At 29.5% G+C, this 70,938-nt stretch overlaps 8 protein-coding genes and 1 pseudogene across 8 annotated transcripts; 8 read left to right on the top strand and 1 right to left on the bottom strand.

Moving 5' to 3' along the window:
- Positions 1–3,550: 3,550 nt before the first annotated feature.
- On the top strand, positions 3,551–4,547 carry LOC125369046 (protein NIM1-INTERACTING 2-like). Its single transcript, XM_048370446.1, has one exon. It carries the CDS (start codon positions 3,863–3,865, stop codon positions 4,214–4,216), a length of 354 nt encoding a protein of 117 aa, XP_048226403.1. The 5' UTR covers positions 3,551–3,862; the 3' UTR covers positions 4,217–4,547.
- A 26,469-nt stretch (positions 4,548–31,016) lies between these two features.
- LOC8268650 lies at positions 31,017–32,124 on the top strand. The gene has a single exon (XM_002532601.3). It carries the CDS (start codon positions 31,305–31,307, stop codon positions 31,968–31,970), a length of 666 nt encoding a protein of 221 aa, XP_002532647.1. The 5' UTR covers positions 31,017–31,304; the 3' UTR covers positions 31,971–32,124.
- A 2,565-nt stretch (positions 32,125–34,689) lies between these two features.
- On the top strand, positions 34,690–35,888 carry LOC8268651. Its single transcript, XM_002532602.4, has 2 exons — positions 34,690–35,246; positions 35,496–35,888. Exons 1-2 carry the CDS (start codon positions 34,824–34,826, stop codon positions 35,667–35,669), a joined length of 597 nt encoding a protein of 198 aa, XP_002532648.1. The 5' UTR covers positions 34,690–34,823; the 3' UTR covers positions 35,670–35,888.
- A 17-nt stretch (positions 35,889–35,905) lies between these two features.
- On the bottom strand, positions 35,906–37,577 carry LOC107262318 (non-specific lipid transfer protein GPI-anchored 10). Its single transcript, XM_048376949.1, has 3 exons — positions 36,865–37,577; positions 36,626–36,757; positions 35,906–36,536 (listed from the first exon to the last, which is right to left on the bottom strand). The coding sequence occupies exons 1-3, from the start codon at positions 37,223–37,225 to the stop codon at positions 36,394–36,396; spliced, it is 636 nt and encodes a 211-aa protein (XP_048232906.1). The 5' UTR covers positions 37,226–37,577; the 3' UTR covers positions 35,906–36,393.
- A 2,710-nt stretch (positions 37,578–40,287) lies between these two features.
- LOC8268635 lies at positions 40,288–41,334 on the top strand. Its single transcript, XM_002532603.4, has 3 exons — positions 40,288–40,566; positions 40,720–40,801; positions 40,889–41,334. Exons 1-3 carry the CDS (start codon positions 40,438–40,440, stop codon positions 41,035–41,037), a joined length of 360 nt encoding a protein of 119 aa, XP_002532649.1. The 5' UTR covers positions 40,288–40,437; the 3' UTR covers positions 41,038–41,334.
- A 1,515-nt stretch (positions 41,335–42,849) lies between these two features.
- LOC112536828 lies at positions 42,850–44,047 on the top strand (annotated as a pseudogene).
- A 3,594-nt stretch (positions 44,048–47,641) lies between these two features.
- Positions 47,642–52,221, top strand: LOC8268637 (aluminum-activated malate transporter 9). Its single transcript, XM_002532605.4, has 6 exons — positions 47,642–48,240; positions 49,099–49,236; positions 49,338–49,607; positions 49,733–49,869; positions 49,962–50,108; positions 50,945–52,221. Exons 1-6 carry the CDS (start codon positions 47,868–47,870, stop codon positions 51,632–51,634), a joined length of 1,755 nt encoding a protein of 584 aa, XP_002532651.1. The 5' UTR covers positions 47,642–47,867; the 3' UTR covers positions 51,635–52,221.
- Positions 52,222–56,995: 4,774 nt separating this feature from the next.
- Positions 56,996–60,646, top strand: LOC8268639 (ubiquitin-conjugating enzyme E2 28). The gene is made up of 4 exons (XM_002532607.4): positions 56,996–57,240; positions 58,347–58,474; positions 59,444–59,548; positions 60,261–60,646. Exons 1-4 carry the CDS (start codon positions 57,171–57,173, stop codon positions 60,402–60,404), a joined length of 447 nt encoding a protein of 148 aa, XP_002532653.1. The 5' UTR covers positions 56,996–57,170; the 3' UTR covers positions 60,405–60,646.
- Positions 60,647–62,192: 1,546 nt separating this feature from the next.
- On the top strand, positions 62,193–64,179 carry LOC8268640 (ethylene-responsive transcription factor CRF6). Its single transcript, XM_048370481.1, has one exon. It carries the CDS (start codon positions 62,958–62,960, stop codon positions 63,903–63,905), a length of 948 nt encoding a protein of 315 aa, XP_048226438.1. The 5' UTR covers positions 62,193–62,957; the 3' UTR covers positions 63,906–64,179.
- Positions 64,180–70,938: the final 6,759 nt, after the last annotated feature.

The raw sequence follows: 70,938 nt of genomic DNA, 5'->3' as shown, positions 1-70,938 counted from the left end.
TTTTTTAAATTGAGATTTTTTTATATTTAAATTGAATACGATAAATCATGTTTGTAATTTATATTTTTAATTTGAAACGGAACGATTGAAGATTATTATTAAAGATTTAAATTTAAAATATTTAGAAAATAGACAATCTTTATTGAATAATGATTTTAATTATTAATTTTAAATCAATAATTAAAATTGTAGAAACAATCTAATATGTAAATTCTAATTCTAGAATTTTTATAGTGAAAATAACATTGAGTATAGTGCTTGAATAATATTTGTAGAAAATTTGAAGAGTCGAAAGATGGCTTATTATGAACAACATTTTGGACTTTTAAGTGCCACTGTCAAATTTGGAGCAGTCCAATTGGCCCTTAGCCCTTAAATTTGAGGGAGATTGGAGGAGGAATCTTTTTATTTGGTCAAATAAAGCTTTCTATTTGGTCCCATTCATCCTTGGCTAAATTACCCTTATTGTCCTTTAATTTATAACACTAAATTATTTTAAATGTTAATTTCGATATCATAAAAATCTCTTATACTATTTTCAGGCAAAAAGACTATTAGAAAGTTAAAGTGGCATACCACATATACAAGAAATTTAATTTTAATTATTATTAGATGTATATTGGGTTTAGTACGATGGCAACAACGATGACAACAGCTTCAAATGATGGCGATGGTGACGAAACAATGGCGACTGCTGGAACAATAGCAGCAACAAGAACAATGACCGAAAATCGCTATTTGCTTATTGTTGTGAAAAGAAAGCTTTAGTTTTTTAACGTGGTTTTTTTAATCTGTGCTTTTAGTTTGGCTAATGTTATGAAGGAACGTTAAAGACTGATTGTGGAGCTATTGATCGGTGTTGACGGGGACCTCCATCATTGTTGATGGTATGATTTTTTTTATATTTAGTATGGTCCGATATTTTTAATTTTAAAAAATTAAAATTTAATACATAACATTAATAATTTATAAATAACTGAACTGAATAGATCCTTGTCCGGCCCGATTTTGAGCAGCATTACGAGCGTTAGACCGTTGATGTAAATAAAATTATAAAACACGGGAAATCATGTTAGGTGGACCCACTTCAGCTTTGTTGATAACGTTGCGCACTGTCGTGAAGCACAACAACCAACGTCAGATCGTGGAGAAGTACATGTAGCTAGATGTTCCTACACTGTACCTGAACACTTGAAAATACCGTACTAAAAACGTTTCTGACCTTCTGCTGAATTGGTCGACTCAGGAACTATCCTTCAAAGGAGCAAACACTAATGCCTAAACTTCCGCAACACGCGCCTGGAAAACTTTGGCCCCTCTTCCTCGAAAGAGAAATTAAAATAAGTTAGTCGTTGATGAATAATATTATTATTTTAATTATAAAATTAAATTTATAAATATAATTAATATATTTTTAGTATTAAATATTAATTTATAATATTTTAAAAATAATAAACTAATTATTAATTTTTCTTAAATTTGTTAATACAATAATATAAGGTTATTTTTAAAATATTTATCTATTAATTCTAATATTAAGTAAATTAATACTATCAATATAATTGATATTGCTATTTTTTAAATTAAAATTATTATATAATTAAGATTAATTTATTAGTGAATATAATATTTAAAAATATTATTTTTATAATTATAATAATATCTAATTAAAAAATTAATTAATTAGTTAATATAATATTAAAATATAATGAATATGCTACTTTTTAGAATAATTATTATTTAATTAAAAAATTAATCAGAAAATTAATTTATTATTAATATATTTTTAAAAAATTAAAATCAGTATTTAACTTATTAATCTTTAAACTAATAAAAAAGTCATAAAATTATATATAAACTTGAATTTCATATAACAAAATAAATACTCATGTCAAAAATATTTTTAAATCTCAAAAATTCATATATATATATATATATATTTTATTATTAGCTATAAGAAAGTGACAAGCGCATCTCTTGTGAGATTTTTAATTTAAATTTAATTAAAATTAATATATATTTAATTAATATTTATAAAAAAATATTTTATTTTAAAAAATAGATAAAATAAAATAAAATTGAAATAGTTAGTTTAGTATTATAGAATGTATTGACTTACTAATGTGTAATCCATCAATTCACACACCAATTTGCTTATGTAAAATATTAAATTAATTTTCACTCTATCTAAAGCATATCAATTTTAAATTTATAAATAAATTTTATAAATTTTAAATAAATACAAATAAATTAATTTAATAAGTAATATAATTTTGGATAAAAGACAAATCTTCCCAGCTTATTTAGTATAATATACTAAATAATCCCTTTAATTTCAGTTTATTGTTAAATATTTTTTTTCTCTTAACCTGGTTATATGCTCAATCTAAAAAATTAAAAATTTATTCGGTCCTTAGACTTCAAATGCAATTAAATCCATTTAAAATTAAATTTTATTAGTTTACTTTAAAAAAAATAATTATCACACTCTAAATGAATTATTTGTCAAAAAAGAATTTTTTAAATTGTCGCTCAACCATTTAGTTTATTTAAAAATAAATAAATAATTTAATTATTCTATATTTTATTTGTCTAAAGATCATTTGTAAAAATAAAAATAAATGTATCATACTTTGATAAAATTTATTTAATTTAACTTTACTAATATGATATTAATATTTAAAAAGTGTCTTAAATTAACATTTTATTCTTGTTTAATTTTAATTTTAAGTGAATTTAATTTCAATAAAAGATTAGGACGAAATATAAAACAATTATTTTTATTTTTTAAAAAAGACCTATTAACTAGTTAGCTTTTATGAAAAATAGATAAAGAGATATTTAGTACAATATTAAATCGAAATGAAGGAGCGGCTTAAATCCGATTTTAGTTTTTATTAAACTGTGAACCACCGATTTCAAACTAAAACCGGCAGTTGCAAATGTAGCCACCCAGCATAATATTAAAACGTAAAATCAGGGGAAAAAAGAAGAAGAAAGAAAACTGTAAAAGACAGTATTAGCGTAATACACCACATCACTTTGTCATTCACCCTATAACCTTTTACTGGCATACTTTATAAATAGTTATTGATTAAAATTGAATTATTCCCATATCTTGACTGACAAAAATGATTAAAAATAAAAAGGAATGTTTAATTTGTTTTTTAAATGGCACAAAAAAAATTATAGGGAGAAAAGGAGGGGTAGAAATGATAGTGGCGAGAGAATCCAATGCAAATAATATCATATCATATATGATCATCATCGAAGAAAAGGGTCCATTTTATCGTCGTTGTTGCACACGACAGACGCGTCATATAATGCGCGCGTGACATAAATGTTATCGTCATTCTGAGCCTATCACGTAATATCGCATATCGCCATGTCCATGACGCCACCTCAACTCATCACAATGACATCATACATCCACCAGTCTACATCCAACGGCTAGAAAACCACCGCTATAATTTTATTAAAATCTTCCATTCCATTTTTTAACCGCCCCATACAAACAGCACTCTTTCGCTTAGAATTTCAATCACAGCGCTGCGCAACACAATTTTTTTTTATTTTTTTTAAAAAATAATTTAAAAAGTAAATAACAAAATATTTTTTTATTTCAATAATTTGTTTTGATTAAAGTAAGACCAAATCTTCTTAGTCTTCTTTATAAATAAAATTTATATGGACCTAACTACCATGCAATTTCTCGTTCTAGGTCACTAAATTAAATTAATTACTTACTTTTTTAAAATTTTATGTGGATTTAATACATATATTGGTTGCAACTGCTTGATGATGTTACTGAGCTATTAGCAAAAGAAAGGATTTGTGCTTGTTTTGTTTTTCACAGAGAAGCATGGATAACAATAAGGGAAAAGACAAAAGGAGAAGGATCGAGAAACAATCCGATCAGGAACCAAATCGTAAAAAGCAGAGAGAGGACGACGCCACAGAGGAGGAGGTGGAGGAATTCTTTGCAATTCTGAGAAGGATGCAGGTAGCCGTTAAGTATTTCGAGAAAGGAAATGGAGAAGGATGGCGAGCTGCTGTCGAAGCCGAGGTTGTTGCGGTGGTCGGTGATGGTGATGGTGATGGTGATGGCGCTCGTAAGGATGAGAAGATTAAGATCAGAAAGGAAGCGGTTGTTGAGGAGGAAGCTGTACTTTTGGATTTAAATGCCTTGCCGGAGGTGGAAACTCATGAGGCATGAGATTTCCGCTGGTTGTTCAGATCTCGGCCGCCGAATAGATGGCGGATGAGCAGTTCCCGTCGCGAGTTTAACCGCCTGTTATACATGAGAGTAGGTCTTTGTTTCTTTCTTTTCCTAATATGTTATTTTATTTTATTTTTTTCAATTACGAGTTCTGTTTAATAATTAGACTTATTATGATATTTACTAAGATAAAATAATTAATTGTAATAGACCTGAAGAAATACATGTAATAGTAATATAGTGTCGTATGATACTTGACTAATTCTCATTTAAGAGAATTTTTATGACTATATTTTAATGTGATTATAATCTCTCTCTTTTTTTCTTACATATGTTAGCAGGGAAATTTTTTTATTTTGAAGTTTAGTCTCTTTCAGTAGTCCTTGAAAAAAAATCTGTCTTAGAAATTAAGTTAGTAGGAATCATGTTCGATTCATTTCTTTTTTTTCTTTCTCTTTTTTTAACTTTTATTTTTTAGTGCATAAACATTTTGTTATCTTGAATAATCTTTAGGGTATCTACTATGTAAATATTCTTTTAGTTTTTAATAAATTAAAATAAGTGTTATTTTGGAGTTTGTTTTTGAAAATTGATCAATTATTAATTGAAGTAAGGAAGTTAAAAATGTAATTATAGATAATAATATTGATTTTAATGGATGGGTTATAATTTTGATGGACAAAAAGAAAGGACTACTTTTCTATATACACAAGATTTTAGGTAATATTTAATAAAATAATATTTGATATAAATAATCATATTTAGATGGACTCATTATGTTATCTAAAAATGTTTATTAAAAGAATATATTGAACATGTATACAAATTGTATTTATTGACAGTCTTTTTTATTATTAAAGTTTTTAAATTTTAAATATAAATAAAAAATTAGAATCGATATATAAAATTTAGGGATAAGTGTATTTAGTGGTTTTATTATTTTATAATTTTTAGATAAAAAGAGAAATGTGATTATAAATCGTTAAAAGAAAAAATATTTCACCATTAAAAAATTTCAATTTGCAAGGATTTGGTCATCTTTACGCCGATCGGCCATTATTAACATGTTGTCTGTGTTTGATAATGTGAGTTTGGAGCTTAACAACTCATAATTTTAATATTTGACCGTTAAATCGTAATTTAAGAAGTTATTAATATGATGATATTGATTTAACAATCAAATATTGATGTTTTGAGTTGTTAAGCTCTAAATCCATATTATCAAACGTGAGAAGTATGATAATGATGACTAAATTCTTGCAAGTAAAAAAAATTTTAACGGTAAAATATTTTATTTTGTCATGATTTGCAACCATATGTTTTTTTTTATTTGAATAAAAACCACATGCTAAAAGTTATAAAATGATGAAATCACAATGTAATTTTATATATTTATCCCAAAAGTTTAATTAGTAGTTTAGAATAAAAACATTTTATTTGATTGAAAGATTTAAATATCATTTATTTTATATTTTTGTATATTGCTAATTTTGGTGTTACTTTTCTTATTAAAATAAATAGTAACTTATATATGACATTTATTTTTGAATTTTTCAATAATATTTCATACATTCTAAAACTATTTTTTAGTAACTAATTTTTCAATGATTGTATTGCATATGAGAATTAAGTCATAGAATGCTAAATTTATAGTAATTGCATGCATATAATGTCATATATTCTATATATATAAGTAAAATAATAAATCGATTTATTTCTTCAATGATAATTTTTATAATATATAATTCATGTAAAAGTGAATAACACTTAGTTTAATAAATATGTATTTCTCATTTATTAACTTGATATATGAGTAAGAATATAAACCAAATTGGGCAAGTATTTCCTTATACCTTGTTAGCATTTCATAGACTCTTTCAGCAATTAACAACTAGTAAAAGTAAAACTTAAGGAGGCAAAGAATGTTAGGAATTTAATTTAATAGTAAGGTATTTATCATACTTTTTCCAATCCTACTGTACTGGCTCACATGTTATAATCTAATTCCATTGCAATAAAGTTTAGCATGTTGAAATAATGTTCTCTAGAAAAGAAAAAAAGAACAAAAAATGCTGCAAAAATGTAAAGCATGGAAGTGGGGAGCCATAATTTTTCTTTTCCATTCTTTATTTAAAGTGTTACGCTTTTAGGAATTTACCACCTTCTTTTCGAATTTGTAATTTGTATTTTCTTTTTTCTTTTTTTTTTATTAGATTTCGTTTTAAACTTTTTTTCACATGTTGACATATTTTATCTCTATAAATATATTAGGTGTTAAGAGGGCTATTTTCCACAAATTGAGGGAAAAAGGGTAAAAAAAAGAAGAAAAAAAAAATCTATTAATAATCGAGTATTGCATCTCGAGTTGTTCTAACTAAAAAGATACAGAGTTTACTAAGAAAATTGTAATTATAATTGTGTATGCAATAGAATTAATAAAACAACATTCTTTATAAGATGTTAATATAGTATAAAATTATATTTATTAATTTTGTTATATATCCAACTAAATAAAATTACAAAAATCTAAGATCGCGTAGACGAGTGTCAACTTTGTTCACAAATGCACAGCCTCGGCTTGCCTATCTTGATTCGCAATAATAATTTCGTGGGATTTTCTCTCTAAGTTGACTCGAATTGGTCACTTCATTAGCAATTTCAAGGCGTGATTAAGTATATTATTTATTCGGTTTTCGGCAATAATGATTGGCCCAAATTAAATGATCCAACCTTTTAAGCCCAATCGAGCCTAGACCGGACAATGATCCCGTTTGAATTATTCAACTGCCAAATCACCAATCTGATTAAGCCGTTAACAGCAAACTGAAGGAAGAAATTAGGAGGGAAAAAAATAGATTAAAGTAGTAAATTTTAGATTTTATCATTTAAATAAACAAAGTTTAAACTTTTGAAACTTTGTGTTTAATTTTATCATGTAATTGACAGATGATATTTAATTACGTGAGAGCCAAACCTCTATTTCTTAATAAGGTTAATTTTTAAAAAAGAATATATAATAAAATAAAATAAAATTTTCAAATTTTTTTATATTTAATTGATAAAAAATATAAAAATTCATGATAAATTTAAAAGTTAAGCCAACAAAATATTTGCCAAGTCACAAGCTCGAATAGAAATATAGAAAACTGAAGAAGTTATTACATAATCATATTAAGAGACTCATCTAATAAAATAATATATTTAATTTAATTTTTTATTTTTAAAGTTAATAATATTTAATCTCATTTTTACATATCAGCTTTATGTCTAAAATTAATAATGTTTACTTGAAAAATCTATTAAATAATTAAATTTTAGAAATAAAGTTGATATGAAAAGAAAATTATTATTACATTGGATGAGTTTTTGATGAAGTGGTGAATTAATTTCATATAATAATTCCACCGGATATTCCTCAACCCGAACTCACTGCTGCTCAGAACCAACAGCATGGGGCCATGAAACTCAACCTAATTCTCTACTGATATGTGTAATATCAAACAGAAAACTACCTAACTCGTTTAAGCACTCAGCAATAGCATCACTCCGGAGAATGGATAATAACCTGCAGTGCAAGCAATCACTTCCAAGTTTTCTGTATCCCATTTCTTTCCCTTAATACCAAGGAAGATAATGGTATCCACCAACAAAAAGATTAAAAGAAGAAGAACAAAGTTGTTTTTATTCTCTAATTATGGGAAACGGGAGGTGTCCTTCTTCCTCGTCTGCACCAAGGAGTGATCGCAGACAAGAACCGCTTGCCAAGTTCCAAAAAAGCATGTCCACTTTCCGAGAAATGAAATACATCGACAGAATTTTTATAAATATTATTATTATATATAAAATTTCTGTTTTCCAACTTTTTTGTGTTGAAAATGAAAGATATAGAATTTTGATAAATTCTTATGTATAGACAAGAGGCAAGTGAACTTTAATCGAAGCTATGACATTTTTAAAGCTGAAATATGTTGGCAATGTTTCTTATCAATTTGCGTGTGCTCGGAATCTTATTCTTCCAGACTTACAAAAGGGATACTACTAAAAAGTGGAAGTAATGTATGTCTTCTTCTATGCCATACAGCAATAGATTCTCAAAACTAATCTCATTTAAAACATTTGTTCAAAGACAACTTAGATTCTGTTATGCTTGATTGTATAAGTGAGTTAACTTTCAACCTGACTAGTATTCGAACATTTGCACATGTTTTATTTATGAGTAATTTTTCTTTTAAAGTTTATACTCATCGTAAGAATATCATAAGAAAATTTTGGTGTACAGTAATTATGCTCTTTAGCGCAATTTACTAATTTAATATGATTTTTTTAAAATTTTTAACAAATATTAGATAAAAAATTTACAATTTTTACAATTCAAAATAGAGTTGAAAAATCGTTAAGAGAATTTAGATAAAAAAATATTTTATATAATCTTGCCGCATATGAGTTAGAAAAGGGGTGCCTCTTGCCGATTGGATTTCATTTGCCCCCAAAAGATTTGATATTTTTATTTGCATTAATTTTTCTGGAATAGGAATGGCATTTTCTTTGAGCTCGAACCCTGTAAATTTCAAACTCCACCACCACTGTGGATGCGAGTACATATTTGCTTTACCATCCAAGAATATATATGTTACAAAATTGTCCAGCTAAGTGGGAACTGCTCATTGAAAAGAACCCATTCATAAATGTTGCAAATCAATATATTTATCCATCTCATGAACCCACCACAATCAATAAATAAGGAGATTATTCGATAATTATAATCAGAGTACGACTATAATTATGAATTTATGATAGGAGTCTGTTTTGGTACGATAAAAGAAGGAAATACAGTAGGGACTTGCACTCCATTGGTGACTATTGGAGAAATGATGTCCAGAAATTGGCAAGTGCAGCCCAAACACATCTTCAGAGAAGGAAATTTTGCAGCAGACAGACAGCTCAACTGCCAAATACCTTTCCCATTTATTGCCATAGATTTAGAGAGCCCCCTGCTTGTATCCGAGGTCAGTTTCTGCTTAGTTTTTGGGGTTTGTCCCATGTCCCGATTTAAAAGAAGAGTAACGATAGATGTAATAAGTTATGGGTAATCTTTATAAATTACAACTTAGGAGAGTTATACTTTGATATTGGATAATTGAATACATTTTATACTTTGATATTGAATTATACTCTTTCGTTTAAAATTAATGAATATGTATCAATCATCTAAGTAAAAACATATATTAAGTCTAACTAAGAATTTTCTATATATTATTACATGAATAATTGTGTAATGATGTTTTAAATGATATTATTTCACGAGACATGTGATTTTGCTTCCATTATTATTTTTTTCTTCTTAGTTTTAAATGAATTATTACAACCACTTATTTTCCTTTACAAGAAAGAGAAGCAAAATGAAACAATAGGGACATGTATGCTTTTGATAAGGAGCTTTAATATTGATTTCTAGTGGAAATCTGAATATCCATGAAGAAGTGGGTAGTAGCCCATTTACACCTTAGAGTCGAAAGGCCCAAATAATGAAATCCCTCCAATTGTTAAACAGCAGCAATCATGTACTTGAATTATTAGAAAACCTTTAAAAGGAAATGCTCCGAGGAGCTTCAAACCCTTACAGATACTTGATATAACTTATTGTTATATAATCTAATATAGAATAGGGAAAATTAATTTACAGGTTTAAAAATTTATATTTATACTTGATATATTTACCCGACCCTTTTTTTTTTATTAGCCAGCAAAAAATTAATTTCAAAGCAAGGATTAAGAGGCAAATTATATCTATCACTCGGCTAATTCTTAATAATTCGAACAAAACAAATAGTATTTGACATAAGTCTGATGTAAGAATGAAAAGGAGAGACATATTCAGTGGAATTTTTAAGGAATATGAAGATAACATATTTTATTACTATAGACTATTTACTAAACTTATTAGGAGATTAAATGTAACTAAATAAGCAATGAATATTTCATAATTTACTAAAGCAAATAGCCAACTCAGTTTATTTTATTTTTCAAATAGATAAACTAAATATTTATATTCAATTTATATTATGCATTATATTTAGGAAAAGTACAACTTTTTCATTTATTAGACTATATAATTGGGTTTTATAATCCTTGCAAAAATAAATTGAATATTGGGCCTTGGGCTCTTCAATCACATTATACTTGGAATTTCCATTTAACTAAAGTGGTGTTTTAACTAAGTGAAAGAAACCTTTTATAAATGTTATAAAAATATAAAATAATTACAAAAATATCTACAAAAATTACTGACAATAAAAATACTCGAATACGAAATTTTATTCATAAGAATACCCGATTTGGTTTTTCCGGATGAAAATGTAGATGTTGGATAGACTTTAAAGAAAAAGTGTATATGTTCAGTATAGTTTTGACAGACAATAAATCTAAAACATATTAATTTTTATAAAATATTATTGTATTTTATTTAATTTTATAATATTAATGATGAATAAATAAAATTTATTTTTCATTTATAAATTTAGAGATGTATTGAGAATATCATATTTGAAGATTGAGATAATTGCTATAAGGTAAAAAGACATATGTTCAATATATATTAAAAAAATATATGTCTTGTATACTTTTGATATAAATAACAACAAAAAGATATATATTTAACTAAAAATAATATATATTAAGTATATGTTAGATATCTCAATTTTTTTTTAAATAAAATAAAATGCAAACTAGAAAAATTGAACGACAAAAGATATACATTTACCCAATAATAATATATTCTGGATATCTAAATTTTTTTAACATAAAATAAAATTCAACTCAAAGGTTCAGAAATAAAAAATATATGTTTATTAAAATATAATATATGTTACGTATTCTTAAAATATCTGAATCTAAATTTGAAAGGACACAAAAGATGAAGCGGTTAAAGAATGGGTATATCAAAGAATAATTTTGAAAAAGAAAATTTGTAATTGTTTTAAAAAAAATAGGTGAATGGTGATATCTCCTGAAGATTAAGGGGATATTTGGTTCAAATGTTTAATTCAGCTAATAGTTGTTTTTCAGTAAACAATCATGTTATACCGTTTGATAAAAACTTAAAAAACATAATAGATGATTTCAATTTATTTATTTATTTGAACACTATTATCTTTATTAAAATTTATTAATAATAATTTACTATAAATTGATCTCATATAATTATATTTTTATATTTTATATAAATAATTATTATTCTAAAATTATTTTTAATAATTAAATAATTATAATTATGGTATTTAAAATTAGAAATTTTTATTAGTAGAACTTAAATTTAAATTTCTACTCTTAAAATAATTTTATAAATATTTTTAATAATAAATACAGTGGAGCCAAAAGAAATTAACTATAATATTTAAATTCCATTAAAAATATATTTTGGTCATAAAAGGCAAGCTGATAAAAGATTTAAAATTTAACAGCTCACCGCTTCAAATGGAAATCTTAAGTTAAATATTTAATGTTTAAGTGACTGCTTACTTAATTAAATATTTTATATTTATATTGTATTATGAAACTATCTTAAAAGTAAATAGTGTTAAATATAGGTCTGATTATTAATTAAATTTTAAGTTTTATATTTTTTAATAATTTTATTTAATTATTTTAAAATTTTAAAATAAATACATGTGCTTTTAATTTATTTTCAAAAAAATTTTTGATAATAATTTAAAATTTTATAGTGAGAAGAATAATGTGGCAAGTCAATTCTATTTGTTAACGTAAAGATTAATGTGTTAATAAAAAATTAGTTACATTTAAATCTGAGTTTATAAATATAAAAATTTATAAATTATATAAATTTCAATTTGATTATGTAAAATTTTAAATTAATTTTAACTTTATTTTAATTAAATTATATAAATTTAAAATTTTAAAAAATTTCATAAATTTCATAGAGATTTAAAGTTTAAATTCTTATTCAATTTGTATCGTTATATGAATTACTGTATTTATATTGAATTTGTTTTTAAAAAAAAAAAACTGCTTCTATTGTATAATCCATGATCCACTTGCATAATATCTAAAAATAATGGGTAGAAATGCCAACCAGGAATTGTATATATCTTTCCAACCACACAAAATTATTTTCTTAAAAGTAATAAGCTAATAATTATTAGTGTTTCCCATACCGACAGCTACATAGACTTATAGACCCACACCCCACTCCTAAAATAAACCATTATTTATTATTATAGATTTCTTCAGAAACTGTTCTTGGTCAATAATTTAAGTGAAATTTGTATAATTCAGCCAATAATGCTTATGTTGGATCTCATTCGATTTTAGTGAATAATGGCACAATGCCAACGCCACAAAAGTTTTATTCAAAGAATCATGACTTTTGACAATCACAATATGACACTATTTAAGAATACATTAGACGTCTAAATTAAGCTAAGTACCCCATATATTCATCTTTTGTATTATAAAACAAATTACCCCTTAATTTTACCAATTTGTAATTAAACAATTTAATATTGTATAGCTATTCTCACCTAATATCAAAAGGCGATTCTTCTAAAAGTGTATATATTATTATTATCAATTGAATTAAATTAGGATGTTAATATAAGAAGTAAGTTTCTCTTTTCAAAATATCCAATATGCTGATGCAAGATTATTCCGGAATGGTTAGTACTTGAGGAACAAGTTGTAACAACTTGTTACTACATATGATTAGTCCTTCATCACCAAGTTCTTATCCAATTAATGTCCTGGTCTTTATGCATTGAGGTCAGCCTATAATTCTTGACCCCTCTAAACAAGTTAATTAAGCTTTTTGTTAGTGCTTGAAATTGATGCCTAGATAACTTACACAACTTCTTGCTGAAATATTCATATAATGAACTAAATATAATATGTTACCTAAATGATACTTGATGTGTCTTTTTTAGTACTCGCAAGTGCACGAATCGTTCCTATAGTAAGGGTAAGTTTACCACGAGGTCGATCTCTCAAAAAACTATTGGACCACTTATTATAAAGACTAATTATCAACATAAAACAATAAAAGTAAATATAAACACTCTAAATCGTATGTTTGAGAGGATAATGGTCATAAAGTAAAGTAACTAAACAATAAATAAATATGCAATGCAAATGCAAATGCTTATGATCTAAAATTATATGCTAAAAATAGTATTTAATCTAGCAATTTACTTAGTAATCTCCTTATTTTATTTTAAGCCTAGATCTAATGAATGAGATGGTGATGTGCCTTTTTCCCTAAGTCACTTAAGCTAATGATGCAACCTAGGTTTCTTACACCAATATAGATTAAAATAAAGATGATATTTCTAATACTTTTAAACCTAAAGATTTTTGTAACAATTACTATTGTTAAATTAATATGATGGTTAACTAACAATAATAACTGAAATTAATAAAGATATGAAGGTAAAGAAATCATTCATTAAATAAATAAATAATAAGGTTCATACAAAAGTAAAAAGACTAAATTAAACACTTATGAAAACTAGCCTAACATATTTAACCCAATGATCATAGTATTAAATAGAAATACATAAAACAATAAAACAAAAAGCTCCTTCAACATCCAGACTTTCTTCAAGTAGGAAGAAGATTGGTCCCCAGTCTCCACTTCTTAAAAAGCTCCTTAGATCCTAAAAATAGTAATGAAAACTAAACTAAGTGTTTATGGAAAACTATAGAGAATTATGGTAACAGATGTAGAGAGCAGGTGGGAAAAAACTACCCTCCTTCTTCCTTTCTCTCTTTTCCTTCTTCTTCCTTCTTATTCCCTGAATTAGGTTTTTGTAAAGATATATATAGAGGATAGTCATCCTCTAAATAAATCTCTCTACAGATAAGTATACTAATATAAGTTTATCTAATAGATAAGACTTAAAGTATTTTAATCTCCACCAAATACTATCCCATAAAAAACTTAATATAAATCATAATAATTATACAAAATGACTAAAATATCCTTTGGGCCTTGTAATTAGCAGTCCATATGTTTTAATCATGGGCCTTGACACGAACATGTCCAATTAAGCTTCTTTTAGCTCCATATTTTTCTCTTTTTACTGATGTTCTTGAAAATAGACAATTAACCTTAAGTGAGGTCAAAACCCATATTTTCACCATTTTATATATAGAAATATATCATTAAAATTTTAAAATACCCTTAAATATCTATATATAATTTGTACCGATCAATACTCTTTTATATTGCTTTTGATTCAAATGCCGTAAAAAGCTTATTTTATTCATAAATAAACTTATAAATAAACTTTGGAATGTAATAATATATAGTACATTATAAAATTGATGATCAAATGATTAGTAATTAATTAAGAAAAAAAACTAATATGCCAATTTAATTGATTTTTTATATTCATAAGCGGCTCAGCATATCATGGCTATATTAGAGAGTAGCCATTTGTTTATATTCATGAAAACTCAATTAATTTGAAAAATAGTTTTTGAGTTCAAGATTTTTCACTCTCAATAGCAAATTTATTTACCACTTAAACTAATTTAATCTCACTTTATTAATTGTTCATTGTTAAAGATCAGAGAGATTCAACCAATGAGTACCTTAAATTTTGTTTTATGAGTATGTTCTGCAACCATCTACAAGAATCAAACAATTAAAGTAACAAAAGTAAGTTTCTCAATGAAGAATGGATCATGACTAATGGAAGATGTATCTCAAAGATAAATCGCTCAACTACTTTAAGGAAGTGAATTTGCACTGGAGTCTTTAATTCCACGGAAATCTAATGTAATCAAGGGATTACCAATCATTCCATAGAAATTTACTGTAATCGAAGGATTACCAATCACATAAATTAAAATACTCATAGAGAGATTGAACTAAAAGATTTATATTAATTAATGTATAAATATATGTATATTTTAAGACAAGTTCTCTACCACTATTTATAGTTACAAAGTCCTATTTAAGTAAGAAATTCTAATGATATAAAACTTTATCCCTTAGAACTATATATTGCCTATACTCTTTTAATCAGTTAATTAAAAGTCCATAACTCTTTTTGGGTAGCATCAATAATAATCTAATTATTTTTATTGAAATAACTATAATTACTTATCATGTTAGAATATATTTTAAATTTACCATGATCTGGTTTGAGTTAAGGTATAATTTAAGATATATATAGTTAATGATATAAAATTTAATTGAATTTCAAATAAGTATAAGTTGTGTATAATTAAAAAGCTTCAGATTTTTGTGATGGTTGATGGAAATTTTCATTTTGAAGTGTTCTTTTTTTGCCTAATAATATGCTAGTTGAATTGATTTGCTTTTATTTGGACTAAAATCTCACCATTTTCTTTAGCATCGAATTAAATAATTTACATAAGTGGGTACTTTACCATGGACACAAAATAAAAATTGATCATCATTAATTAATTAAAGAAAAATAGAACAAATATTTTTCCAGTTGTTAAAAATCTTAGGTCCTTTTGTTTTAGCAATTTAGTAGTATCAAAAGAGTTGGTTTGAGTATCGAACCTGCCAAATTTACAAACCGGCTTCATTTCATAGTCCAATTCATTAAATCCGGCTGAAATCTTAGTGAATAAGAGTCAATTAAAGTACAACAATTTTACATTTTATTTCAGTTTTTGTGCAATCTTATCCATTTTATAGTTCCAATTGGGATTATTCTTTGAATAGTTCTATTTTCTCTCTTCTGCTTTCTTACACTTTCCCACAAATGTTAGCTTCAATTTCACTTTTGCACGTCATTCCAACTAAACTTCAACAATTTCAAATCCATCTTCAAATTTGAGATTTATTTCCTCATATTGATTCTTTTTTTTTCTCCACACGATCTGTTTAGTAAAATTTTATCAGCAACTATTTTTAATATGTTAAATAGTTATTACGAGTATAATTTATTTTTAATTATATTATATTATTTTTAATGCTATAAATTAATAGAAATAATTTATTATAATTAAAAATATTATAATTAATATTATTTAACTTAATTATATTTATTATTAAAATTAAACTATTTTAAAATAAAAAATTTAAATTTAAATATCACTAATAGTAAATATCTAATTTCAAATGCTATAAGTTTAAATATTTAATTATCAAGTACAATTTTAAAATAATAATATATAAAATTAGTTATATAAAATAATTTAAAATAAATCATTATTAATAAATTTTAATAAAAATAATATTTTTTAAATAAATAAATAAAAATCAAATCAATTATCAACTAATAAAAAAAATTTAAAATAAAATTAATTAAGACTAAATCAGATATCAGTTTTGATTCTTAAATTAAATACTTTAATGTAATTTAATATAGCTGTTGCGCGAAAAACTATAATAAATTTCAAAAAACTCCTAAATCAATTGGGTAGTGGAAATATGATCCTCATTTAAATCGAATCTATAACCCTCCCCCAACTTACCCACCAATAACCTATATGTTTCAGCATTGGATTTGTTGATCGTGGCAAAGGAGAAAAGACAGCTTTCACACATTCCATGGACATCAGCAAGTTTGTTGTGAGCATGGCAGAGAACTAAAGATGAGATTCTAAAGATTATATCGAAGTTACCATAATTTACTATTTCATTTTACATACCCTTTTGTAATTGTAATTTTAGGCTTAATATGAAATTTCCAATCACTTTTCTTTATAGACCGTTAATTATCTTCATTTGTTGATAAACTCCTATTAATTTTAGTAGATTGACACATTCATAAATGACTAAATATTATAAAATATGAGATTTATTTGTTTTTTCAGAAACAAATTACAAGACTTAGTGATTCCATTACTATGTGGACAGCCCCCTAATAATTTATCCTAAAGTGAATCTTATTGCTTTCAATTTGATCCTTTTATAATATAGTTTTAATGAAGTATCCTCTTTATGAGGCTTTTTCTTTTTTATATTAAAGTTTCTCGGTGGAGATCTTTGAATTCAGTTGTAATAAAGTGGGATTTATTGGACCTCTTAAGAGAATCAATAAGTATAAATTTGTAAAATTAGTTCAAAAATTTATATTTGGACACACAAATGCTGACAGAAAACCATATTTAATTAATTTTAGATTCTCATCGAATCCCTTACACAGAGACCATTAACCTTTTTTTATTATTATTTTAATATATATTCTCTTACTAATAAGCAATAATTTAATAATTTTCCAACTCCACAGCTAAATAATTAAGAAAACCATGATTTGGTTACACCCACCTCTATTTTATTATCCAGTTTATTTCTTTTTTAAGCTCTTGTATGTTAGAGACTGTCATTTTAAAAAATGGTGTGGCTTCTACTATTATTTTATTTATAATTAAAATGGTTTTATTTTATTAGGTTCAATTTTAAATTTAAGATTGACTGATTACCAGTAAATTTTTATTACTTTCAAAAGAATATAAAATATTTCAAAAATATAATTATTTCTTTAAAATTTGTGAAAAAAATTTGATAAATTTAAAAATATACCAAAAATTTTATAAAGTCGAAATATATTTTTTACTTACAAAAATGAAACTTCTCTTTATATTTTCTCAAAAATTTAAATAATTTTTTGTAAATTTTATTACTCGCGAAAGATATATGATATTACAAAAATATGACTATTTTTGTAAAATTTTGAAAAGAATTGATAAATTTATAAAAGAATATTTGATTCTTTTGTAAAAAGATTATATTGCTAACTTACGTAATATTATAATATTTTTTATTTTTTTCGTAAATTAAATAATTTTTTCAGTTTTACTACTTGCAAGAAATATATAATATTATAAAAATATATTTATGAGAAATTTATGAATTTATAAAATTAACCAACATTTTATAATGGTGAATTTATTGCTGACTTCTAAAAGAATTATAATCCTCTTCAAATTTCTTTCACAAATTAAAATAATTTTCATAAGTCTTATTCCTTACAAAGAATATATATAATATTATAAAAATAATTGTTTTATAAAATTTAATAATTTATTAAAAAATAAATTTATAGAAATAATACATTCCTTATATACATAGATATATTATTATCTTATGAAAAAATGATAATATTTTTTATAAATGTATAACTTTTTAATATCATCTTATATTACTTTAATAAAAAGATCTTATTTGGTATCAAGTTTGATCCGAGCTCCGATGTATCTGAAACAATAGTTAGAAAGTATTGGATGTGGTTGTTCGGCCACTCATTCTGATATGAAAAATAACACAATTTATTTATTGGTGAAGTATCTACTTTGAGAACACATGGCTGACTAAGTCCAAATTCAAATACAACAAGAGGTTTTAAAGATCAAGTCTCAATTGAACTCTAGTTAGAAATCTGATTCGATCTAGAATTCAGTTGTATGACCAATAAGTAATACAACATGTCAGGTACATTCATTATTCTACAATTACTATATAGTTTATAACTCAAAACTATTAATAACTAAGCTATCGGAGTAAGTGGTCGGACAACCCTGTACGATGCTTTTTAACTATTGATTCAGGCACACCGGAGCTCCGGTTAAACTTAAAGATATTATCGATAGTTTACATTTTTTATCAAGTTATTAATATTACTTGGGAGAGTATATATAATTTTTTATTTTAAAAAATTAAAGAGAATAATGAGATGATGACTCCTCCATTAAACTACTATATATGATTTCTTCTCAAGGGTCTTCTTTATTTTTTGGGGGAATAAAAGAATGCCTCACAAGTCAAGTTACACACAATTTTGAAAATAAAATAAATTATTATTCCCTTCTTGACAAAATTCAAAATTAACTCTCTAATATGGTTGTATAGGAGGAAGATACTTTTGAGGACACACTCACCATTAAACAAGAAAAATGAGATTCCAAGGTAGATACTTCACCAATAAAATAAATTGTGTTATACAATTGGAAATTAATCAAGCTGGCAAACAATATGTATAAAAATATTTTTCTACTTTAAAAGGAAGAATATTAGGTCTACGGAATGTTTATTTAAGCCATATGCTTCAAGAATTTTCCATATATTAAAGAGAATTTTGTATTTTGATGGCTTTAAGAGTTCTTCAATGAATTTCAGTTTTCAACAGTTCAAAATAACATTAATAAAAATATATTTAATAACGTTTCTCTCAATATGTGTGGGTGATGCTCAACTGCCAAGTACCTATCATTTGGCCTACATGGTCTCAAACCCTAAATTGAGAACGCATTATATAGAGAATATGTTGTAAATAATTAAGAGAATTTCTCAAAAATATCTTAAAATCAGTAAAAATATTATTTTTACTGTATATCTTTTTAAAATAATTACTGCTTTTCTAATTTCTTTTAAATTTACAGTGTAGTTTTTTTTGGCAGAGTGTGATTATTTTTCAATTGTTTTTATTATTTTTTGATTATTTTCAGTTGTTTTATCCCAAAACAACTAAAGAAATATAAAAAATCAATACCCTATAATTTAAAAAAAAAAAATTAAAACATCGTATTTTTTTGATACTATAACACAGTAAAAATAAGAAAAAAATAAAAACACCATAAATTTGATAAAAATGAGTATTTTTTTTTATATTTTCTCAGTAATTAAAGAATGGTTTTGAAAATTCTAGCTTAGCCTTTATATTACTAGGGAATACCCATATTTTAATTTTTATGAAAAAGATAAGTTTCCTTTTATACTTCTAATTCTAGCTAGCATCTAAAATCAGGCGTTAGATGAGGGCTAAATATATATATTTTTTAAAATAGAGTAGGTATATGGCAAAATCACTCTATCTCTTTTAATTTTTAAAAGAAAATAAAAAATTATGGTTTTTTAACAGAAAATTATGCTTTGACTTGTAAGTAGCGACTTCAATAGTTCCCTAATTATGATCAACTCCCCTAACTCTACCGCCCTATACTTGATCTTTGGCAATGGTAAAAACTACTAGTTTTTCGCCCAACTCAAAGCCAATGACATTTCCAACACCGCAACCATCAGACATGCTCATGCAATAAAGGAGACCTTCCCTTTCAACACACGAGCCACAGGCGAATCGGGTCCAGTAAGCAATGTTTATATTTATTTACCAAACGTTGCCTGATTAAAAATGTGCATGTTCTTGAACCTCCATTCCTCCCGTTTTCTTATCAAGCCTTCCGATCAACCCGGTGACTATCCTCATTAGATTCCCCCATATTCATATCATGTCCATGAATAATTAGAACCCTAAAAAAATATGTTCAATATATAAAGTCCCTCATGCCACTGGCTATATTGGACTGAAAGAGAAAACATATTTATCATATATAGTTAATTAATTGCCCAGAAGTAGACTCATATTTTCCAATATAACTCTTCTTAAAAATTACAATCATAATATGTTGCTCCATAGAAAATAAGGTTATTATCATCAGATAATAGATGGACGCCACGACACCGGAATTTCCGATTTTAATGTCAGGAATGTGTCCTTGCCTGACTGCATTAGACAATTAAAAAAAACAAGAAGAAGATTTTTAGATCAAAGTGATCAAACCTAAGTTTTAACTACCTCCCTCCCTTTATTATTAAAATTATTCAGGCAAGTTTTGGAGCTCACATATAAAGTCCGAGACTGTATGAATTACCGACCTCAAAACTAGAACTATGATTAAGCCACGTGATTCGAAGGTCGATTCGTAAGTATTAGTAATAATTCTCAATTAGACTAATATTCAGATAGAATGTTATATAATAGTATTCATGTTGTCCGTAGCCCTCATATTATAGACTGATTACAATGTTAAAGGTGACAAATATGTCTTCAAAGTAATTGTATGCGAGGTGAAATATCCCCTTCGGGTTAGAATGCCAAATACCATATCAGCAAGGCATGTTACTTTAGACCGCCGTCTTCAATAAATTTCTTTTCAGCTTCTCTAATTTATGCTTAAAAAAAAAAATACAAGCATGCTTCATATTCTTAGATGAGCCCATCATGCTTGAAGAACTCAATAAGATGTCTAATTTTTCAATATTTCGTGGCGTGACAACATATTTTTAAAGCTCAATTCCTCTAATTATTCTTTAGACTAAAAGATTTTAGAACCTATAAATTAACTAAAATTTATAAATTTAAAATCTATAAATTTTAAAAATTTCATTGTCTGTATTAAATATAAAAACAATGGATTGATAGTCCAGGTTTCTTTGTATTTAAAGTTTATGATAATGGTGAGGTAAAATAAATGTATTAAGAGTAATAGTGAAACAATATTGCGGGTCTAGCTGAATTTATTAAGATCCATGAAGAAAAAATTAATTAGTCATGATGTAATTAATGATAGTTATCTTTTAAAATGTTTATTTTGTTTGGGACAGTGAAGAGAATAACTATAATGATGTTATGCTGAGAGAAAGACTCAAAAAAAAAAAAAATACTCTCTACAAGAAGTAGAAATTAAGAAAATAAGAGGAGGATATATTATTATTCTCACATTGAATTCCCTACAGTTAATCTTCTACAAATTTAGTTAGTCTTTGTATTGTTCTTTTAAGAATCAAAAAAAATTTTCAGGACATGCAGAGTGAGGATCAATCTTCTTTATTCCTTGAAAAACTTCTGAATTGTGAGGGAGTTTTAATCTTCTGTTTTATATATCTTATGTCTTTCTATTTAGTTACCATGACAATTGGATTAAATATGTTAGGCTAAGTTCCATAAGTAGTTAGTTTTGACTTTTTATTTATGTATAAACCTTATATATTATGAGTTTAATGAATGATTTATTTACCTTCATATATGTATTAGTTTCATTTATTATTATTGATTGACCATCATATCAATATAATATTAATATTTGTTATATCTTTAAGTCAAAAGTATTAGAAACATCATCTTTACTTTAATCTATGTTGATATAAAAAGTCTAGGTTGTATCATTAACTTGAGTGACTTAAAAAAAAGACACATCATCATCTCATTCGTTGGATTTGAGCTTAAGGAAGATAAAGAGATTACTAAGTATAAGCTAGACTAAATGCTATTTTATCATATAATTTACATTAACTATTTCAGTTGTATATTTATTTTATAGTTATTTAATTTTTTTTATAAATTTTAAAATCATTCTCAAAATATTAGCTCAAAGTGATTAAATTTATTTTTAATATTTTATGTGATAATTGATATTTATATTATATGCTTTATAATTCTTTGTGAAATCGATGTCGTGATGTGCTCATTCATACTTTCATTCGGTTCGTACACGTACGACCACTAATTTGAGACATCAAGTATAATTGAAATTTCCACTAATAACTAATTAACTTTTAAAGAAATTTATCCCAATATTTCAATAATAACAAACAAATTTTTTTCCACTCTATATTTGTAATTTGATGGCCGAAGGCCTTTTTCCATGAATTTCAGCTTTCAACAGTTCAAATAAAAATAGTGACAAAATTCTACCGACATGTAGGAAGCATGCTTACTTGCCAAGCAATTAAAAAAAAGGAAAAAAAGAAAAAGAAAGTCATTTTGGGCTGCATAGACTCCCTAAATAACCTCTTATCTTAAGAATTTGTTTTTGAAAGACCGCCTTTAATTCTGAAATATTCCATCTTAGCATCTCAAATTAGTCCAACCAGATGCAACCTCTAAGGCCTTGACGTGTGTACACATGTTTCCTGAACTACATTGAATAACTAGAAAAAAGGAAAATCCATTTCTAGCATTCCAATCAAACTAAACTTGATATGAAATCTGAAAAAAAAAATCAAAAAAGAAAAAAAGAACTGGAAAAATGGGATTACTTGGCTTGCACAAATTGTTTATTGACAAACTATTCTACCAACTCGAGTCGGCTCAGAGTTTAGGTTTGAACAGCCCTGATCAACATGACTTTTTAAAGTATAAAATTGGAAAATTTCAGTCTTCTTCTAAACGAGATTTATTAATAATTATGTGAAAATCATTACCCATATTAGGAAAATAAATATTAAGCAATGATTATGGAAATGGTTAAATAAGCTTATCCTAATTCTCTTTTCTTTTTCCTTTTCTTCTACAAGAAGGACAAGTATGGAATGGTCCACCAACTCAAGCATCTTCTTTCCAAGATCTATAAGCTATGTGTATCTCTCCAGCTCAAAGTTGGATGTTATATAAATCAAAGTGGTGAAAAGTCTATAAACTTCTAAACTTGTGACCATCGACAAGGTTTCTATCTCAGAAGAATTAATTTTGTTAATGGAGATCAAAGAAGAAGAAGAACAAAAATAAAATAAAATGGCAGATGGGTCCAAAGAAACATAATGAAATGAATCATGAAGAGTTGATAGAAAGAAAATGTAGCACTCCATGTATTAAATATCTATGATAATTTTGACAAATAAATAACATTATCACTGTCGTACTGTCTGCAGAGTTCATTGTTCATGTTTTTAGTTCGATCATAATTGTGATGGGGTAATTTGCAACGTCCTTTCATAAATTTGGGCTCCACAGCAACGTCCATATTAAGACCCACACTTAATATGGGAAAATAGAAGGTATATGTCAATCCATAAATTAATTAATTAATTAATTAACTAATTAAAATCAAAATATTCTCCAATAAACCTCGGCCCTAGATGACTTTGCTCCTTCAATTTTATATGTTTACATGTAATATTTGTGAAAATTGATTGGTTAAAAATGGACATTTATATTATGTATTTGTTTATATTCATTTTGATAGGAGACTTTTGTAACTTCAAATTTTCTATGAGGTCCATGTCCTGCGTTAGGTGTTAGGAGTTAGGGGCTGGGAGGTTTGACGTTGTTGGGAAAGAAGAAGAAAAAAAGGCACAATAAATGTCGGTTCTATGCTTCTTCTTCTTTTTTCTTTTCTTTTCCACACAGCCACACTTCCAAGTTTATGGGCCACACATTAGGTTTTATCTATAAATAAATTCATTAATATTTTAAAGAAACCATCAATATATATTTACCTTTTTACAAAAAAATTATTATCAATTTATATATTAAAATACTAGATCAAAACATTTCTATTAATTTTAGATAATAAAATATAAATTAATTACTCTATATTAAAAATATAAAATATTTATAATATATATATATATATATATATACTCATAAACATTCTTAAATTTTTTTTAATTTTAGTATAAAGTTATATTAGATAAAGAGTTGGGATATTAAATTATATTATAATTATAGTGGATGCGATTTTTTAAGTAGCTTCCTATTTTTGTTTTTTCTGTTATATATATATATATATATAAATTAGAAATATTTATACAGTTAAAATGAATTTTTTTAATTAAAAATATAAATTAAATTATAATTAATAATGATATTTTTAGAATTAATTTCTTAAATTATAAAAACAACTCATTAATTAATAAATTAAATAAGAGTCTCATAAAATTATATATTAATTTAAAATTAATGTGAAAAGTAATAAATAGATTAAAAAAAGTATACATCAAAATAATAATATATGTCAATAACTATATATATATACATATATAGTTTCTAAATTAACACTCATGTGTTTAGTACATGCAATTATATATCTTAATTTAAATATAGTTTGCAATTTAAGTATCCATCCTCATATATAAAAGAGAAATAGTTTATGTGCTAAACTATAATGATAAGGAATTATAACTTTTATGATTCTTGAATTTTTTTTTTCTTTGAACATAATGATTCTTGAAGTTCTTTTTATAATATTTCATTAACATAATATTTTTATGAAATTTAATATAATATTTGCTAAAATACATTCGTGATGTAAAAAATTATGATAGAAGGAAAAAAATAAGACAAGTGAAAGTAAAAAGAGGTATAAAATCAATAATATACGGATGGAGTTCAACTAAAAAAAAAATGAAAAAATATAGAAAAAAGATTACATCCTATTTTATTTGATATTAATTTTATTAAAATAAAAAATAAAAGATAAAATAATTAAATTATTTCTCCTATATGAATTGAAATCGACTACTGTTCAATTAAAGCGTACAATACAATTAATAATTCTAGATACAATATTTAATTCTTATATAATATTTTCAAATTTTATTTTATAAAATTATGGAGTTTTATCCGGTTAATTTTTATACTTTTTGAATAAAAATAGAAATTATGTTAAGGAATCAATATAATTATTTATTTAAGTCTAAAACTAAATCAAACTATTTCAAAATTGAATTAATCTTATTTAAGTATTTTGAATGAGTCATACTTGCTAAGAAGATTGAATGATTAAATTAAATCTTTTACTGAATCAAATTTATAATAAATATAAAAATCAAAATCAACTATTTCTTTTTTAGTTAATTCCCTATAATTGGTTTGGCTACTAGAAAAAATATAAAAATAAATAATAGTTGAAAGAACCAATCATTAACAAATATTGATTCACTTAGATAGGTTCAATTTTCAAAACTCAAAGGGTAATAATTATCCTTTCTTAAAAAGTTAGTGGTGATTTTCTTTTAATGTCATGTTATATTATTCAATTAATACATATCTTTTTACCTTTTGATAGACTTTTTTTAAAAAAAGTTTTAGATATTTTTTAATAAGAATCAATAAATTTATTTTAATATAAAAATAAAAAATAAATATCAGATATTAAAAAATATATAAATTTTTTTATTTTAATTAATTATCAATATATTAATAGAGTAGTATAATATAATTTTGTCTCAAGAATACTCCACTTAATGACAATAAATCACATATTAACTTTATAGATGTCTACTAATCAGGTGATCGTTTAGAAGTCGAATTTAATATTTCTTTTTACCATTCCTATATAGGGAGAATTCAATATTTTTGTGATAAAGAACCATAAATCTTCTATAACCGGAGGACTTAAAATTACTATAATAAAAAATTACAACACTCATAAAAATATTAATATTTATTTATAAAAATAATTAATAATAAAAAAGATACTTGTCGGTTTAGAAGTAATTGATGATAAATAAAAAAAACTTTTTTTTAAAAAGTAAAAAATGAATTTTAGTTCTACATAATTACCTCTTCATGATTTTAGTTAGCTTTAGATTTCTTAATCCCTTTTACAAGGAGCCTTCAATTTACTTCAGGAATTTTTCTATGAAAAAGTTTAAATATAACCATATTAATTTAATTTGATAGATGATGTTAATAGTATGAAATTTTATATTGATGATTTTATAACGTAATCTATATTTAAGTCAAAGAATCAAGTTGATGGTCAAAATATCATTAAATGTAACACTAGTGATCAAGTTACAAATTAAGAATATTATTTTAATGTATAATTAAAAGATAAATGCAACATATAAAATTTTTGATTATTCATCTATAAATACTTTTATATATTTTTTATTAAGTATTTATACATAGTTAATATTAATTACTAGACTTAATTATTAATTAAATACTAAATTTTATATTTTTAATAAAATAATTTAACAATTTTAAAATTTTAAAATAAATATATATATTTTTAATTTATTTTTAGAAATATTTTTATAATAATTTTAAGATTCTATAATAAAAGATATAATAAGTCAGTTTTCGTGATAAAATTATCTTTTCATCTTTTTTTCTTTTCATTATATATTATTATCTATTATTTAATTATTCACTTTGATACAGAGAAAATGATAAAGTATTTTTCTTTTCATTTTTTTTTTTTACATATTCTGCAGAGAAAATATTTTACAATCCCGTCAATGTTCTCATCTGTTTGTTTTTCTTCCTCTCTCTATTTTCTTCCTTTCCAAACAAGATAGCAGGAAAATTCCCTACTTATCTTTTCTTTTTGGTGTTGATTCTGTGACAATCACAGAAATGATTTGTCCAAAGTACGAAATAAAAGAAAAAGAAAAAGAAAAAGTCTGACTTTTTTGGTAAATTCCTGCCTTCCCATAGAAAAATATCTCCGTCTTTTGAATATGACTTGTTCATATCTTGAAACCCACGACACAAGAGGGGTATCACTGTCATTACACAAGTTTTTATGGAAAAGAATGAACCCCACGCTACCTATTAGATCCCATCTCTTCTTATCTGCCCACCGCTTCCACGTGGGGTGTCATTTAAAACGCTTTTAATTTAAACTCAGTCGCCGGTTTAGCCGTTCACGGATAAACATGGGGCGGTTACTACGCTTCACGAGACAGCCATGGCCACCCACACACACACACACACGGTAAAATACTACCACAATAGCTCACCACCACCGCTGGTCGTGTACGGCTGTTGTACACTAATGCCGCGTGGCTATATCTAGGTTTACGTGGAGCTCTGCATGAATAGAAGCCACTGATGCAGCCACAGACTTGCTCGATTTTCGTGAGAACACAAATAGTATATAATTGTTTTGGGAAAAAGCAAAAGCCGATTAATTTAACTCGGCGCCGCTAAAAGAACGGCTAGCATAGGGAAGAGTCAGCTGGGTTCTAGACTATTCGGGCTTCCCGAAGGTTAAGTGAGGCCTAGTAAAAGTTTAAAGTTTTTAGAGATTGTTATATGATGTGTCCAATAATATTGAATAATGATAATATCTAAGACTAAAATACAAATTACTTTTTAAATTGTAAAATTTGATTTGTATTTTAATAAATTATAAAGTTATAATTTTTTACTAAACATCAATTGATATTTATATCATTGGATAATTATAAATTAAAATAAAATTAATTAATTAATCAATTTAGATTTATTATAAAACAGATAAATTATATTATAGAATATTTTATTATTATGTTCAACTTCTAATTTTATATTACATTATAATTCAAATCTTATTATATTTATTTTTATAATTCATATATTTTATATTTCTTTTCTACTGCATTAAATTAATAATAAAATAATTAAAATTTTAATTAACATAATTAAAAATAAATATAATAAAGTTATTTAATATTTCTAAACGAATAAAAATGATTTAACTTTTCTCTTTTAAATATCAGTACTATAATTTAAATTTAAAAATAAAATATAAAATTATATATTATAAATTATAAATTTATCATATACATATTTAAAATTTATAAATTTAGCATAAAAATTATAAATCTAAAATAAATTTATACTAATAATAAATAAATAAACAATTAATAAGTAATAGGTGTAGTATTTATATTTAATAAACTGAATATACATAATATATAAATATATATTTTATAAATAATGAATTTAAATATTATGTTATATGAACTAATACTAATAAAATTAAAAGTATATTTTATATAAATAACAAATAATATATTTATACTTCAAAAATAATTTTTAAATAAAAACAATAAAAATTAATAATTTTTATGTATTAAATTTTATATTAATAATAGATAAATATATAATTTTTTAAATAAAAAACTTAAAATTTGTGTGTAATAAATTTCACACTGATAATGAATAAATGTATATTTATAAAGATGATTCGATAGTTCATGTTTTATAAATATGACATTAATAATAAATAAATATATATTTTATAAGTAAAAAATATACTATTTGTGTATGAAATAAATCAATATGTAGCTTAGAAAATCAACAGGTTCATTATCTATAAACTATATGTTCATAAATATACAATTAAAAATTATTTAATATAATACATACATTATCTGAGACTGTCCCTTGGCCCGTAGGTCCTGAAATAATGTTAGAATTCTAGCTCTTCTCGATATGTTCCTAAAAAAATTCGATTCGTGCGAATTATTTCCCCAACTAACCAAGAGATCTTGCCGGAATTGCCATATAATTAATTATATTAAATGCTCTGAAATATTAAAATATTAATTAATATAAAATAAAAAGTAGCTATTAATAAAATTTTAGATAAAAAATAATTAATATTTTATGAAAATTTATTACTTAATAAAATTATTAATTTATTAAATATCAAATATATAAATAATATTTAAATTGTGTAATTAATTAATTTGTAATATATAATTATTTTATTATTTAAAAAGTTATATTAAAAACTAAAAAGACAATCAAATTTTTTTTTAAAATAAATAATACATCTATAAAATAATTTAAATTCACGGCGAATCTGAATATAATTTAGATGTTTTTAAGGAGATATTTAAGTTTAGTTTATAAAATAATAAATATATAATTTTTTATTTTTTAGATTAAAACTTTTTAATTATTTATTATTTTTATCCATATATTTAACATTTTAAATTTTAATTTGAAATAAAAAATATATAATAGATTTTATATTGTTTACTATAACATAATTTAAAATAATTTAATTATTTTTATAAATAATTATACTCCTCTTTCTCGCGTAAAAGCGATAAGAATTCGAACACGCCGCGTTTTACTGGGAAGGATCGAACCAATAATTATTTTAATATGCGGATGAATTACTGAAGAAGGAGAATTATTATAGAATAAAAGGAAAAATATTTTTGAAAGGTAATTAGGTTAACTTATCAATGAAGGGAAAGGAGCTGACCATAGAATATGTGTTTTGACGTAAGAGTGGGGCCTGCAGAAAGCAAATCTTTGAGTGGGGACGCATTAGAAAGAGAGAGGCTGACACGTTATTCTGTAGCTGTTGATGATGTACCATTCCTTCTGTACAATGAAAAATCAATTATTCAGGAATGCTCGTATCTGCCTGTCTTCTAGTCAACCTTAATTATTTATTATTACTGTTATTACTCTCCCAATCCAATTATTTATTCTTTTAGTCCGTTCAATAATCCTTGAAATATAACTATTTTTATGTATTACTTTCACTACGTAAATGGATAAATAATGGCCAATGGAATTTTAGAGAGTTGGTGAGGATAACACCTAAAACTTAGGTGGGTCGCGCAAGAGTTTCATAAATTCTCAAGTGGTCCTTGTGTAGATCAGCAAGTAAGAAAATGCACCGAATTTTTAATACAACTTAAAAGGATTTTGCTATTGGCTTCAGGAGTCCTAAATTAATTTTATATCAATCATAAGTTTATTAATTGTTACTTTTTTATTTAAGAAAATACAAGCAGCAGTCATTTTTTATTAACATAATCGTTATATGAAAAGGGTAATTAAGGAAAAGTAAAACGACAGAATATTTGATGGATATTAACCAGAATAAAATGGGCGTTGCATTAATGTTTATCATTTTTATATCTGTTTAAAAAGATAATTATCATTTTTAGGTAGCTAATAAAAGGCTTTGACTTATTTACATATCAAAACGCCCTCAAAAATTCACATTACCATATTAAAAGAAAAACAGAAAATAAAAGAAATGTGGTCGATAAATTCCAACCATTAACCTTCTAGAGAAAGGCCAAATCTCCTGTCTACTCTATATACAGTAACATTTTTCATTTTTAGTTAGAAGAAGGGATCAATATCAACTATCGAAGATCTAGCATTTTTTTTTTCTATTTATTTTAGAATAAAAAAACAAATCAGCAATTTTGAATTACCAAATATGGAGCCGGGCGAAAGCACACCACACCATTACATTTGCAAACCTCGGTGGGTCCGGAGCGGACTTCAAATTCATTTCTCAAATTCAGTTAATTGTTTCTGACAGAAAAGCACAATTTTTTTAGAAAATTAATGATAATAATAATAATAAAAATAAAAATTAAGAAAGCAGAATTTGAAAAAGCGGGAGGCCCGTGATGTGGGGCCATTGAGACTCCGATCTGCACGCTGCAATGTCACTATCCTTTAAAAATAAATAAAAACTATTAAATAAAGACGCGAAAATCCTATCTCTTTTTTTTTTCTTTTTCTTTTTCTTCACCACTATATATACCCTTCTCATTTCTCTTTCCCTCTCGTCCCACCTTCCTCATTTTCTCTCTCTACACTCTGCCTCTTCTTTTTTTCCTCTCTCTCTACACACGCCTAATCTGCTGTTATTTATCGTTGCTGTCATTATTTTGCCTTCAACCAAACACACCTTTATTCTCTCTCTAGTGTGCAAGCAAACAGTTTGAATCGAAACCAACACAATCTTTAGCTTTACTTTTCGTGTCCCCCTATCTGCTGAAAGTTAGAAGTATTTTCTTTTTAATAATAGTTAATTATTGTTATTATACATGGGACAAGACCCCCAAGATAATAGCAAAAAGCGGGCCCGGGAAGATAAGTCCGCGGACTCGTCCGACCATAAACTCGCCCGAGTTGACTCATATAACCCGGTGTTTAACAGTGATAATGCTGACTCTGGCGTTAACTCTCCTGACGCCAAGCGCATCCAGGATGATTTGTTTAGCATTCTTGATGAGTCAGATGAACCGATGATTCAAGGTCTTGACTCGGTGATTAAAAGTTTTGAAGAGGAAATACTCGTTCCGGTCATTGATAACGACACGGTGGATACTTCCGGTTGCCGCAGTGGTTCGCAGCCGGATCTCGGTTATCTGCTCGAGGCATCCGACGACGAGCTCGGCTTGCCGCCGACGTTTCCCGGCGAGGAAGAGAAGGTTAATCCTGTTAATTTGGCTGGGGAAAGGAAGGCAGAAACAGATATGGCCGGATCTGGCGCGGACGGTAGTCTCGGAGAAATTTTAGGATTTGAGAATGAGATATCGAGCTATGACGCGTTTGAGTTTGGATTCGGTGGTGATCCGGTTAACATTAGCTATAATGACAGTGGCGATTTTGTGGCGTTAGGCGGTTTGTTTGATTATTCGGATGAAAATTATGTTCCGTCGGACATATCGGGTGTGCAGTGGCAGCCCGAGTCGTTGTCTGCCTTGTAGAAAGGATAAAAGGAAAAAAAGAATAGAATAGAAACGGAACGTTTCGTACTTTTTGACGGTTATGAGACGTTTCATTTGAAATTCGTTGTCTATAGTAGGCTGTAAATTCAGAAGACAGGAAAGTAAAAGCAGAAAAAATATTAATGTTTATCTATTCTAATTGTTGTTAGTATTTTTAACGTATATTATGTATTTTTTTTTTTAAAAAAAAAAAGAGAGGACAAGTGTTGCAAAACGGTAATGAAAATTATGCTAAATACTTCTGTGCCCTTGTCTCGCCTGCCTCTCTCTGAAACTAGGGGTAGTAGAGGTCACTGGTACCTTCTAAGAAGATTTGAGCCCTCCGTTTCAGATTGATGGTTCACTTTTAATCTTAAAATGGAGTTTTTCAGATTGATATTTTAATTTTTGATACCGATAATTTTGAAATTATTTAGTCACTAAGTAATTATTGAAAATAATTTTTATTAGGAATATGTTTATTAATTAACACAAGTATATAATATATTTTTTGAAAATAACACAAGTATAATCTTAAGATTGCAGTTTTTAAGTAAGATTTAGTAAGAGTACATTTTTTTGATGGAGGACATCAGAAAAACAAAACACATTAACAACAAGAGGCTGGAGAATTCAAAGCTATTAGCTGTTGCACACTGTTTGGATAAACAATTGGAGTAAAACCGTAGGAATCGTAGAATCTGCATAAGCAGCCAAACAGTGAGAAAAAAGCTTAACCCAATTTCCTAGAAGTATTAATTTCTGCCAACGACTTTAATACATTCAAATTCTCTTTGTTTAGCAATCTGCATTCCCTGAAGGAGAGTTTCAGCTTCCGCAGAGTCCGACGGTGGAAAAACAGAGAGAAGATTTTACTGGCAGCAGTAAGCACAGCTCATGATCATCTCTAATTAGGCACCAGAATTCAAAACGGGGGCATAATTGACTATCCCTGACAAATTCAGGGGGCTCCTTTTTTTGTACTTTTTTACTTTTCAATTTAATTCTTCAAATTCCTATTTCTAATTTCTTTATACCAATTTCAAAGATGAAAATCCTCTAAAGAAGATTTCACTTCACCATTGCCTTCCTGCTCCCTATGCTTATTTGAAATTCCATACTCATTATTTTATTGAAGTTCCCTTGATATATTTACTATATTTCTCTAGTTCACCATTTGGCCTATAATGCTATATGGATTAGAGCCTATATTATAAAAATTAATTAATTAATCAATTATATATTTATTACTTATAAAAATTTCTATTGAGCGTTTCAAATTCACGATTGAATTAAAATTGAATTGATCAAAATCAATTCAGAACTGTAAAAGGATTAGTTTAGGATTGGTTCCTTAATTAATAAAAATATAATTACCCGTTTTTAAATCAAAATGGACCGCTTGAATTTTAAACTACTAAAATTTAAAAAGGATAAATAAGCACACAATATTTTTTTAAAAATTCATTAATTAATCTCATGTATATATTTTTAAAATTTAAAACCAATCAAAACCAAAATTGTGAACCATAATCAACCATTCTAAAGGCTTTAAAACTATCAACCATTTCTTGAACTGAAATTAGGGTTTCATGAAAGATGGCTATCCCTGTAATAGAATCATTTCTTCTTTTAATTGAGCATTTGAAATAAAATGTTTACTATAATCTGTATCAATTAATTTTGAAACTTTCATAATGAATTGCACAATTCAAATTGTTTCCATTGATTATGTACGGTTGTAAATAAAAAAATATTTTAAATAAATAATGCAACTTTAGTAATAAATTTCATATATATTTATATATATATATATATATATATATATATATATATATATATATATATTTTTTTTTATAGTATGGTGGCAATTTATCTTTTAAGTCGCCTTATAAAACCTTACTTTTTTACGTTACTATTGAGAAAATTGGGATTAGCAAAATTACATTCTCTGACCAATTAAGTTCCAATAAAACATAATGTATTTTTGAAAATAAAATAAAGATTTAGCTAAAATAATTTATAAAAAAATTACAAAATTTAATAATATGATTTACTTTTTAATATAAAAATAACTTTTTTAGTGACACTTCAGTATTATAAGAATTAAAATTTTAATAATTTATATCAAATTTACTATTAGTGTTAATTAAATAATTATATTTTATTTATTTAATATTAATCGGTTGCGATTCTAATATCGATCAACTCCTTACTAGTTCAGTATTTATCAAAACTAGCTAAATCAACTTTTAAAATTTAGAGAAAAAAATCAAATAAAAAATAATTTTATAATTTAATTCTTTTAATTTTAATTAATTATGATAAATTTTAAATAATTTAATAAAATAAAAACTAATTTATTATTTATTTGATAATACTAATTTTACAGTATTTAGACTTCCTTTAAAACTTAACCTTTAAAATTAGTAATAATATTTAATAAATTTAGACAGAAACTAATAATAAAATAATTCTTAGATATTACAGTAGCACTGAATTAAAACTCACAACATCTTTTAATGATAAAAAGTTAAACCACATTTGTCAAATTTTTTATACTTTCCCCATAATTTATAGAAAATTGTGATATTTGATGGATCTATTCAATTATTTTCTTCTCGAAATGAAGCAAAACTTCATAGGAGATTGGGCCTAAACGGCAAGCAAGAAAGTTAACCTCCATAGGACTTGGGCTCCTACAAACGATGCCGCACTCGGATCAATATCGGGTCATATCAGAAACACACATATCGAGAGAAAAAAAAGAAGAGAAGAAAGAAAAAGATATCTGTTTTATCCTCGCAAGAAAAACAGTGTCTCGCAGCTTTACTCTCATCCACTCGCTCAGTTATGGCTCTGTTCATAGCCACCGGCCACGGTGGCTGCAGTGGAGGCAGAATTATCTGCACCAACCCAACCAAACACCACCCCTACACTCACCACCGTCCCCAAATTGTTTTCCCACTCGCACCAAGAAGAGCTCATCATATTATAGTCTCAGCCAAGAAACTCCCTTCCTCTGCAAGAACTGGCCGTTTTGATAGCAAGAACAAGAGAAGCTCCATCACCACAAAAGACCAAGACGATAATACTGATGATAATGAAGAAGTGAATGCTGACATTAGCAGCAGTAGTAGTGTTGATGTGGAGGATAATTATTACGATATCTTGTCTAAGCTTCCGAAAGATGAGACTGAGTTTTGGGAAGGTCCTCAATGGGATGCACTTGGTTTCTTTCTTCAGTATTTATGGGCTTTTGGAATTGTTTTCGCCGTAATCTCCTCTTTCTCGATTGTTACTTCTCGTTCATGTTCTTGTTGATTGGCTTATGTTTCTTGATCTTCTTTACTTTAGTTTCTGCTTTTTCTTGATTGTTACTTCTTGTGTTCGTGTTAATGTTTATTTATAGTTGGTGTTAGTGTTTGCTAATTCAGGCTCCTTTCTCTTGATGTTCTTTTATTTGACTTGTGCTTTTCTGATTGCTGTACTTCTTTTGCTTATATCGTCTCCATCTTTGCACAGCTAATTGCTTGTGGGATTGCTGTGGCGACATACAATGAAGGGGCAACAGATTTTAAGGACACTCCTGCTTACAAAGAGTCAGTTCAATCTCAAGAGCTCTTAGAAGAACCTGATGCATCTACCTCTGATGTTTTCGAGTCTAATCCAACTGAGATTGCTCCTAGTTTGGATTAAGTTGGTATTGAAATTGCCATGTGAAAAGCTTTATATTTTCTCATTGCCACAATTATAGTTTTCTGGCAAAGAAACAAATCACTGAAATGAACAGGTATTGTTCTCAGTTGTTAAGGTAAATGTTCCTTGCTGTAACATCTCAGGCATATAGAAAAGATATTTTTAGTATGAATACAGTTACTAGCAAGCTGAAATGTACTGCAATTTGATTTCTGATTATTGTTTGATCATCTGAAGTTTAGTAGGGAGAGATTCTATTTCTCATTCTGAATAATCATATATGCACTTATGATTGTAGAAGCTGTCTGGAAATGAAGTAGAAAAGGACATTTGGAATGGTTGCAAACATTTACATAAGATTTAAGTTGAATACATACCGTGATGATTGCTCTGAATATTAATTGTGTTTTTGCTCAATTAGTTGCCAACCTGTTTCATATGCCTGAGTAATTGAGTTACCTTTAGCAACAGTATTTCTATATTGGGTCAAGGATTCTGATATATGTATAGTAATAAAAGAAATTACTTATCTGCAAGAAACTGTTAAGTATTGTTCTTTGATTAGTAGGAGGTTAATTATAAGTTTTAGTAAAAAATACAGTGGTAAAACCTGCTCTCTGAAATTGTTCATACTGGTCCTAACTCCTAGCTACTTGACAACATAAGAACAATACACGATAAAAGGTTATACTATAATTAAACATGAAAACTTGTCCTAAATGGATCAGTGAATTGCTTTTGTAAGGAGAAAGGCTGAAAGAGTCACCAGAAGCACAAAGAGGTTCTCTGCCTTCAACTTGATACCGGCATTCCTACCAAACCCTAATGGAATAACAGGTCTTGGTGCCACTTGAATTACTGGAGAAGCTGAAATTCCAGGAAAAAGAGAAGCAAAAAGTGAGGAAAGAAGAGTGGAAAATTTAAAGATGACCGCATGAAAATTTACATGTCCATACCAGCAACAGAAGAGTTGATGTGATTCCCATTAGAAGAGTTGGTATGTATCCCATTAGAAGAGTTGGTGTGCGCCCCTAAGGAAACTTGTGAAGCAGGTGAACTAGTAGGCACTTGAGGTTGATTAGAAAGCCCTTAAAGGAAATTAAACCGTTAAAGAATTGCACAAAAAGAAAAACCAATAAGAAACTCCAAATTAGCAATAGAATATGTGTAATTATGGGAAAGAATGGCATGGTACCTGAACAAGGAGAGCTGGTAAGCTGGATATGACAAAAATCCGGCAACTGCAGAGCTAGGGTGCTGTTAATTGGGAAAGAACTCAAGTTGGTGTCATTGAGCAAGAGGCAAACGCAGGCAGGCTGCTGCAAGGAGAGTTGCCTGAGGTTGTTACAGCAAGCTGGTGGTGGAGACTGCGCTATGCCTTGCACAAATGGAGCACATGGTGTCAATGGTAGCAGCCTTGGGGTACAATCAGCTATTGTTGGGCTTGAGCTGATGGGGGCATCTTGTGTAAGAGTTTTGGATGGAAGGAAAATGAGAAGCAGCAGAATTAGGGAAGTAATGGCAACAGAACTTGATGGAGGATGAAGAGAGGCCATAGTTTGTTCTTATTTTAGCTGTTGGACATGGAAATTAGGTTTAAGCAAAGCTGATTAAATATGATGGAAGTGCATTTTGAGCATGAGTTGTTGCATACATGCTGTGTGTTGTTCTGCATGCACTTCTTGTTCACACACTCTCTCTCTCACTCACTGTACCTACCTTGCTAGCTTTTCTAATAGGATAACTATTTTTCCCTTATAATATTCTAACTTATCATAAAATTCACACCTCAGACCCCTTTATTTTATTTTGTGCATCTTTTGTAGGTTAAAATTTGAAATGAGCTTCATAATAAGGTAAAACTCTCCCATTCCATAGAGAGATTTTGAACCTGAAATACACTAGTAAAGACTCCATGTGTCTATGCTATTACCCTGTTTCCTTGACAATATCTGACACCCTTTTGAAGACATAATAATAACATTTGTTAGAAACTAAATATTATCATTTTTCTTTTTTTGACTAAGAAGATAGAACTACATTACTAAGGATTATAACTATACAAATGAGAGTTGGCAGCCCAGTTACACTCTCTGTTAATAAAAGAAAAGGAGATATAAGAGGGAATTGAGAGCAAGGAACAATACATCCAGAATAATTCCCTCTACAGTGACAGGACTCACATTTTGAATGCTATAAAGATATTATAAAATTTTCCAAATGAGAAGGGAAATAAGCATTCATCCTTTCCCTCCCTTCCAAACATAACAAGGGAAACTGGTAGTCATTCATTTTATATTCCATTCTTTTCTTTTCCCCACCCTACTTTTTTTCCAAACATAATGTAGAAGTCTTCAGGTTCATTCCCACTCATTATAAGAGTTGGATTTTCTTGAGATCCCCCTTTGCCCTCTCCTGTAATCCAGCTGAAAAACTTTATTCACCAAGTATTAAACCTTATACTGGACTTATTCATGAAAAGATAAATTTACCCTTATGCTGCAATTATTGGTCAATGGTGAATCCAGGTGAGTACTTTTACAAGTTTGCTTTCATCTATTACTATTTCAACTGTAAATCAAGTGTTTGGTTCTTGTGCAATTAATCTTGCCTTTATTTGTAAAATTAAAATAAACTGATAGACTGTAGGGCCATTATTAGAAAATTATGACATTTTTCCTAGACTTTCCAAATTTATGTAGAATGATAAAAAAGAATATACATATATATAAGAAAAAGATTGTCAAAGTTTGAATAAGGATAACCATTTAACGACCAACTATTTATTCCTTCAAATAAATTGATAATACTATCAAATCAATCTACTTCCTTTATTTCTTTTGTCAATTTGGTTGTTAGAATAAATTTAAACTTTGATTTCATTTGTTTCACAATACCTTTTAGATTTTTTTTTCTTTTACTAAAACAATTACGCGGTCATGTAATAAAAAATGGTTTATATTTGAAAAGAAGAACTCGCAAGGAATAAAATTTAATTAATTATTATTTTTAATACATATAAAATTTATAAATAAATTTATTAATTTATGAAAATTGAAAAAAAAAATTGTGTTCTCATGAGCTAGGTGTTATTATTTTTCCCTTTTGGCAACATTGAAAAGCAACAAAGCTTCTTCTTCTTCTTCTTCTTCAAAAAAAAAAAAAAAAAAAAGAAAGAAAGAAAAGAAAAGCAAAACAAAGCAAGCTAAACTCCCTTCCATGAATATCAGATAGGAGCTATCATTAAGGCCCAGTTTGGTACATCTTTTTTAAATAAGTTTTCAGTTGCTCTTTTTTCTTTCAAATTTCAAGTCAACTGTTAGGAATTGCTACAGATTTCAACTTATTTTTTTTTTTAAATCATTAAAAATTACAATTTTTATTCTGAAAAACTGTGCGAATCAGAAGCTTATATAAACAAGAAAAGAGAGGAAAGAGCTGCCACTACAATTATAATTATAATTATTTTTTGCAACTGAAAATTGGAAAGGCCTCTCTACCTTCTGAATAATCACCACCACATGGTTCGTAATTACGTTCACTTACAAATTAATCAAGGGTCATGAGTCATGAGTCATGACTTATCTCAGTCAGCAACAGAGGCATCCATTTTCTGAACCAACACTTTTATTTATTTATTTATGAAAACAAAATATGACCAAACAAAAATAATATCATTTGCTTTTCTTTGCTTTGAAAATAAAACAAAAGAATTGCATGGGGCATAATATGAATCCTTAGCACCTAAGTGATATCAAATATGAAGGCCCCTGGAATTTTCTTCAACTGAAAAGATAGCTAAGCCTGAGCTGATTGATGTATTACTATTAACAGTAAGTGAGTACGTACTTTTATTACTGATAATTAATTAGTCCCTTCTGTTATTTTCTTAGGTTTCATCCATCCATTTCTCCATTTTAGTCAACTAGTGTATGGGTAGACAATATGAATAATAATCGATACATATTTTAATATTGTCATATATGGACAATATTTTTTATTAGAGTCGATATAATATGTAAATAAAATTATATATTTAGAATAGATAGAGATTTTTTTAAAAATATGTTATGTTTGACATGAATGAAGATCATCTTCGTCTGCTATTATTTGATTATTAATCCTTTTTGATAGTGTTAGTAAAGGAGGTTTAGGTCTAAGGAATTTCCTAGTGGTCATGTAAGTAGGGCTGATTTTAATCGTCTTTTAAATAAGTGATAGGGAAGTATGCACATAAGATCTTGACTAGTGTTTGTAATCTAATGGTTCCTTGTAAATATCATAATATGCATGAACATTCTTTAATAAAACTAAAATAATAAATATAACTACATAGTAGCAGTTAGTATCTGCATTTATAAAGATTATAAAAACTTTAAGTTCAAATTTTCTATCCGTCATTTGGCCTTAACACATAGATAGTAGGAGGAAATGGAGGAAAGGGGAAGTGTCCATTTGATTAAATGAAATCAACTTGGCACTAAACCTGTATATTATTGCACCAATGTAAGTTGCACAGTCACATGCTCATATCACCATCACTTTACTGTCCCAACAACCTAGAGATACGTTTTCTCAATCAGGGCATTATCACGTTTAATAATTCCCTTCCCTTCACATTTCTTCCCCACATGGCCTCTACTTCTATCTATTTCATCATTTGAGCCTCAATCATTGTACTTATTATTACAACACACTGTATTGTTTGCATCATCTAATTATTTCTCTCTTTCTTATCTGCGTTATTCTTGCTTTTTTTCGTTTTTTTATGGCTTCTTGGGCCAGGAAGGAGCTTGCTAGACTCAAATTCTACAAACCCAGTAAGAGACTACTGCTTCCTCCTCCACTCAACTTGCAGCCTTCTCATGATGGTGATGACTCCTCCACATTGTCTCAGGTTTGTACGAGTACTCCCTCTCACTTTCTTCTAGCTATTCTGGTGTTTGGAACTTAACCCGCAATTTCCTGCTTTACAACAAATGTATTCACCTATAGCCAATGGCACGGTGCTTGTAGCAAGCTTTTGTTCATGGTATTTCCTGGATTGTAGGTTCAAGAAGTCGTTTTAGCAGCTGATTTAAGATGTGCAACATGCCAAAAGAGGATGACTGATGCAATTTCAAGTATTGATGGTAACACACATATATACGTGTCTTGTAAGAAGTTGCTTCCTTCTGATAGAAGGATGATTTGGAGAATATTTTCTTTTTCGTTTGCAGATATAGAGTCAATGGTGGTGCTTGTACGAGAAAAGAAAGTGATAGTTACTAGTAAAACTACGGGTAAAGTTTCTTCAACAAAAGTTGCTGCAATCTCCGACATTAATCCAGCTGCCGGCAGACCCTCCGGGGTTCCTTTAAAAGTCTAATTGTCTACATTTGTTATGATTTTTGTGTTTGTCTGATCAACCATGCTTTTCAGTTTCTGTCCCATTTGAGCATATTACATATGGATACTAAGTATAGAACTACATTGTCAACAATATATATATAATACTCTTTTTCATATCTATTAGTCTAGTTGCTGAACAGGAAACAACTTTAGTAATCAGGGTTCAAGTGCTCAGGCTAGACTATAAATATTTGCAATTAGAACATGTACGTAATTGATTACTTTGGAGGTTCACTGTGGTCAGTAGAATAAGAAATTGGTAAGATTCTTCTGATTTTTTTTTTATCAGTAATATTGGCCCAATGGTACCGTATGGTGCTCCCTGATCAATCTCATTTTACAAGGCACTAAAAGCCTTCTTGGGGATATATATCTCAAGTTCCAATAGGAGATTAATATAAGAGTTATGCAGATTGCATATCATACCACCTAAAAGGTAAAAGAAAAAGAAGTGAATTATTTTGAGATTAGATTAATGTATAGGAGTGTGGCATTAAGTACCGACCAAGAATCCCTTTCTAGCTAAAAACAGATTGATCTTGTTTTAGTGCTTAAAATATTTTTTAAAAAATGTGGGTTAGTGTCGCTGTTACCAAACCATGGGATTTGTATAGAAAATTCCAAATTTAAAAAAAAAATTCAGTTGCCAACCTTTAATTAGGGTTACTTCTATAAAGAAGTGATCACTTTTATGATATCTCCTTTGGAAATAGAGAATTTTAAAATATTAAACTATATAGTTTGTAACAAAGGTGGTACCAAACTAAAAAGATTATTTTTTGCATCAACCTTTTACTTTTCTTTTATAAAGAAATGAGTATTTATATTTTGCCGGTTTTACATCCAGACATAAAATATCTGGAAATATGAGAAATTCTTAGATAGACTAATAAATAAATCAATTAATAAAAATACAATAATTAATAAATAAAGCTATATTTATCATAGATCAACCTAATAAATAAATCAATTAATAAAAATACAATAATTAATAAATAAAGCTATATTTATCATACATTTGATCTAGCCTACGGAAGATGTGGTAGACTCAGTTTATCAAAAAATTTCTCTTAAGATATTAACACATTAAAATTCACCTCAGCACCTCCTTAATTATTTAAATTTGTTGATCCTAATCATATGCGAGTTTCACTTACAAAGTAAACCCTAATATTACCACCTGATCTACCAAATGCGTTATAATTTGTAATCTGATCAACAAAAAGAAAGCAACTCTATCCATAACCGAAATCAACTTAGCAGTTTTCCTTCTTATTACATGCCATCCAAATTTCAGGATTTATTTTCTATGACTAAAATAATTTCAGGATTTATTTCAAGTGAGATTTCAGGTGTAAAAGGCTTTTTCTAAGATAAAATATCAGGATTTCTTTTATTAGTGTAATCTGCATCTAACTAATAATTAATCAATAAATTTAAAATGACGTGGCATTTGCGCGGTCTAACACGTCAAGTATTTTTAAAATATTTTACCTTCAAACATTATGTTAACAAAATCAGAGATAGTTATTTCACTCTAATATTCTTTTTAATTCTACATTTGATATCCTTTCTGATACAACCTTATAGTTAAGGTAGAAACCGATGTTCCAATGCCATGTTAACAAAATCAGGATTATCATTTCTCCACAAAATGAAATCTAAAGATTGGTGATTAAAATGAAATTCTTTTTGTAGTTTGGCACCCACTTTTAATGTAAACTTTATTAGTTAGGGTACCACCTAGGTAGGCTATTGACCCAACAAAATTTTGTGGTTAATTTAAACGATGGGTTTAACTCCTAGTAATGGTTAAGCTACTGCTAGAAGCATCTAGTATAAAAAGAAGAAAACAGGAGTAGAGATTTTGGGATATCAATCTCTCCCTTTTCCTTCCACTAAAAACTTTTCAGCACATGCATATTAACAACAAAAAGAGGGTGCTTTTCTGTTTGCAAGAAATATAGAAAAAACCAAGGAAAAAGAGATGCTACATATGCTTAATTAATCCGATGCTGCACATGCCATAAACAATGTCAAACAAGCCAGGAATATTAGCAAGCTACGCTACCCATAATGCCTTTGTCTTCCTATCCGTCAATAGTTACTTGATAATTAGATTCCACAAACATAAATTTATCAACAGAAACATATAGCTATCTCATGATTCTTCTTCTTGTTTATTCTCCAAATCTCAATTCACTCCCTTTTTAACCAAAAATCAACTTTTTTATAGTCATGTTCTACCATTTCTTGATTCCAAAAGCTGTACTTCTCCAAGCTTGAAATATTTCAATGAAGTTTTTTTTTTTTTCTTTTACTTCTAGTCTACGTCTTTAGACTTTTTCTTATATTTCTTTCTTCACGTCAGAAATTTTGAAGGCGAAACGAATACTAAGATTTGAACGCCTAACCTCCTGCAAACGATCGGCATCCTTACAAGCGTTGCTATATATATATATATATGCAGTTCTTCTGCATGGTGATGAGGATCAACATTGACTGCAATGGTTGTCACAGAAAAGTAAGGAGAGCCCTTATTGAAATGCAAGGTATATTTCTCAGTTTTTAGAAGTTTCTGAAGCTCCTTCATTCATATATACTCGTACACTCTTACATATATATCCTCTTTCTAATTTGTTCAGAACTGGAGACACATTTGATTGAGAAGAAGCTTAGCAGAGTAAGTGTTTTTGGCAAATTCATTCCACAGGATGTGGCAATCAAGATCAGGAACAAGACTAACCGAAGAGTGGAGATTTTGGAGATTCAAGAATTTGTTAGCAGTAACGAAAATCATCAAGACCAGCAAGGACCAACAATGATCAGTGCTCCAAGTTCTTGTAATCTTGTATCTAATTAACCATAGCCGGATTTCCGACTTGTGTAACATGAGAAGTAAAGTACTTGAATTTCATATCAAATTGGATTCGTAGGTGATTTTTTTTCTTCTTTAATCTATAATCTACGTATGTTTGGGTTCTTCAGTGCAGACTCTTTATTTACAATTGAAATTCGTAAACTAATTTCAATTTCATCTCATAATCTTAATTTCCTACAGTTTGATCTTAATTACAAAAAAGCTGGTTACAATTTTATATATTTAGTAGAAAAAGAAATAGAAATAGGAAATTAATATTTATTCACTGGATTTTTCGTACAAGGCAGTGCTTAGTTGCAAGTTGCATAAATTGCAGTTGTTATATATATATACCACTAAAATTTATATATAATAGTATAAGGACAAAAAGTCTCCGACGTAGGATCAAATATCCTAGTGAACTTATAATTTAGAGTCAAATAAATCTAATTTCAACTATTTTAACAAATGAACTCATAACATTTATTTAAAGACTAAATATATTTAAATTTTGATTAAAACTAACGAAATTGATAACAATAGTATTAATGATAGTTTGGCAAAGTCGACAATGACAATAAATGTAGACAATAATTGTTAATTTTGATTCTTTAATAAAATATAAAAAATTTAATATATATAATTTAAAAAATTTAAATTTAAATTTTATTTTGAAGATTAAAATTTAATATTTGTTTAAATTTTATTTTATTAAACTAATTTAAATAATGAAAATGATAGATATATTGATATATATTTTTTTTAAATTTAAACATATGACTTTTAAATAGAAATTATAAACTTATTTATTAAAATTAGATTTATTTAATTCCGAGGTAATTGATCCTCTATTAAAAAGTCTCTACCACCATCAATTTTCACCATTTCTATAGTTCTAATTTAACCTTTAAAAATTATAATAATTTGGTCCAACATAAATTCGAAATGGTTCGATTTTATTTCGTATGAATGGCCAGCGCTGACATATAATGCCCACAGTTTAGAGAAATTATCCAATAGATCAAATTTTTCATGTCAGTATTTGAATTAAAAATATTTTTAAAATTATCTACCAATCATTTATTAACAATAGAAGAAACTAACTATTTATTTTACATGTTAATATTTTATTTAAATTTTGGTTTAAATATATAAATCATTCTATAAATTTGTTTTATTTTTACAATTAATTTTTGAAGTCAACTTTAATTAAGTTGAATCTCTCAAATTTTATGGATTATTAAAGATAGTAATAAAAATTAAATATTTATTGAAAATATTATTTATTATAGGTAAAATATATAATTACGTTTTTTAAACTTATTTTATTTTTGTAATTGGCTTTCTATATTCAATTTTAATTCAATTGAGCATATAAACTTCACGAGTTATTATATTTAAACTATTCACAAATAAAAATAAAATATGTTGGATTAACCTTTTATGAAAAGTATGTTTCATTAATTTTAATATATTATTTATTGTACATTAGAATATAAATTTTATTAAATAAAATAAAAATATATATTATATATTTTCAAAAAACTAAAATGAACCGTTATAATTCTTCAGCTTTTTTTACTATCAAGAATTTATTTTTATGCTCATATGAATGCCTACACGAGTAATCGTAGCAATAAAATATTTAAGAGACAATGAAAAGACAATGAATTTTATTTAAGAATTAAAATTCACTAATTTTTCTATTTTATAATATTTAATTATTTTATATTTTAAATATATTATTATTTTATTTGAACTTATCTGTTTTCTAAATGACATAAAATACGCGCATATAATGTTTATAATTAAAAGAATTAGAAATAATAATTTGTAAAAGTTGAAAGATCCAATAAATTCAAAGTTGAGTTTGAAAGAACAATTAGAAAAACATGACACATTCAGAGCCATCTATATGCGCTTAATTTTTGAAATCTAAAATTTTTATTTTAACATATGTACTATATTTGACATATAGAATTCAAGCTTGTATAATTTTATGGTTTTTTCTATCAATTTATTGATTAATAAGTTACATTCTTAATTAAACACTTATTCTAATCCTAAAAAATAATATATAACTAATTAATTAGTTTTCTAATTAGATAATAATTATTCTAAAGAATAGTGTATTAATAATATTTTAATATTATATTAACTAAAAAATTAATCTTCTATTTAGAAAATGATTATAATTATAAAAATATTTTAAATATTATTTTTATTGCTAAATTAATTTTTAATTATACAATAATTTCTAATCTTAAAAAAATAGTAATGTCAATATATTGATGGTATTAATTTATATAATATTAGAGTTAATAAATAAATATTTTAAAAGTAATTTATTTATAGTATTAATTTAAAGATAGTATTAATAAATAAATATTTTATTAATGCAATAATATGAATAAAATTTTTAAAAATTAAAATATGTAAAAATAGTTAATTTGCTATTTTTTAAAAAATTATTATAAATTAATATTAAATATTAAATAATTAATTAAATTATATTTATAAATTTAATTTTATAATTTTAATAATAATAATAGAGCGGATAAAAAACTAATTTAAATTTATCATTCCATTTTGGAAACTACAATATAAAATTTTTCATATTTTAAAATAAAAAAAATTAATTAAATTTAATGGTGTGTGCATTTTCCTTAATATTATTTTTTGGTATTATTCTTTTAGAGATTTAACCTATTTCTACGATCAGTCATCCTTGCAGATAATGTGTGGGTGTACCGAATCATTTATGGTTGAACTCAATTATTGAGATGAACAAAGGCACCAAAATAAATCAAGGAAACGAAAACAGCCTTCTCGATTCACAGCTGTGATAACGCAGCAATAATAATAATAATAATAAATTGTTCCACAAAAATAATAATAATAATATGCCTTTTCTCCTTTTCATTACATGAGGACCACCCAATCAATGGAAGTGTTAAAACTAAAATCTCCTAAGTTATAAGATTACGTGTCTACATCACCCTCAACTTCCAATTGGTTCACATTCTCAACTGCTCTGCCGTTAGATTTGTGGGCCACCACTTGTCACCTCACCACTTTCCATTTTTAGCTTATCTCCTCACCATTACTCATACACTTAATTTGAGAGTAATATTTTAAATTACAACATATCTTTCCTTTTTAATTACAGAAAATGATTATATTATATTTAATTTAATTCACATACACTTTTAAAATTCAAAGTAAAACGAATTAGATAATTTAATAATTATATATTTATTTTTTCAAAAACTAGATAAAGATAAAGAAGTTTTTTTAATTTTTCTAAAATACCATTGTTAACTTGAATCTAAGATTTATGTGCATGTAATTCATCATCAAGTTTTATAAATTAATGTGAATATTCTATTTTGGTTTACTTGATAAAAATAATACATTTACAAATTAAATTTTATAAAATAATTTAGGATGTAATTAAAGACAAGAAAAGTAATATTATTTGATTTAGTCAAGCTGACTTATATAATTTCAATATATACATATATTATTATTTATTTATAAATAAGGAATAATGGTCAAACTCAGAATCTAACCCAAATTGCAATAGAGGTTAAGCCTGCAGTGCTAATTTCAGTTAAATTGTTTTTAATTTCTAAAATTCTTTTGGTTTATGTATTTATCCAAACCAACTCGACCCAGTACTGCGTACAACCCCCTATTCTGCCTTTATCCGTCGTCGTTTCTGTTCTCAACTACCAATATCTTTGCTCTCCACTGTCCATTTCATTGCATTGTTTTATTTTTATTTTTAAAATAGAATATATATACTTTTCTCTTCAGATTCAGATTTACCAGAGTACTCAGACAACACCTTTCTTTCTTAATTTTTTTAGAACATCTTGTTTTTTCTGCTAAAACAAAAAAAGAAGAAGAACAAGAACAGAAAAACTGGGAGAGAGCTAATAGTCATGGCAGTAAAGATGGGTTCTTTTCGCTATACTTTAGCAGAGAAAAGAGAAAGATTGTTACTTTCAACAAAAGGGTATTCGGAGCTAGGATTTCCTAACATAGAAGATGAACAGTATCCATCAAGAAATTGTTGCAGTTATCGCTATATCTGCGATAAGATTATTGGATTTGTTAGACAGGTGCAAGATGTTGCCGTTGAAGCATATGAGATGGGTAGAAATGATCCGAGAAAGATTGTTTTCTCTGCTAAAATGGGTTTGGCTTTGATGCTTATTTCATTGCTGATTTTCTTGAAAGAGTCGAGTAAAGACCTCAGTCGCTACTCTGTTTGGGCTGTTCTTACTGTTGTTGTTGTCTTTGAATTCAGTATAGGTAAATTCTTTTCCTATTTTACTTTTAGAATTTGTGGATTTATGGATTTTTTTTTACGTGCGTATGAATTGTTATCTTTTCTGGGTTGTTTTTATCTTCCTCTGTGGTTCCTGTCTAATGTTATCCAATTGCGTACTTCAGCTTGTAGAGTGGTAGCGTATGACACTTGACATCCATTCCTTGGCCAAATGAAAAGGACAAAATATGTGTATTCTTGTTTAGTCATGCCTGAGTTTATAATATAATTGGTCAAATTTGCTTTCTGTCGTTATTAATTACTATTCTCTATTTAATGGTTTATATTGTATTCATGGATTTCTGCATAATGTATTTGTATAAGCATGTGCACTTGTGTATCCAAGATGTCCTCTGTTTAAGAATCAGATTAATGTTATACAAAGATACATGAATTTATTAGCATATAATGACGCTAGAAGATGCTGAGCATTAGGTGGAATTCACACTGCATAATTTTTATCAAGTTGGCAAGTTGCGAGTGTAATTGGAATGAAACACATAAGAGTGATGACGATGATTTGTAGAAGAATTGTTTGTGTAACAGGAAGGATTGTTAATGTGCAATAAAGTTTCCAAGTTTTTTTCTCGTTTCAGCTATCAGAGTAATTTGCAGTCTCAGTAAAGTTCTCATCTTCTCAATTCTAGTATGTGCCATTCAAGTTTGTACTAATGACCTAGTGACAGTCGCTAATTGTCTCATCTTAGCTTTATATATTAATTTCTCATGTTCTTGAGTGTAGCTTCTAAAGCAGGCATGATAGTCTTATGTTTCATTCTCCCACATAAGCAGAGGGATTTGTCTTATTTCCTTTTGCTCAAGTTTGCTGATCTATTTTTCAGGAGCAACTCTTAGCAAAGGATTTAATCGTGGGCTTGGAACATTATCAGCAGGAGGTCTTGCTCTGGGAATGGCAGAGTTGGGTAAATTAGCTGGGGAATGGGAAGAAATTTTTATTGTTATTAGTATTTTCTCCATAGGTGCGGTTTCACATTCATTATTTCAAATCAGCATGCACCATCTCAGTGCCACATTAACTGTTCTAAGTCTTGCCTTTTTCTATTTGATCTGTGGTTCTCAGGTTTTTGTGCATCTTATGCAAAACTCTATCCGACAATGAAGCCCTATGAATATGGGTTCCGAGTTTTCTTGTTGACGTATTGTATGGTCATGGTATCTGGCTATAGGACCAGGGAATTTATTCATACAGCTGTCACACGATTTGTGCTTATTGCACTTGGTGCTGGTGTTTCTTTGGCAGTAAATATACTCATTTATCCCATCTGGGCTGGCGAGGATTTGCACAACTTGGTGGTAAAAAATTTCATGAGCGTGGCAACTTCTTTGGAAGGTTAATTTGCTATATTGTCTTTTCCTTATTATATTATTATAAATTGAATAATTTGACATTTTTTGGAGCTCCTTTCAGAAGGCCTGGTCTTCGAATTTAACTAACTTGTTTGAGATCATATCTAGGTTGTGTCAATGGCTACCTGAATTGTGTTGAATATGAAAGAATCCCTTCTAAAATTCTTACTTACCAAGCTTCTGATGACCCACTTTATCGTGGCTATAGAGCAGCTGTAGAGTCTACAAGCCAAGAGGATACACTGGTATTCTTGATTGAAATACAACTGAATGCATAAAGGATTTGAGTTTCTTTCACTTTTTCTTAATTCTCTATTCTTAAATTTTATTTGCAAAGATGGGATTTGCTATTTGGGAGCCACCTCATGGTCCTTATAAGTCATTTGGATACCCATGGAAGAACTATGTCAAAGTAAGTGGTGCACTAAGGCATTGTGCATTCATGATCATGGCACTTCACGGGTGTATACTATCAGAGATACAGGTAGGCAAGTCTTCCATCTCCAAGTTAATTACAAAAGCATTGATCGTAGAAGTAGGACTATTAATTAAGTTATTTCTGAATTATGATATCAGTTATTTTATATGTTAGTTTTCAGCGTGCCTATATATGTGGATACACACTTGTATATATAAACTCTAATCATATCAGAATATATTTCATTATATTTAGTATTAGATGTAGTTACCAGATCTATTATATTGTTTGCTCATAATGTCGTAACGATGACAAAGGTTCATTGAAATACTGAAAGCATGTTAGCTGAAGTCAGCTTCTTTCTTTTTCCCTTCTGCTTACTAACAAATAAATTTTCATGATTAAAGAAGTAAAGACTTTGGTGCTTTAATACTGGATGATATAATATAACTTTCTAAGTTTTTCCTAGGGGGAATTCTACAGTATATCAAGTAGATACTGTTAGTTCTTTTTTTCTTCCTAGTTCAGTGTTTCCTTTTGTACAAGTAGTTCCTACTTCTTGTTAGTAATTAGTGAAGAAGTCTACTCTTCTTTTATTTCTTCTTATTAGACCTGGACAACCTCATCAAATGTAGGCAGCAGAAAGGTGCATTATGACTGGTAGTAGAATTATAGTTGCTTATGCTTTTCCATTTCTAACTGAAGCAAAGCCAATAACATCCTAGCAGTGTGCTTTTGGATGAGGAAGGTGGCTTCCAATGTGATTGTTATGATTCCTCAGTAAATCAAAAGGAAAAGCTTTTAGTCTTGTGTGTCTCTGCATATATATGGAATACAGGCTTATGTTCCCTAACACGTCTGCATTGTATATATTATGTAATTTCCTGTGTTTGAATGTGTAGGCTCCTGCAGAGAGAAGACAAGTCTTTCGTCGGGAGCTGCAGAGGGTTGGAGCTGAAGGGGCTAAAGTGTTGCGTGAACTAGGGAATAAAGTGAGAAAGATGGAGAAACTAGGTTCAGGAGATATTCTTTATGAGGTGCATGAAGCAGCAGAAGAGTTGCAAAACAAGGTGGACAGAAAATCATACCTTCTTGTCAATGCAGAAAGCTGGGAAATTGGAAATTCAGGAAAGGATATGGGAGAGCCCCAGGATTTTATTAGCTTGGAAGATGATATAAATAAAATACTCCAACACAAATCCCGTAGCGAAGCTGTGCTAGATCTCAGATCATTGACTATCCCAAAAAGTTGGGATGGCCATATACCTACAAACGACTTGAAGTCCACCTTGCCTTCCGTTCTTCCTTCTGAAGCCATGTCCAAGAAACAGATCTCCTGGCCTGCGCGGACTTCATTTTCTGAAGCACTGCCGCAGGTGGAAGAATCAAAAACATATGAAAGTGCAAGTGCATTGAGTCTGGCTACATTTACATCACTTTTGATTGAATTTGTTGCAAGGCTGCAAAATATTGTAGACGCATTTGAAGAATTAAGCGAGAAAGCAAATTTTAAAGAACCAGATGAGCTACCAGTGGCAATGCCTATTGGGTTTTGGAGTAGATTGCGTAGAGCTCTGAAGTTCTGGAATTAATGGAAGTGTCAATAGGATGAAGATCTTGAAGGGCAGAAAGTCTTGAAAAGGATCAGTCGAGGATCAGAGTTCAGCCTCACTGATATGGAATTTGTATAGTCTAAATTCTGATATATAATAAATACTCAGGTTTTGCATCTGACTTATAACGTTAAGTTACAGAAACAAATGCACCATCATTTCCAGGTGCTGTCCAAGGGAAAGCCAGAATGATCACTGAAGATGTTTGATTGTCTGTTCTGATTGAGGAGTTGATATGGATTGGCAGTGGCTGGCTTTGGGCAGTTCATGAATTTCTAGTGCAACTGCATAATGAGAATGTGGCTGACTCAATGGACGATGCACATTGGATAAAGATGCTGCACATGTTGGGCCCTAATGGATATTAGGGCAGAAATTTTGGCATAATATGTATTCAATACAGTAATTCTCTCTTGCTTATAATTTTGTCAAGACGTTTTAGACAGTTATCATTCCTGCACATTTAAGCCTGTAACTGTGCACCATAACTCTTCTCATGGAGCAAATTTCTATTCGAGATCGTGTAAAGTAAAATATCATTGGCCAGGGCCAATTTAAAAACTTAATTTCTTCGATTCTCCATCAAACTTAATTTCTTTCGAGTCTTCTCATGGCTTCTGATCCTGTCAACCCTTTCTTCCTTGCTAGCTCTCTGAGAACATTAGTACAAATGATGAATCACGAACGTATGGACTTTAGATCTTAAAATCATACATCTACTCCCAATCTTTTTCCTTTTATAAACTCTATAGTAATTCACTGCACCGAAGGTAGTGGTTTTTTTTTTCTTTTTATAAGAAAGAAAACTTTCATTAAGCAAGAGCTGATTCATCCGCATCAGTATAATATTCAACAGCAAAAGGAAATGAATTAAAAGAAACAAAAACATCAGAAATGGAAAGAGCTAATTTGGCTAAAAAATGGGCCATTTGGTTTCTAGTTCCTTTGATAAAACTGAAATAGATTGGACTAAAACTGGAAGAGCACCAATAGATGTCTTCCAATGTTTGATGAAGATGATGACCACTTTGAGCCCTCTGACGCAGATGAGAAATCACATCCTTAGAATCACTCTCAACAATAATCTGATGCCACTCTTGAGTCTGCAGAAACGAATATGGGGCTTCAAAGAATGCTTTAGGCTCTGCACATTCAGGAGAACAGGACATCTGCAGACGTTTTGGGAATGTTATCAAGGCTTTCCCTCTGTGATCACGCACAACTGCTCCAACGCCAACCAGGCCTTGCTCCACAGAAATTGCTGCATCAGTGTTCAGTTTAAAAATGCCATCATCTGTAGGAGCGAACCATTTACTGTTGTGATTCGATTCAGCACTGGCACCACCATCGACTGATAGGATATCATCTTTACTTCAACACACTTCTACCAGGCCACTCTGGATCTTCAATCCCCTGATAAAACAAGACTTCGTTTTGCAAATTCCAACTTGCCCACTGTAACATTGCAAACAACTCTAACCTGTCAGAATTATTATGACTCGCAAAAAAATTCATCCAGCTCATAATATCAATCAAAGAAGAGTTGTCAGTACGTAAACCAAGAGGAGAGATAAGCCAAACTGCACGGCTGGCAGGACACTCAAGCAAAGCATGAAACTGAGATTCTGATCCATTGCTACATCCAGCACAAGAAGAGTCAAGACGCATACCTCTATGAGCTAGATTACCATTACAAGGAAGCATATTGCAATTCATTTGCCATAAGAATTAACTGCTTTGTCATCATATCAATTCAATTACAGCTAATGTAAGAGAAGGTCAGCACCTTCATTCCTCTGAACATTTTTTTTCCTGTCACACCTTGCCCTTGCTTCTAGCATGTGCAAACTTTGTTTTGATGAGTAGTATGAGCTTTGTAAGGCCTTGCTCTCAATGAAAGGGAAAGGAACCTAGTCATCACTCGAGGTTAATGGGCTGCTAACTTAGCAATTACACTGTTCATATGCATGGGAAAGGAGAGGGGAGGGGAGGGGAAGGTATTTTAGGGGAAGAAAAGAAATTTTTTAACCTACTGTGAAGATAATCATTCAAGGGAAGGGAGGAGAATGAACTAATTTTAAATTGTTTTATTACAATAATAGAGATAAAAATGATAATTAATTAAATTTTAATTTCTTTCAAAATTGAAATTTTTATATTTCAAATTGGAGCATGATCAATTTCAATTTCTATTCTAAAAAATTTAATTAGCCAAACATAATTAAAACTAATTTTTTTATTTATTCCCTTCCCTTCTCTTTAGATTATTCTTATCCATGTATAACGTAGAGAAAAATGGATTAATTATGTAATGTATTGCGAATTGGTCTGTGTTGGATCACAAGTCTCAGCCACATACATATCATGTGATGTTTGTAAACAATAGTTAATAATAAATGAGATCCAATTTTCTTTTTTCTAACAATTAGACCCACAGCTTCTATTTAAGGACTAGATAATTTCATTTTGTAATTTAAAACTCGGGTCTAGCTTACTTTTTAAATACAAATTAAAATGGAATTAAATTATTTATTTTAAATTAATTAAATAGTTTTATAAATTAGAAACAAAAAAGAATCATCTTTTACATTATAAGCTTCTACCACTACTATTATAAGAGCTTTGTAGGTAGTAGTATTTGTGCGTTGGGTTCATCGGTTTAAAAGCTATATGCTAATCTAAACCATATTAGTTGGGTTGTACTTATTTAAAACTAAATTCAATATGTAAAATTCAAAAACCAATTAATTCAGGTTCATCGATCTTAATTGGGTTTGGTTTTAAAAATCTAATTCAAAAATTAAAATAAAAGTTTGTATAAAAATTAAAAGTTCTTAACAAGAAAAGTAACAAATAAAATTGCACCTAACTATATAGATAGATTAAATGAATAAATATAGTTAAATAAGTAAAATTTAAAATTCAATATTACTTTTTAATAAGAAAAAGTAAAACTAAACAACAATTCTAAGGGTTTTTGAGAAAAATTGGTAAAATAAAAAAAAATATTGTAAGAGGTTTTAGAATTATAAAAGAAACTATATATATAATATTAAAATAACGTAATTTTATATAAATAATATATTATATATAAATTTTAACTTTTAGCTTTATATTGGGTTGGGTCGGATTTTGCTATAACTTTTAAGCTTAAAATGGAACTCAACCTACTTTTACTCGATTTTAGACATTTACAAACCATCTCCAACCTGATGTAATTCTTATAAGCATTTGCAAGAGTCATACTCCGGAATGATTACCAAGAACGTCTAAAGTCAAATTCATAAATAAAGACCTTGATCCAATACTTTATTAAAATTGTAATTTTTGTATAGAAAAATTTTGGACGCCACACTCAAGATTAAGGAAAAATGTAAGTGATAAGTATCAAAAACACGTCACAAGACAAGTCTTGATAAGTTTATAAGTTTTTATAAGAATCTAGAATTAAATTCTCGCAATGAAGTCAAAATAAAAATATTCATTAATCTTAAAACATTCGGTCTCGTTCACAAAAAGAATTAAACAAGATAAAAAATAACTAAATAAAAGGCTAATTAGAAAATTTTCTAAATAACAATAGAATAATATAATTGACTTAGAAAATCAAAGAGATATTTCTAATCATCTAAAAAGGAGTGGGTGGCCTTTTTAATTTCCTCTTTGAAAAACATATTCCCTCATTGGTTTCCTCTTTGAAAACAACGCCTAAGTGAGTGTTTCCTCTTAGGTGTCTTTCTCAAGTTTTCTTTTTGAGTTCTCTTTATTTTTTTTCCTCTTTGAAATGGCGCCTCCTCGGCTCAAAATATATTAATCAAAGTCCAACATGCTAAATTAAATGAATACCACAATTGGGTTTGATTAATTCTAATTTTTCATGCGGTTTAATTGGGTTGGTCCAAAATCCTTGAATAAGCTTACTTAAGATCTCCTTCATTCTTCCAACTCTAGCTCTTGTAATTAGGCTTCCCTTGATGATTAATAGATCATTTGGGCTTGAAATTTAATCTCATTGGCTTGGTTGATTATTTGGCTCCTTGAGCACTAACAGTGCATCATAATCCAAGATAGTTTGAATCCAACGAATTATTTTTTACTTTTATCAATTTTTTTTGAATTTTTAGAATTATCGGTTTGGTTGAATACCCTTAATTGTAAGTCATTGCACTCAATGTTGCCAGCATCATCTCTCCCATAAAAGGCCATGAACAGAGGATCAATTTGATTTTGTGAAGAAAAAAATCGATAGGGTTTGATTTAAATTTTTCTTGTTTTCTTGTCATTTAATTTCTATTTGTTAAAATTTTATTTTCTTTCTTTATTGTTTATTGAAAAACATTCACTCTTTATTTCAAGAATGTATTGTTTGACTTAGTTAAGATTTGAAGTGATTTAGTCCTTAAATAAAAGTAGGAGTTTAATTGTTAGAAAAAAAAAAAAGGATTTATTTGTCCCCTTGACACAAGTTGAAGGGGATATTGACTCTTTGTCCCATCTTTTTTCCATCCTCACTCTCACTTGCTTTCAAACAGTGTTTGTTTGGAGAAAAAGTGAAAGAACAGAAGGGAGGGGGAGGAAAAATAAAAAATGGACACTTAATTCGCTTTTGTTTAGTTGAAAGGAAAGACATGAACAGAAGAGAATCGAGTATTTTCTCTTCTATTTCTTAGGTCAATATTATTTCTCTCTAATTTAGGCGAATTGAAAGAAAAATATGAAAGTAAAAAGTATTTATATGTTGAAATTTCTTAATGGTAAAAAAATTAAAAAGAAAAAATAAGTCTTATTATTTTCGTTTCTCTTCTTTTTATCTTTTGTTTATTTCCTTCTAAAATAAAAAGAATTTATAGAATGAACAATAATAGTTACTTTTCTTCCTTATTCTTTTCCTTTTCTAAATATAAAAAGATTAATTTATTTTCTCTTAATCCAGACAAACAACTGTTACCACCAAACTTAAACCCACATATTCAAAGTTTAAATTTTGAGAAACTATAAATTTTTCGTTTAGAGGATCTATTTCCTAATTTAAATTTAGAAAAAAGAAAAGAAAAAAAGAGTCGGTTTAAGAGTGAGTGGGCTGTACAGTAACAGGAGGTCAAATCACAGGTAGAAGAAGAAAGCAACCACAGCCGTTCATTTACAATAACAGCATTAATATCGTCAAAATCTTTTATCATCTTCGTCATAATCGTAGGTGGCCCACTCCCAAGACCCTCTCAGGCGCCCAGATAGAACCAGATTCCCGGTGCCGGACCCCCTTTTTAAAAATAACCTATTTAATTAATCTAATTAACTGAGATTATTTGAACTTAATAATTAGGAGAAGTGAAATGTGGAGGTTAAAAGGTGGACCCAAACAAGAAATTTAGAAAATAAATAAATAAATGCTTTGAACTTGTCTATGGACGACGCTCAGCTCTCTGTACGTTTCCTCAATTAAAATACTTTCTTTGTTCTCTCTCTCTCTCAATCAGGAGGCGATTCTCGAGGGTTTGTCCATCCGTCCATATCCATGGCTTCCAAACGGATCTTGAAGGAGCTCAAGGATCTCCAGAAGGATCCTCCTACCTCTTGCAGTGCTGGTCTGTTTTTCTTTTTTCTCTTTAATACACCTTAATCTATGAATTTTTATACACCTGTTTCTGCTGCTATAAGTTACTCATCATCCTCGATCTCTGAAACTCGAAGAGTTATATGCTATTATCAACTGATTTTGTGGTCCTCGTCGCTCGTGTCGTATTATGATTCACTTCATCCAGTGTTAAATAGGTTACGGAGGCTTTCCCTTTCTGCACTATGCTTTAGTAGTCTCATATAATTGTGTGCTGTTTGTTGGAACTCACAACGTTAGCAAGGTAAATTTCGTCTTGTGTGCTAGGTCTTACAAGATTAATGTGCGTCCAATTATTTTTAGATTATTATTTTTTTCCTGAAACCAGAAAACTACTTTCTGCAAGTGTTGATTTTCTTACCATCTTTATTAATAATTACTGATTGATAGAGTTTGTTCTTATAATAATGTATTTCTTAGTCTTCTCGTTTCTTACATTTTTCCTGTTGTCACTTTTAGTATTTTTCTTTCAAGTTTTTGTTAAGCATGCTGTCATCATCAGCCATAGTGGTCTGTTACTGTTGATTTTATAGGAAATAAGGGGCTGGGGAAAGCTTGAACCCAATTCCTACAGTGATGAATATAAGCGCAATTGAAATATGACGAGTACTTTAGTTGTTGTAATAATAATCCATATTTTTATTGCCCTGACTGCTGTTCGTTTAGAAGCATTTGTGTCTAGAGATGGTGGATTTAAATCCTTATCATCAAGTATCCATGGATTATAGGAACACTTTTGCCAAGACTTCTACCAAGGACTTTTAGTTTCAGGCTGTCTTATTGCCAACTGAGAGGCTCATCCTATTCTGTTAACTAATTGAATACTTTTCTTGAGTGAAAAATTAGCAAGTCTCAAAGCAATTGTCTCGCTGGTTGGATTATATCTGGACAGAATCTGGTCTGCATTGTTAGTAATCAGTGTTAAGTATTGATTCAGGAAGTCATCTCCGTGTTTCTGTTTATCTTTCTGCTAGAAATGAAAGGAATAACCTGGTGTATGAGGAGGTGCATTTATTTTTATTTACATTCAAATGTTACTTCATTCCTTGATAAGTACTTGGTCGTTTATTTTGATAGGACCTGTAGCTGAGGACATGTTTCACTGGCAAGCCACAATAATGGGTCCCCCTGACAGTCCTTATGCTGGGGGTGTGTTCCTTGTTACTATTCATTTTCCTCCAGATTATCCATTTAAGCCACCAAAGGTGTGCCATCAAGTCTTTATTTTCTTTCGTATTCCTTGCGGTAGACGTATGGTTGCTTTATTAATGGCTTTGTTTTTTCTTGAAAATGGCTTAAAGTATTCACATCCAACCTCCTGTGAAAAGCTTGTGGAAAATGGCCCAGCTTGTAGTTTTCTTTTTCCCTGGAAAAGCTTCTGCAAGTCAACCCTGTGCTTAGTGAAACAGTGGAACAAACTTACTTTTGTGTAGTACAGTTTTAACTTATAACCGAGTGAAGTATGTTCAACCTGAGAGAGAAATGAGTGCTAGAGCTTACTAGCATAAACCAGAAATCAGAACCAAAAATGGAAAAAATCCACGATGCCCCTCTTGGATCCATACAGAATATTGCCATGCTCATGGAATTTTGTCAAAGTGATAAAAAAATAAACTAGTAAACGACAGAAACCAAATGATGAAAATGAAATAAAACCTTTGTGTTGTGTTTGGGCAGTGAATAATGTGGTTGGTTTGTTTTGAACAATGTTTTGAGAGAAGCCTTGGCGTTGTGTCCTCAGCAAGATCCTTGCTAGCATTATTACCTAATCCAAAACGATTCGGATTGAAACCTCAAACATATCTAATGGGTTTGACATTGAACTTTTCCTTTAGAATTTTCCTATTCGACACATTGATGCTTTTGAAATACTGCTGTCAGATACGTGTAAATTGGGGCATATTTCATTAGGTGCCTCTCTCTCTCTCTCTCTCTATGTGTGTGTGTGTGTGAGAGCACGCATGTGTCTTAAAGAATATGGCATTAAGATTTCCTGACAGAAGAAAAGTTAAGGCTGTCCACTGTATAGCTCCATCAGAGGAATCATTGTATACTGTGGAGTTGTTAATCTTGTGACTGCTAAATCTCTTTGCTCTGAAATTCCAATTATCTCTATACTATGTATTTGATGTCTTTACATAGACAGAAGTTGGCTAATCTATTTGTTTCTTCAGGTTGCATTCAGGACAAAGGTTTTTCACCCTAATATCAACAGTAATGGCAGCATTTGCCTTGACATTCTAAAGGAGCAGTGGAGCCCTGCCCTGACAATATCTAAGGTTCTAACCTCCTAGCAAATTCTTACTGTCTAATTCCATTTGGGTTTGAATTTCTTATAAAGTAAATGGCGGGTAATTGGAGATTATGATTGGCAATATTATCTGCTGTCTAAATATGTAATGGCTTGGGAATTAGGTAGGTCTCACTTATTCATTGTGCAATCAACTTTCTGGTAAATGTGACAGTGTATGAGCAGTTAGCCAGTATTATTGACCTGCAACTACTCACGCCTTTAGCTTGCAGTAATCCAGTCTGTGGCTTTACATTTGATTAACTAATTGAGATGTAGCACCTTAAACAAGCCATTCTGTTTATCTGTTGTCTAAATATGTAATGGCTTGGGAATTAGGTAGGTCTCACTTATTCATTGTGCAATCAACTTTCTGATAAATGTGACAGGTATGAGCAGTTAGCAGTATTATTGACCTGCAACTACTCACGCCTTTAGCTTGCAGTAATCCACTCTGTGGCTTTACATTTGATTAACTAATTGAGATGTAGCACCTTAAACAAGCCATTCTGTTTATTGCCAAAAAAACAATGATACCCTCGACTCCGAATTATAACTATATTTCCCATGTCCATGGGGATTCTCTTGGATCAGCTCTTCGCTATTTATTCAGTAAATTGCTGTCTCTCTTTACCCTCGTAGGTCTTTTCTATCGCTGTTTTTTAAGTAGGTGGGAAGGGTTATTGTCTTGTGTTTTCCAGGTGTTACTCTCCATATGTTCCCTCTTGACGGACCCGAACCCAGATGACCCCCTCGTGCCAGAAATTGCTCATATGTACAAGACAGACAGGGCCAAGTACGAGGCAACAGCTCGGAGCTGGACCCAGAAGTATGCCATGGGTTAATCATTCTGGTATGGAGATTTAGGATGTCAGTTGATCATTGTTATGTATAAATGATGTGGGATCTGTGTTTTTAATCCTATTATGGACAATGGAAGAATAGATTTATACAGTACTTCCATGAAGACAGAACCATGTTCTTGGTTGTTGCCGTGGAATTTGATCTTGAACTGTAAAAGATGTGTAATTTGTTGTTCTATGTACACCATTTGTTCTAAATATTATGAAGATTTAAATTAGTGTGAGGTAGGTTGCCTGCTGGCATAGTACTTTATAAGCAAAATTCTCCAGATCTTGTTTAAATTGCTGGTCGGGGGCAATTATTTGCAGTTCTTGATAGATCATAGATACAGCAGTTGATCTTTAGATTCATCACTCCCGGTTGGATGATCCATTGCTAACCATTTATTCTTACGTTTGGTTTAATCAAAGTTGAAGTGTAGCTGCTTGTATCGCATTAGCTTTACAACTATTTGTCTCGTGGTAGAGTTACTATTATGCTTTAGCTTGAACTCCTTAGAAATTCAAAGCACAACAGCAACTGTTTAGGTCTTTACCTCCGACTCTCAGAAGTCCCAACTTAAAAAAACAGCATTTGTGACTTGTGTGGAATGTGTAATAAGGATAAGTAGATCGTACAATTGCAGGCAAACCCTGATTAATTTATGATGGTTTACTATTTTGCACAAGAGGAGTTCAGCCTTCAATTATATGAGTCAATTAACAACTATGGTTTTAATTCCGGAAATTGAATGAATTACACTTAAAACGCATACTTCTGTAAATCTCTTCTTTTTGCAGCTAAATTAGCAACACAAACTTGTCAAGTCTTCCGCCTAACATCATCAAATTATTTAGTTCCCATCTCTACTAAAACGTCATTAGGAATTTATTTATTTATAATAATCAAAGGGTTCTTAAATTACTATTTCATTTTAATTTTAAGAAGATGGCATTTATAACAAGAAAGATCTTTTTCTTTTAAGAAAGAAAAGGAAAGCCCAAATATTATAAAGAGAAATAAGTAAAGGTCACGTGAAGGAAATGAACAACTGACAGGAAGTGTTTTCCTTCTCACCTACCACTTTCAAGTGTCTAAGTTTTCATCTACCAAGGTCTTTGTCCATGCTTGATCCCCAAGCCATCAATTCTATACTCCACATCTCTTGTATTGTATTCATGAATATCTATTTCATTTCTCTATATGATTACTTACCTACATATAAAATTATTATTTTATAATAATATAACCACAAAAGGCGCAAATAAATTATAATCAAGACCCATTTTAAATTTAAATAGCTACTATTCTACTATTAATATAAAAATAGATGACCGAATCTTCTATAATGTTTAATCTGTATCCTTGAATAAGACATTCTCAACTTGTTCCCCCTTTTCAAATTGCTGGAATCTAAAATGGCAACACGCTTTCTTATTGACTTCTTTTTTATTATTATTATTTATAGTAATTAGATTGAGTAGTCAACACATGTGGGATTTAACAGCCCAAAATATTGTAGGAAAGAAAATCTCCACTGTTGTAGTTATCTGTACGGTCAAATTTTAAATAAAATTGCTATAAATAAATGAAATGAATGCTTGATGGGCAAGCCAAATTTAGTAATGGATTAACTTAAATAAAATATACTAAAATCTCAAATTTAAGTACTTACCAAGTTAAATGTGTCCACCTTAATCTACTACATTGCTCAAGAAAACCCCACTGACATGTCTGTGACCGAATGATATCACCAACATTTGCAAGAACAGAAGGCGGTCGGTCTGCCTCACACGTGACGTATATATATATACATGTATATGTTTGTGAAGGAGAAATGTTAGGTTTACGGAGCCGTTAGAATGCATTTTGTTACCGCCTGTAATTAGAGGATGACGACCAAGACCAAACTGGCATGATTATCTTGTTAAGCTCAAGGGTGAAAGCCGCTGCGGCGTGAGAGTTGAAGACAATTGGTCAGGGACCAAAGGGTGAATCGGAGAACTCAAAAAAATTAAAAAGAAAAAACCCTATATTGCCACGTGTTAGTAATAAAGTGTCTTAATCGAGAATGCGGCGAGTCGTTTGAATTTACAGGAATCTCTTTTTGTAACCATTTTGTAAAATTTGAAAGCTCATTCCTGTTTCTAAGTAAGAAAATTAATTAGAATTTTGAAAGTAACATAGATGATAATGATAAAAAAAGAATAATAAAAACAAATCTTTTTCATATTTGTTTTTTAAAGAAAAAAACAAAGTCAATTCTCCTATAAAACAGCAATTCTTGCCTTTTGACTCTTCTGCAACTGAAAGCTCCTTGTATCTCTCCTCTATTCTCTCTTATCTCAACAAGCTTGCTCCACACTCATTTCTTCTTTGGGGTTTTTTCCGGTATTTTCATTTGGGTCTTCGATTTTAGTTTCAAAATCGGTTCTTTTTTTTTTTTTTTGTTGTTGGTCTGTTTTTTAACGTTATCTTTTTTGGCTTTTACCCATCTTTAATGCTATTTACTCAAAGACAGACCCATCATTTCTCATTCTTGTAGAAGTAGAGAGATGGAGGTGAAACCCCTTTCAGTGAAATATACAGAGTACAAAACGGTAACTAATAAGCTCGTTAGAGCAAATGACTCTAAAGGAACAAGAATCGTTCGGATATCAGTTACAGACGGTGATGCAACAGACTCATCAAGCGACGAAAATGAGCAGCAGCAGTCTCTTAATCATCATCATCAAAGAGTGAAGAAACATATTAACGAGATAAAACTTGAAGATTGTGTGGAATATGCAAGCGGAAAAGCGGATGCAAAATCAAGAAATAACAAACAACAATCGAGAAGAAAAATCACAAGAGACGAACAATATTACCCAGAAGGGAAAAGGTACCGCGGTGTTAGACAAAGGCCATGGGGAAGATTTGCGGCGGAAATTAGGGACCCGGTTCGGAGAACAAGGATATGGTTAGGGACATTTGACACAGCAGAGGAGGCTGCTATGGTTTATGATAAAGCTGCTCTTCAAATTAAAGGACCCGACGCTCTCACCAATTTTACTAAACCACCGGTTAGAACTCCAACCCCACCTCCAGATGTTGATGTTGATGTTGTTGCTGTTTCTGGGTATGATTCTGGCAAGGAATCTCATACTCTTAGTTCTCCAACATCTGTTCTTAGATTTCAATATCCTGAAGAATCTGGAAATGACCCACACCACCAACAGCAACAAGACTCAGTTCAAGAAACGAAGGAGAGTGATGGAAGAAGAGATCAAAAAACTGAACAGAAGGCGTGGGAACCCATTGTTCAAGAGGTTAAAGTTGAAGATTCAGATGATTATGGCTCTTGTTTTGAAGAGTTTCTTGATTTAGATAATCATAGTCCTATATTTTTTGATGAATGCAGTATACCAGATACTCTTTTAAAAGATGATTATCTTGCTGATATTTCTTTCCACTTAGATGAAGATGAAGATCTTGGATCTTGTTTATGGGATAAGTACTTCTGATGAGAGGGTTTTGGACCAAAGAAAAACAAACAGAGAGAAAAAAAAAAAAGCAAAAACAAAAAGCTTGCACATTTTGGGTATGAAATGGTTTTGCTGGGTAAATTCCGAGTGGAGTTTTGGATACTTTTGCTTGCTTTTAGTTTCTAGTTTTGTTTTTTAGTGTCTAGTTTTTAAGAGAGTGCAAATATTATTATCATGATTATAATTTATATTGCAGTGCAAATATATTATGTTTAAAAAACCGACCTTGTTCAATGTTCTTTACTGTTTATAAGTTTTGCAGTGTATTTTTCTAGCAGAAATTGATTTTGTGTATGGCCTTAAATATTATTAAGAATTCTTTCTTTTATACCTTTTTGTTTATCAAAATTTGGTAATGCATACATATACTAGCACAGTGGCATTGCCATTGGCGCGCGGGGACTGAACAAAGGGTGCCGGCCAAGTACCAAGTGGGTAAAGTGAATTTCCATGTTCAACGGTTGTCCACCTTGTGCACTTCTTGGCCATACGCTCTTGCCTGTGTTATTGTTAACCGTTCTTTTCTATATTTCAATTTGAGGAGCCCAAACCCACAATACCCATGTACCTCACAGTCTCGGCTTAACTAGTATGCTTTTCCTGCAGACATGCATTTATTGTTTTATGTATATTCAAATGGGAGATCTTTCTTTTTATAAAAAAAAGAAAAAAGAAAAAAGGATAACTAATAATCAAATTCAAACCATGGCATTCCAATGTCTACTCAAAAGAAATAAAATTAAGAACTGTGACTCCACTCTAAGTGGATATTCAAATTTATAAGGGTCTGGTTGTGATTATTATCAAGTATTAAGATATTTCTGTTATATCAACTTTTGACGGGTAATTTCTACTTGAATCATAGGCTCGAGAAACCACAAAAAGTCTTACACACTACACAGACACATCTTGGAAAGGGAGGCTAAATAGGGTTTTGCCTAGGAGACCATGGCTTGCTTACTTTCTAGAAATTCCAATTTATGACATGCCAGTTTTGCCTTTAGGATGATATCAATCCCTGCAGGCATGCCCTAGAATCTCCGGCCAGGAGAGAGGAGAGATGGATGATAGATAGACATCCTGCTTTTCTTTTTCATTTTGGTACATATGGTCAAAGATTTTGCAAAAGTTTAAGCTATAATTTGTCATTGCAGGCTTTTATTATAGGTAATGTGAAGGTGAAGTTTTAAAAAACGAAAAGAACAAAAATTGAATAAAAGGGAAAACAAGACAGACCCACTTGCAACTGCCAACTTGCTAGCCTAAAATAACGCAGATAGTTCAAAAATCAGACCCACTTGCAAAATCCAAGCCTGTCAAATTGTCACTTGTTGGGATCTTCTTTAACCCCCAATTTGATGTCTAGTAACAATGACAAAACCAGAGGTTCAATTGCATTAGCACTGTTCTTGCTCTGTTTGGTCCCCCACCTATATATATATATATATATATATATATATATATATATATATATATATATATATTTTTTTTTTATTTCTCCCTCCCTCTGTCTGCACCAGGCCAGTCCAGAAATGCAATTTGTTTCTTTTCTAGTTACATATTGGTCTGATTACTGAATTGGCGACTTTATTTGCCAAAAAAAAAAATATATAAAACTTGAAATTTAATTAGTAATTAAAATTCAATTATATTATAATATATATGACTATTTGTCAAGTGACACGATGATAGCACTGGTTCCCAGGTACCTGCATTGACCACCATTATCTATTATGAAAACAACAATTATAAATAACATCATACATCAAAATATAATTAAACAGTTCACAATCTTAGTGATGAGGTTAGGCCACATCAGGTAATTTGGTTTCACATGTTTAAAATGGTGCAGTCAGTGATATCTTTGTGAGAGACCTAACCTAACCCATTTTCACAGCTGTTGTTTAGTTAATGGTTTCAACACTGCAACTCAACTCGTGGGACATTCGCAATATACAAAATATGTATATATTGATTGCGGTTTGCAAGTGCAGATGTCTCTGTATAAAGGCAATGGCATTTAAGGAGCAACAAATTGTCAAAGGTTGGCATGCATCCTCCGGAATAGCCCATAGCAGTAATAATAAATGGATTGAATTTAAATCGACAACAGAATTTGATATTTGGTACAACCTACGCTGCCAATAATCGTCCTCTCCTCAGTCATGTGCTCAACTACAAAACAAATTTTCTATTTTATCATCTGTTTTTCTTTTTTCTTTTCTTTTTTTAAAAAAAAAAAACAAGTATTACAGAATTTATTTAAAACTGCTGGTCTTATATAATTTCAAAATATAAATAATTTAATAGGATATAATTCTTTTCGTTTTTGGTTAGGTAAGCTTTTTATTTTAATTACTGTGCATCATTCCATATATGTTTTGAAGAGATTTATCAGATTTAATAAAAAAATATTGAGAGGAAAAGCTATCATATATTCAATGAGAATTCTAGCTATGTACATAGCCTACAAGATCAAACAGAAACAACGAAAAATAAGGAACTAACAGCTAATGGACTTCTAAACAGAAAAGACCTCTTCTAAGGCTAAAAAACTCCACAAAAAATATGATTTATTTACTAGCTAAATGTTGACTAATTCCTAACAATTCCTCCCTTAAACTAATGCTTACAGTATTTAGTTTAGATCGTTATTTGCAAAAACTCCTAACAGTGCACGCGGCTTCAGAAAAATATCTACCTTAAGCGGCTTTGTCATCACATCAGCTACTTGCTCCAAAGAATTGCAATGAACCAGTTTTACAGTACCTGCTTGTGTAAGGTCTCGAAGGAAGTGAAACCGAACATCTATATGCTTATTCCGACCATGCATTATAGGATTCTTTGAGAGCTTGATTGTAGAACTATTATCACAATGGATAGTTACAGTTTCTGATTGAGTTTGATCCAGAAATCTAAGCACCCTCTTTAACCAAATTGCCTGACAAACACAAGTTGCCGCTGCGATGAACTCTGCTTCGGTAGTTGAAAGACTGACAATTGGTTGTTTTTTAGAAGACCATGACACAGCTCCCGAGCTTAGAAGAAAGACATAACCCGATGTACTTTTTCTATCATCTAAATCGCCAGCATAATCACTGTCAGTGTATGCTATGATTCCATCACTTCCTCCATGCCTGTAGAAAATTCCATGCTCAACTGTTCCTTGCAAGTACCTCAACACTCTTTTTGCTTGTTGTGAATGAAGATCAGTGGGATTCTCCATATACCTACTCAGAAGGCTCACTGCAAACATCATATCCTGGACGAAGTCACAAGATACATAAGACATCCCACCATCTGTTTGAAGTTAGTCTTGTCTACTTTCTTTCCTCCTTCATCCTTGAAAATCTTGGAACCAGGAACTATTGGGGTTTGGACAGAATTGCTTTCATCCATCCCGAACCGTTGCAATATCTCACGAGCATACTTTCTTTGACAAATAAAAACTCCATCAGATTTCTGCTGTACTTCGAGACCAAGAAAGTACTTCATTTTTCCAAGATTAGTCATATCAAATTCATCCTTCATTGACTTCTTAAACTCTACAAACATCAATTCATCATTTCCTGTTAAAAGAAGATCATCTACATATAAGCTCACAATTAGCATGTTGCCTTCTTTGTTGATTTTGACAAAGAGAGTATGCTCATAATCACATTTCTGAAATCCTTCTTTGATGAAATATGCTTCAATACGGCTGTACCAGGCGCGCAGAGCTTGTTTAAGCCCATAAAGGGCCTCTTTTAACTTGTACACTTTCTCCTCCTTCCCTTTTTAGATGTAACCACATGGATGCTCAACAAAAACATCTTCAATCAACTCTCCATGCAAAAATGCAGATTTTACATCTAATTGATGAATAGGCCAACCTTTTTGCGCAGCAAATGCAATTACCAGTCGCACCGTCTCCATACGAGCAACAGGTGCAAACACTTCTGTGTAATCTATTCCGTCTTGTTGCGCATACCCTTTCACGACCAGCGTTGCCTTAAACTTATTTACTTCTCCCTTTTCATTAATTTTGGTCTTGTAAACCCATTTTGCTCCCACTCTCTTGACTCTTGCGGGTTGATCGATCAATTCCCATGTTCCATTTTTCTCAATTGCTTCTATCTCTGCATCCATGGCCCGTCTCCAGTTTTCACTTTTGATAGCTTCATCGTAACTGAGAGGATCAGCAGCAGCTGCATACATAGCAAGAAAAGTTGCCTCTTCATCAGATATTCCTTCTCCTGAGTCATAATCTTTTAACCACATCGGTTGTTTTCTGTTTCTCCCATCACCACAACCTGGAAAAGTTTCTTCATTAATGGTAAGAGACTCCATTGATTGTACATCGGCAACATCTGCTTCTTCTCTAGCTGATTCTTGAGTTATGTCTATTGCACTATCTTCCCATTCTAGCTCGCAAAAATTTCCTGCTTCATACTGCTTCTCCCATTCCTATTTTTTATTTTCTTCAAATACCACATCTCTACTCACGATAATTCTCTACGAGATGGGATCATAGAACCTGTAGGCCTTCGACTCTTCACTGACCCCAAGTAGAACACACCGTAAGCTTTTTCCATCCAATTTTATTCTTGTATTATCTGGCACATGAACATGAGAAATGCAGCCAAAAATTCTGAAATATTGTATCGATGGCTTTACTCCGCTCCAGGCTTCTTCGGGCATTTTATCCTTTACCGCCAGAGTTGGACTGCGATTTAAGACATGAACAGCCCAATTTACTACTTCTGGCCAAAATATTTTTGGCACATTCTTCTCTGATAGCATACTGCGAACCAAAGTCATGATGGTGCGATTCTTCCGTTCAACGACACCATTTTGTTGTGATGAATATGATGCTGTCAGATGCCTTCTTATTCCATTTTCATCACAAAAATTATTGAATTCTTGTGATGTAAATTCTCCACCACGATCTGTACGCAGACCCTTAAGAGACACATCTAATGCTTTCTCAACAAGCATTTTGAAGCTTTTAAAAACAGCAAGAGCTTTTGATTTTTCTGCCAAAAAATACACCCATGTTTTTCGGCTATAGTCATCAGTAAAAGTAATTAAATACCTTTTCTTGCTATTTGAGGCTAGCTTAATTGGTCCACATATATCGGCATGAACAAGCTGCAAGATTTGGGAAGCTCTCCAAGAGCTTTTAGTTGGAAAGGAATCCCGTTGTTGTTTTCCCACAAGACAGTACTTGCATAGCTTTGATGGAGGTTTTAACAGAGGCAAGCCATTCACCATTTATTTTTGCTGCAAAGTTTGCAAACCCTTAAAACCCAGATGCCCAAACCTGCAATGCCATAGCTGAGCCACATCTTCAGTGACGGTGTTAAAACAGGCAGGTGTTACAGGCAAGGAAATAGCATGTAAAATAAACATTCGATTTGCAGACATATTTGCTTTCATTATCAAACCTTTGTCTGGATGATAAATTTTGCATTCCCTTTGCTAAAACAGAATGGCCAATCCTTTCTCCTGCAATTGACCAAGACTCAGCAAATTATTTTTCAATTCAGGGACATAGAAAACTCCCGAAATGATGGTAACAATATTAATTTCCAGGCTGATGTTTCCTTTCCCATTAACCACCATATTGGCATTCTTTCCCAGCTTTACCGATTCTGTGAACTTGTTATCAAAATCGGAAAAATATTCCTTCTTTCCGCACATATGGTTACTGCATCCAGAGTCAAGAAACCATATGTCTGTTTTGTGCTGCTCCCCTTCTTCAACATAAGCCATCAGCAGCATGTGTTCCTGGCTTTCTCCTTGACTCTCTGCAAAATTTGCTGCTCCTTTCATCGGACATTCCCATTGAAAATGCCCAAGCTTGTTACAAGAATAGCACTCTATTGTAGCTTTGTCCCAGCTTTGTCTACTTCTTCCACGGCCTCTGCCTCCGTAACTTCCAAGTCCTCTTGGTCGCCTACTGTAATTGCCACGATGAGTCACTTTCAAAGCATGCTCTTCCTCTACAGTGTTACTCATGCGTTGTTCGTGCACAAGTAAATTGCTCTGCAACTCATCAATCGATAAATTACTGGTATCCCTGGACTCCTCAATAGAACACACAACATAATTGAATTTTGGAGTCATTGATCTCAGAATCTTCTCCACAACATTAAAGACAGACAAATTCTCATCATTAACTTTCATCTTGTTTGTTATAACAAGAACACGAGCAAAAAACTCATTCACAGATTCTCCATCCTTCATTTGGAGAAGTTCGTACTCCTTCCGTAGTGCTTACAGCTGAGCTCGCCTTACCTGCGTGGTTCCTTGATATTTTTGCTTCATAGAGTCCCAGATATTCTTCGACGTGTCTTTGTTGATGATCGTCTCCAAAATAGAACGATCCAATGCCTGAAATAGATAATTCTTAGCTTTCAGATCTTTCAACTTTTGCTCTTCATGAATTTTCTTCTGTGCTTCAGAGACTGACACTCCTTCTGTTGCTGCGGCAGGAAGCCCATTTTCTATAATGCCCCAATACTCCTTAGATCGAAGAAAATTATCCATCAACATCACCCAATGATCATAGTGGCCATCGAATTTCGGGACCGACGGCTGAACAAAAGAACTCTTTGTTGCCATTTTTTTTATTTCCTTGCTCGAAGACTGTTGCTTCTGCTTAACCTCGAGCGAGGCTCTGATACCAAATGAAGAGATTTATCATATTTAATAAAAGAATATTGAGAGAAAAAGCTATCATACATTCAATGAGAATTCTGGCTATGTATATAGCCTACAAGATCAAACAGAAACAACGAAAAATAAGGAACTAACAGCTAATGGACTTCTAAACAGAAAAGACCTCTTCTAAAGCTAAAAAAACTCCACAAAGAATGGGATTTATTTACTAGCTAAATGTTGACTAATTCTTAACATGTTTTTTAAAAGAACGTAGCCATCTCATCAAAGTAGCCTCCTTATATAAAGTGTATAAGAAAGATAAGAAATATATATATTATTGAAAAATAATTATAAGGTCCACAAAAAT

Source organism: Ricinus communis, chromosome 1 (assembly GCF_019578655.1).
Source record: "Ricinus communis isolate WT05 ecotype wild-type chromosome 1, ASM1957865v1, whole genome shotgun sequence".
Classification (NCBI taxonomy): Eukaryota; Viridiplantae; Streptophyta; class Magnoliopsida; order Malpighiales; family Euphorbiaceae; genus Ricinus; species Ricinus communis.
This window is presented reverse-complemented; position numbering and strand designations above follow the sequence as displayed.

Bases quoted from the DNA above. Each gene is read 5' to 3' on its own strand.
- LOC125369046 (XM_048370446.1), top strand. From the start codon at position 3,863: ATGGATAACAATAAGGGAAAAGACAAAAGGAGAAGGATCGAGAAACAA.
- LOC8268637 (XM_002532605.4), top strand. From the start codon at position 47,868: ATGGCAGTAAAGATGGGTTCTTTTCGCTATACTTTAGCAGAGAAAAGA. The intron at 49,870-49,961 runs GTATTCTTGATT...TTATTTGCAAAG, and splicing joins CAAGCCAAGAGGATACACTG to ATGGGATTTGCTATTTGGGA. The intron at 50,109-50,944 runs GTAGGCAAGTCT...TTGAATGTGTAG, and splicing joins GTATACTATCAGAGATACAG to GCTCCTGCAGAGAGAAGACA.
- LOC8268651 (XM_002532602.4), top strand. From the start codon at position 34,824: ATGGCTCTGTTCATAGCCACCGGCCACGGTGGCTGCAGTGGAGGCAGA. The intron at 35,247-35,495 runs GTAATCTCCTCT...ATCTTTGCACAG, and splicing joins CTTTTGGAATTGTTTTCGCC to CTAATTGCTTGTGGGATTGC.
- LOC8268639 (XM_002532607.4), top strand. From the start codon at position 57,171: ATGGCTTCCAAACGGATCTTGAAGGAGCTCAAGGATCTCCAGAAGGAT. The intron at 58,475-59,443 runs GTGTGCCATCAA...TTGTTTCTTCAG, and splicing joins ATCCATTTAAGCCACCAAAG to GTTGCATTCAGGACAAAGGT. The intron at 59,549-60,260 runs GTTCTAACCTCC...TGTGTTTTCCAG, and splicing joins CTGCCCTGACAATATCTAAG to GTGTTACTCTCCATATGTTC.
- LOC8268635 (XM_002532603.4), top strand. From the start codon at position 40,438: ATGGCTTCTTGGGCCAGGAAGGAGCTTGCTAGACTCAAATTCTACAAA. The intron at 40,567-40,719 runs GTTTGTACGAGT...CCTGGATTGTAG, and splicing joins ACTCCTCCACATTGTCTCAG to GTTCAAGAAGTCGTTTTAGC. The intron at 40,802-40,888 runs GTAACACACATA...TTTCGTTTGCAG, and splicing joins TGCAATTTCAAGTATTGATG to ATATAGAGTCAATGGTGGTG.
- LOC8268640 (XM_048370481.1), top strand. From the start codon at position 62,958: ATGGAGGTGAAACCCCTTTCAGTGAAATATACAGAGTACAAAACGGTA.
- LOC107262318 (XM_048376949.1), bottom strand. From the start codon at position 37,225: ATGGCCTCTCTTCATCCTCCATCAAGTTCTGTTGCCATTACTTCCCTA. The intron at 36,758-36,864 runs GTACCATGCCAT...ATTTCCTTTAAG, and splicing joins TACCAGCTCTCCTTGTTCAG to GGCTTTCTAATCAACCTCAA. The intron at 36,537-36,625 runs GTATGGACATGT...CTGGAATTTCAG, and splicing joins CATCAACTCTTCTGTTGCTG to CTTCTCCAGTAATTCAAGTG.
- LOC8268650 (XM_002532601.3), top strand. From the start codon at position 31,305: ATGGGACAAGACCCCCAAGATAATAGCAAAAAGCGGGCCCGGGAAGAT.